Source organism: Miscanthus floridulus, chromosome 10, assembly GCF_019320115.1.
Source record: "Miscanthus floridulus cultivar M001 chromosome 10, ASM1932011v1, whole genome shotgun sequence".
NCBI classification, from domain to species: Eukaryota; Viridiplantae; Streptophyta; class Magnoliopsida; order Poales; family Poaceae; genus Miscanthus; species Miscanthus floridulus.
Genome location: NC_089589.1, coordinates 65,677,996 through 65,750,084, shown reverse-complemented (window position 1 = coordinate 65,750,084; position 72,089 = coordinate 65,677,996). Strand labels below are relative to the sequence as shown.

Genomic DNA, 72,089 nt, shown 5'->3' with positions numbered 1-72,089 from the left:
GTGCACCAACCACGACTACCTCATCAAACACCTCTACAAGGACTGCCAGCTCCTCAAGCGCCTGCTGAGGTAAGCTGGCAGGCCAAAGGAAGAAAAAGGCGAGGAAGCAGCGACCAAAGAAGGGGGCGTAGCGGTCGAGGATCCAGACGACTGAAGGTTGAAGTGATCCGACCAGACGCCTACCGACCGAAGGACGACAACGACGCCCATCTCTTCGAACTACTAGAACAGCTATGTCGTTTTTCCTAAAGCTTCAATCTTACCATTATTTACTTAGTATATGCTCCTACAAAAGCAACCCGACCCGAACACTTTTAGGCCTGGGGCGCTCGGGAGCTCCACTAGTGTACACTACTATCATTATGCTTAATGACTACCTCCCTGTTTTGTTTACCTATGGTGGAATTCCTTACTACCTAACCAACGGGATAGTTTGTTCCTTAGTTTTGCTTTACGTAGCTTTGCTTTGAAAACATTCCAACCGATCGCACCCCACCTTTCCCTACGGTTATGAGCAGCCAAGCCTTGTGGGCCACGCCCCGGGCTCCCAAGGTCGCGGCCTACGGGACAAACGGGCAGGTATGAGAAAGAAAGAATAAAAAATAAAATTATGCTAAGGGAAAACTAAGGAACGAAAGGGAACATGCTCCCCCGAACGGAGCAATTCCATCACAGAAAATAAAACCGACGGTAGTCATTAAACACACAGTAATATTTACACGGGGCTCCCCCACAAACTTAACTTTTACATTTTCTACTACTACAAATACTACTGCAACCGCAAGGGATCTGCTTGGTTCTGCTCCCTTGGCTTCGTCAAGCGCAACGGATAGGAAGCGAAGGGACGCCCCATGTAGGGCATGCCGACTCCGTCACGAACGACGAGCGCGGGTCCCGATCGGACATTTCTGACTGAAGCTCTCCGAACCCCGTCACTCAGGTCATCAAGGTCCCGGTCGGACTTTTTTGACTGAAGCTCTCTGAACCCCGTCACTCAGGTCATCAAGGTGAGCATGTGTTCATTAATACAAAAACTGTTCACACAAGGGCTCACCCACGATTGACGAGCACAGGTCCTAGTCAGACATTTCCGACTGAAGCTCTCCGAACCCCATCACTTAAGCCATCAAGGTGAGCACTACCAACCCCCTCTATTTCCTTACAATCATTTCATACATCCATACGCGCATTCATTCCATATGCCCGCGCCTCCCGGACGATTCGGGCCCTGAACCGCCCGAGGGCTCGAGAACTAAGCATCGCACGTGCAGCGAAATGCATCACAACGCTTCGTGTTGCATCACAAAGCGGCGGTTGCCTCATTCGACATGAGCAACCAATAGAGCCAGGGGAGAAAACCATAGATGAGCCCCGTGCGGCCCTTGCCCGGTCTGGCAGACCAGGTCATCTCAACCTTCTCATTCGATCCAGAACCTCTCGCTAGGCCCATAGAATCTCCATCGAGGGGAGGCCATTAGGCCACCCGGGTCGATCTCTAGAACGACCTAGGCATCTGCCGGGTTGCAGGTAAAGGAGTAGTGGAATGTCACAAGAGGGCTATGTCGACCCTGTCACGAACGACGGACCCGGATTCCGCTCGATCACACCCGTTAGCGAACTCACCAAGCTAGTCTTCGAGCCCGAGCGATCGGGACAAGAGACGAAACTCCGCCCCTCCGGTTGTGAGGAACCGAGGATGGGGTAACGCACACAACTCACATCGACCCCCACGAAGGCCCGACAGGGCTCAGGGGCTCAAGACAAACGCCAAAAATCCAGGGACCGCGACTCCGAACTCGTGTATAGACTTCACTTCCGACTGCGCTCAAAAAATCTAGGGACCGCGACTCCGAACTCACGTAACGGTTTCACTTCCGACTGCGCTCCAAAAAATCCAGCGACCGCGACTCTGAACTCGCATAACGGCTTCACTTCCGACTGCGCTCCAAAAATCCAGGGACCGCGACTCCGAACTCGCGTGAAAACTAACTACCTCAGCTACCTAGGCTGCGCCGAGGCCGGGATCCACGACTTCGACCCGCTCGGTTCCACGGCGTGCACCGACGCCAGGACGCACAGTCTCAGTCTTGTCCGACCCCTAAACTAACTATTTAGAAACCACGGCATGCACCGACGCTAGGGTTTGTCAAAACTAACTCCCTCACCCGATCCCACGGTGAGCATCGACGCCATGATCAGTGAGCTCTCTCACCACCGAACTAACTCCGACTCACTCGATTCCACGGCGTGCATCGACGCTAGGATTAGTGAGCTCTGGCGTGTCCAAAACACGGACTCCCTCACTCGATCCCACGGCGCGCATCGACACCAGGATTAGTGAGCTCTGTCTCATCCAAAACATGACTCCGACTCACTTGATCCCATGGCGCGCATCAACGCCAGCATCAGTGAGCTCTGTCTCGTCCAAGACTGACTCCCTCGCTCGATCCCACGGCGTGTATCGACACCAGCATCAGTGAGCTCTAGCTTGTCCAAAACATGGACTCCCTCACTCGATCCCACAGCGCGCATCGACGCTAGGATCAGTGAGCTCTGTCTCATTCAAAACATGACTCTGACTCGCTCGATCCCACAGCATGCATCGACGCCAGCATCAGCGAGCTCTGGCTCATCCAAAACAGGGACTCCCTCACTCGATCCCACGGCGCGCATCGACGCCAGGATCAGTGAGCTCTGTCTCGTCCAAAACACGACTCCGACTCACTCGATCCCACGGCGCGCATCAACGCCAGCATCAGCGAGCTCTGGCTCATCCAAAACACGAACTCCCTCACTTGATCCCACGGCGCGCATCGACGCCAGGATCAGTGAGCTCTGTCTCGTCCAAAATATGACTCTGACTCGCTTGATCCCACGGCGCACATTGACTCTAGCATCAGCGAGCTCTGGCTCATCCAAAACATGGACTCCCTCACTCGATCCCATGACGCGCATCGACGCCAGGATCAGTGAGCTCTGTCTCATCCAAAACGCGACTTTGACTCACTCGATCCCACAACACGCATCAACGCTAGCATCAGTGAGCTCTATCTCGTCCAAGACTGACTCCCTCGCTCGATCCCATGGCGCACATCGACGTCAGGATCAGTGAGCTCTGTCTCATCCAAAACACAACTCTGACTCGCTTGATCCCACGGCGCGCATCAACGCCAGGATCAGTGAGCTCTGTCTCGTCCAAAACACGACTCCGACTCGCTCGATCCCACGGCGCACATCGACGCCAGCATCAGCGAGCTCTGGCTCATCCAAAACACAGACTCCCTCACTCGATCCCACGGCACGCATCGACACCAGGATCAGTGAGCTCTGTCTTGTCCAAAACATGACTCTGACTCACTCGATCCCACGACGCGCATCAATGCCAGCATCAGTGAGCTTTGTCTCGTCCAAGACTGACTCCCTTGCTCGATCCCACTGCGTGCATCGATGCTAGGATCAGTGAGCTCTGTCTCATCCGAAACTAACTGCCTCACCTGATCCTACGGTGCGCATCGACGCAAGGATCAGTGAGCTCTGTCTCGTCCAAAACTAACTGCCTCACCCGATCCCATGGCGCGCATCGACGCCTAGATCAGTGAGCTCTGTCTCATCCGAAACTAACCGCCTCACCTGATCCCATGGCGCGCATCAACGCCAGGATCAGTGAGCTTTGTCTCGTCCGAAACTAAATGCCTCACCCGATCTCATGGCGCGCATCGATGCAAGGATCAGTGAGCTCTGTCTCATCCAAAACCCTTGACTGACTCCCTCGCTCGAAATCATGGCGCGCACCGACGCCGGGATCCACAAGCTCCCTTTCACCCAATCTCTCAAGACAAACTAAAAAACCGCCTCGGCTGCACAACAACGCCTCGAGCGACAAAATTCCATCTTAGACTAAAAACATGCACACACGCCCACCAGAACAACACCCCCAGATGGTTCTGCCCAAACCGCCTAGGGGCTCGGGGGCTACACCCGCGGGTGCGCTCGCGCGCACCCACCGACAAAATAGAAAACCTCCCCTGATGACACAGAAAACCCCCTAGACGGTTCCGCCCAAACCGCCCGGGGGCTCAGGGGTTACACCTGCAGGTGCACTCGCGCGCACCCATCGGCAAGACAAAAATCCCCCGAACGATTCGACCCGAATCGCCCGGGGGCTCAGGGGCTTCTGTCGGGTTCATAAACCTGGGGTCCCTCGAGGACCGACTTCCACGCCAAGGCTCGGCCCAAGAGTCTAAATATAATAGGCCAGAAGGATGGCTCAGTCGCCGACCTGAAGGTCTGGACCGAAAGGAGCGATGCCCGCTCGTCGACCTCTTGGGCCCACCACTCCGATCGGAGCACTCGCTTTGGCCTCTAGCCGCCTCCGGACGCCCTCTCCGATTAGAAGGCCTAGCCCAAAGCGCTACTTCTGACTCTGACCCTGCATCCCTCTGACCGGGGCTCATAGGAACCCTGCTCACTGCTCTTCTCCGACCGGCACACTCAGAGCCGACTGGAGCCATCCGACCAGGGACGCCCGCTCGGTAGGAACCAGAAGACGTGCGGAGAAAGGCAAGACAAGGCTCACAAGTCAAAACCACTGTACCAGGGACCATACCCTGCACGGAACAGTACTCTGCAACCACCTGACACAAACAATAGGCGCCGACATCTCCCTCTACAATATTGTAGGGGCCGCTAAAACTCCCATACGATAAGGCCCTCCACGTGTCTCTGGGCATCAATAGCGGTATGGGCGCCAGGATTTACCGTACCGGGTGAACATAGCGAGACTCCTCACATGCCTCTAGGCATCGAACAGTATTTGCAGGTACCGACGTCCACCATCCCTGAAAAAGGCAGCACGACCTCCCATATGAATCTAACATTCATCAACAGTATTGTAGGCGCCTACCATTATCTGGTACCCGCCGGTGTGGGCAATAAGGCTCGGTAGGCGTGGACAACAAGGCTCGGTAGCATACGCACCCTCTCCTTCTCACTTGTAAAGCCGTCCCCTTCATCTATAAAAGGGGGTGCGCTTCCTCCAACAAAGGGAGACCGAGACCAGTTGATCAGAGTTCCTTAGATCGATAGCTCTCAACCACAGAACCGTCAGGTTCGGACCTCAAGCACCCGCTTGAACACTTAGCTCATAGTGAAGTTTCTGTCACTCTCAGCCCTTCCGACCGGAACCGACTGAACCTCTTGTACACCCCATCTTTCTCCTTCTCGTTTATAACTCCACTGCAAACTTTGAGCACCTGGACTCAGGAATAAAGTCACTGACCGACCCCGACTAGACGTAGGGCACGTTGCCTGAACCAGTATAAATCCTGTGTCATTGAGTGCTAGGCCACCTCCGATCACAACGTATAGCAAAACTATAAATATTCACTAGTTGGTCACTTTCTGCACCGACACATAGTATGCCATGCCTACACTATTTATTATGTAACGGAAAAAGAAAACAAAAGAAAAAAACCCTTCATATCACCGGCTGTAGAGAATAAATCTCTTAAATCTTCATTTGTTAGATACCAGAATAAATGCTTTGATATCTTTGGATACTCGGTATTAGATTAATTGCCCAAAATGCTCATATGTCCAATATCACAATAATCGATTTACATATCCACATGCCCAACAAGTATCTAAGTAAAATGGTTGATACTTTCTTTTGATCGATATCAAAATAAACGTTTGATATCCCTATACCCTATCAATGCCGGCTTTTGGTTTGAGCCGGCAGTGATAGCTGCACAGTACAAAACCCCATTTCCTCATCCCTCCTCCCTCCCATCCCAAGCACACTCATCCAAGGAGGCGTCTTTCCCCACCTCTCTCACCATTGTTGCAACCATTTTTCACCAAAATGCTCATGGGCGGTCTTGGATTTTGAAGGAGGGGCATGATCTTGTTGCTTTAAGGTTAGTAAGGGCCTGTTTAGTTCCCAAAATTTTTCACCCCAAAGTGTCATATCGAATCTTGCGGCACATGCATGGATTACTAAATGTAGACGAAAAAAAACTAATTGCACAGTTAGGTGAGAAATCGTGAGACGAAACTTTTGAACCTAATTAGTCCATAATTAGATACTAATTACCAAATACAAACGAAAGTGCTACAGTAGCCAAACAGTAGCCAAACCCAAAAAAAATTTGGGAACTAAACGCGCCCTAACAAGAATCCACTCCTTTGAATTTGTAGCTTTTCAATTGTCTTGATGGCTATATTGCATGATTCTCATGCTAGTTATTTCTCCATTTTAGATAGCACTTTTCAATTGGATCTTGTGGAAGGCATTCAAATTGTGGTGAATCCATCTTCCAAAAGGTTGGTGTCTATTCACTTATTTAATTCCTAGTAAATTACATGGTGGTTTTGATGATTGTTAGTATGTAATGCTTTAGTTCTTGTATGGAGTAGAGTAGAGTTTTTTCAAGAGGGCTACCAATTTTAATTTTGATGAACACGTCCACGTGACACCTAGGGACCCATTGTTTTTAGCTAGAACTGTTATTCATGAAGGCTCAAAATTTTTATTTTCTTATAATTAGTCTCCCCATTTTTAATAATTGTTCTTCAAGAGGGGGCTATCAATTTTAATTTTGATGAGCACATCCATGTGACACCTAGCAATCCACTGTTTTGAGTTATAATTGTTTTTTATGAAGGCTCCAATTTTTATTTTCCTATTGTTTTTGTCTAGTGCGTTTGAGTATGGATTGTTGGAAGAAGGTAGTGTTTTTGTCTCCTTTGATAGCCCAGACTTTCTTGTATCATTGCCTGTGATAGGTTTCCTGTTTGGTGAGATGAGATTGTGCTGGTGGGTAAGTTCTTTTTGAATAGTTTGGTTCAGGAGGTGTAGTGGTCTGGCTTGTTGCTGAAGGAGTTGTTGCTCAATGGTTACTAGTTGATCTGAGAGTTTGGGTTTGGTTTTTCTCCAGGTTTTGAGGTCAAAGGCTAGGTACTTGGTTTTTTTATAGAAAGGATGTTGAGAGGATCGTTGCCAACTTTTCTTTGCCACCTGTTGCAAGTCCTGTTCAAGAAGCTACCAGTTTTCAAATTTGAAAGGTTTGTTAGTGTTAGTTATGTTGGAGTGAAGAATTGTGAGGATGGGCACATGATCACTTCTCATCATGGGGAGACAGTAGGTAGTAGTGGTTGGGAACGTTGTGCACCATTCTGCATTGCCTAAACAACGATCCAAATGCTCATAAGTCAGGTTAGAGTTGAAACGTTTGTTGGTCCATGTGTATGGCAGACCATTATAACCTAGATCAAACAAACCACACTGTTTAACCATACAACAGAGATAATAGATGTGTCTAACATCCACTGGTCTCGGGCCCAACTTTTCATTAGCATTCATGATATTATTCAAATCCCCAGACATAGCATTGCCAAGTTAGGATATTTTACTACAAAAGTGGACATTCTTGAGTAGCCATGTGTTGGTCCATGTGTAGCTCATAAGTCGGGTTAGAGCAAGTATAATAGCAGGCTGTAAGAGCAACTCCAGCAGGGCCCCTACTTGAGCCCCCATAGCTAAATATGGGGGCTCAGGTAAAAAATCCAACTCCAGCAGGGCCCCTACTACGGACCCAAAATTTGTTGGCCCAACAAAATCTACCCTCTAGACCCCATTGTGGTGGAAGAATGGGGGCCGGCCCCAATCTTTCCTCTGCCGCGCGTGCTGCTACGCCTCCGCTGCGCGGATGCTCCCTGCCCGGCACGGTCTCCCTCCCAGCGTGGCGACTCTCCCCTCCACCCCCTCCGGCGGATGCGGCGGCGTAGGGACGGCCCAGATCGATGCGGGCACCCTGCTCCGGCGCCGCCATTGCCGCGTGGATGCTGGCGCGCTGCTCCACCGCCACCGCGTGGGGATGCGGGCGCGCTGCTCCGCCGCCACCGCGTGGGCGAGGAATCGCGGCTTCGGTGCAGGTGCGACCGCCCATCCCCGCCGTCGCTCGGGCACGGCCGTCATCCGCGCCGCTGCACAGGCCTGGTCACTGCTCGCCTTGGTACCGGCTCCATTCTCCCCCATGGCCGGCGTCTCCTCCCTTGCCTCCCTCCGCCGCGCGCGGAGCGGCCCGACCACGCCTCCCTCCGATGGGTGACTGCATTGCCCCTGCCGCTCATCCATGCCCTATGTGTGTGGAGAGGATGAGGGGAAGAAAGGCATGGCTCAATGACACACGGGTCCCAATTGTCATTGGCTGCTGATATGGATTTGGGGGCTTTGTTTTGGGGCTGCTGCTGGAGTAGAAGAGATTTATTGGACCAATAAAAGTTGGGGTCAGCACCCAAATAAAAAGTAGGGGCTCTATTTTTGGGGCTAGTGCTGGAGATGCTCTAAGCCGACTAAATGCTGAGGTGGAGGAGAGAGTGGAGGAGAGAGTGGAGGAGCGGGCTGTAAGCTTACAGCCGGCTTAGGCACAAGAACCAAGAAAGTCTGTGAGAGAGACAAGTGAGCCATGTATTAACTGTAAAGAGCTAACTACTATATGAGTGGGCTGAGAGAAGCCTACAAGGAACCTTACAGCCAACAAGCCGGCTATATTATTAGCCTTGCTCTTAGAGTTGAAACGTTTGTTGGTCCATGTGTAGCCTGCGGTAGGTCATCTTGAGTAGACTAGAGAGGGATGTCATTAGCCTTAGGCTGATGTCCTTGGCGATGATGCGCATATGTATACTGGCCTGGGGATGCACATATATGTATACTAGCTAGCACCTAGATCCACCCGCCCGACTGCAAAAATGGGAGGAGGTGGAGTATCCCTTTTGATAGGTATGTTGTACTTGTTGTGACGAAATGCAGGTTGGCGACCTAATCTGGGGGGGTCTGTTCTGGTTGCACTTTCTCATGCTCGTTTCTAGGCTAAGCTGCAAATTTGAGCCTTAGCTTTCTGTGGAGCGGTGACGTTTTCTCCTGAGCTTGGGTTGTCGATCTGATTTGGTGTTGCACTTGTTGCCTTGAGATTTCTGAGATCTGTGTCATTCCAGGATCATACACTATGGACGGCATAGGTTGTTGGTGACTCTGGTGCCTAGTTGAAAGAATTTTGATTTGTCGAACTAGGCATTCTCAGACATTGTGGAAAAAACCCAACACAAAAATTACAAATTTTATCAGTCCTGTGATAATGGACAAAGGCAATTATGGATGTGTGGGGGTCAATTTTGACTCTTATATTTGACTCTTTTGGAGATGTTGATATTTGCTCTGGCTATGACACAGTCTTCTTCCGTGAAGAGAGATTGTGTATTGATTTGCTCTCAATTTGATGGCTCCCTTACTTATTTCAGCAAGTACTCAAGAAGTTCTACTATTCTAATCTCATTTGGAACTCCAAAGGACTTAGCCAAAACATAAAGAGGTTTGAATCTGTAATCTTTTATGGTTTTGCTAGGATCTACCCATTGTAGCAGCGAAGTGTTACGGCCTATGCTCCCTGGTTGAGGATTCCACTCAAACTGCATGCTCTTTAAATTCTTGAAACATGCGAGGAGCAAATTTGGCTATATTGAGATATAGCTTCGTAGCTTTGCTTCCATGGTCTTTTCAGATCTACTCTGATTGTCTGCAGTGGGATAGTTCTTGCTGTGCCTTGGGGGCTTACCACCTTCAAGAGGAGGTTGAACTAGGACTGTCGTCTACCTTTTCTTGACCTCTTTGTGGCACGTGATGTGAGTTGCAGACGCTGCATGGACCTCTTGAACTCTGCTTCAGGAAGGGTGTGTGAGGTGGCTGAGGGATTTATTTGGGATGTGTAGTGCACATCTGGCGGTTTGGGCAAGATTGGTGGCGGATATCCATCCACGATGTGGTCTGATTCCATGGTGGCAAGAGGAAACAACATGTTTGCCAGATACGAGAGAAGAGCAAATCGAGGGGGTTCCTCCTCATAATAAAGCATCTTTGGGTGGAATCAGAAAGATGAAACCAGGTAGAGCGGGAAAGAGGCAGAGCGGTGGTGGGGGGCGCGTGGGGAAGCGAGGCGATTTACCACACTGTAGTCATACGGAGAGTTGCTGATGGTGGGAGCAGGTGTCGATTTTGAGGGCTTGTTGACCGAAGGGAGCTGTTAATCGAAGAGCAGGTTTCAATCTTAGGTTGGATCTTTGTGGTGGGATTGTGGTAGATGCAGATTGAAGGGGAGAGAGGGGAGGGAGGGGATGAACCGGCAGTCCGCCTACTCTAGAGCTTCCGCTCCAAACTACCTGCTTGGTCTTAGTTTTTCATTTTTTTTTGATAAATCAGCTCACAGTAGAAGGTCTTTGAAAAAATATATTTTTTGTATTATATATTAATGATTTTTTTTGTTTTTATGTTTTCATTAAGTTGATGTTGGCAATGAAATTTGGTGGAGCGATGTATGGCCGTGGACATCTTCATCTCCAGTAATAATTTTAAACTATTTGCCAACCTTTTAGGTACAATGGAAGTAGGACCTACACCACCATCTGTGGCATCTTCATGGGTACTTCACCAATGAAAATGTCAAGGTAGTGTAGGACCTATAGCTACTGTTCTATTGTCGCTCGCTATAGACCTGAAAAGTTTGCAAACATTTCATAACTATTTTTAAGGGGCAAGGATCTGCACATGCGAGTCGTGCATAAAGGACCTTTGAGAATTTGGAAGGAGAGTCTACCTTTATGGTTTTAGCTTTTTCTTTTTGAGCTTTGTATAAGCTCCTTTTCCAGCATGACTTGTGTTCCTGTAATCCTTTTTACCATTATTAATAAAAGCAAAAAGAAAAGGTGGGGAATTTCCCCACTGTTTCGTCAAAAGAAAAACATGATATATCCCTGCGACAAATCTCAATAGCAAAGTTAACGAATTGTAATGTATATTATGAAGAACCAGAAGAATTCCCCGCACGTTGCTGCAGGTATATATCCAAGAGAAAATACGGATGAATTGGTTAGCCGCTAGCTCCATTATGGAAGTGGAGTAGAGGAGATGGAAGGACATGAGAGTTTGATGCTGGATGGAGTCATCGTGGAGAAGGTGCAGGGTGAAAATTTGTAATGGCTTGGACCCACAGTTGAATTGGTGGCTTAGGGTGCATTAAAGGAACCAAGTAGAGAATAATATGGTGTCTCTTGATGGCTTAGTGGCTTGGCAGCAAATGCAATTTAGTGTTTGAAGTTACTTCTGATGGGGCTCGCGAATGCAATTTAGTGTTTGTACTTAGTGACTTGGTGGGGCTCAGGTGATAACGTGGCCTCACGAAAACTCAAAGGAATAGGCAGTGGGGTTTTGCTTTATAAGAGTATAAGATTGTTTGCAATATAATATGCATGTGAAATAATTTCGCATACAAAACCATATATATGCAATCACTCTGGATAGGTTTTCCAGAAAAGCCATCTTCGTTGTCATCTAAGACAGTTCATATGCCAATAAAAGACTGTCTACAATGTAGAACAAACCGATTTTTAAAGCTGTCATATCCATGTCTGTCCAGTGGTTGGCTTTGGCTAGATCGTCTTTAGCTAATGGGTACCCATCGTGTACCTTGGTCCATAGATTCGTACCTCAGCTGCGTCGAGGACAAGTCAACAACTCAGTGAGGCCAGTCACTTTTTGATGGTTTTTTTTTTTGAACGGGTGGGCCATGACAATTGACAGGGAAGATAAGGGCCACGAGAAATTGGTTAGACTGTCTCGAACAGATGATCTATATGTCTCAAATAGATGATCTATATGGATATCTAAATCTTAAATGGATAGTAGAAGATTTAAAATTAGTCTCCAATAAAGTATCTATACGGAAGATCCATTTGAGTTGTCTGAAAGGTACAACCCAAATATGAGTATCATCTCTTTTAAAAACACATTTGTAGAAATGATTCTCTTCTGGATCATGTTGTTGGAGATGATGTCAAATGTGTATTGAACCATTTGACTGTTGCACTATCTAAATGTTAAATGAATTTTATATTTTAGGCGTTATTGTTGGAGAGAGTGTTAGGAGGACGGAGGGGATCAGAGCGCGGACGTGCGGGTGCGGTGGTGACCGGTGAGTAAGGCCACTTCGGATGCAAACGGCGCGGCGGCGGGCAGCCCGTCCCGCGCGTCCGCAACCGCCGCATCATCGTTCGCGGGATTCTGCGGCGGCCCGTTTTTAGCCGCGTACGCGTGCGGCGTTTCCTTCAATCCCGCGACGGCCCGTTTTGTACCGCGTGCGCCGCTTGCTTGCGCACGAGCCGCTATGAAGACGCGCGAGCCGCTTGCCTGCTTCCGTAAAGGCATGCAACGCGCAAGTACAGTAGTAGCTCTGTTTGCTTAATAATGATGCAAATTAAGAAAGAGATTCACCTAAAAATATCAACAAAAAAATAAAAAAAATAGCTATCGATGGTTTTTTTAATATCCTATAAAAGATAAATCAAAAGGCATGTAGTATTACATCATGTGGCAATTTAGAAATAAGGTTTAGACAGAACTATGAATTGAAGATTGGTAGATGCTACTGGCCTTGTTCTAACAAGTATTCCTTCCGTCTCAAAATAAGAGCACATCGTGCATATCGAAAAGTTATTTTTTTTAGTTTTGACTTAGTATATAAAAAATAGTATTAATATTTGTATCTCCAAATAATGTTAATATGAAAGTAGTCAATCTAATGATACTTATTACACATCATAAATATCAGTAACTTTTTATATATTTTGTAAAACTTAAAATTGTAGAATGACAAACAAGAATCAAATGTTACCATTTAATAGACAAATCATCAATAATGCATGTTTTAATAAAGTATTACCGTACAAAACATGTCAATTTAAAAGACATATCAATTAGAAAATAAAAGATAAAAGAATAGAGAGGCTTCTCTAATGTGTATATTCGTTGAATCGAGTTGACTAATCACTGATACTAGTATATCAGTTTCATCATTTTTTGATTAATTATACTTTCTATAAAAGTAAATCAATAGAAACACTATTTACTACTTGTACATAGTAACAACACCATTTTTGAATTATTCTAGAATTTATTATGCAACTTTGAAGTATCAGCCATTTTGATCATCTTACAAGAGAACAGAGGAAGCTAGTAGGCATTTTACATCAGGAACCCTAAACTATTTTTAAATCAATCCTGTCCTTCTCTATTTTCTTCCACTCTAGCACTTTCTCAACTGGATCCCCCCCCCCTTCTTACGTATTCTTGCCCGCAACTCCTCTTCTTCTCGTTCACACAGTCACAGACACAGTATGCTCAGTCCGGCCTCTCAGCTCTCAACGCTCCGGCGTCGGCGTGTTCGCGGAGCTGCGCGTCCTAACGCTCGGACGTGTGAGCGGCGGCGATCTCAGCGGAGTCCCTCCGTGCAGTGCCCGTGCATCTGGGTGCTCGAGCTCGCCATGCTGGACGTCTCCATACGCTTCAACACTCGTGTTCAACTCCGGGGACGGTGGGAGGGGGATCCGGCCGAGGCTCACGACGGAGAGAACGAGGCCGAAGGCGGAAGAGCCGGACCCGGGAGAAGGAGAAGACGGCGGGGGCGGAGCTAGAGGCTAACGCCAGGAATGTGCAGACTGGGAGCCGTGAGGCGGCGGCGGATCAGGAGACGCGTTTTTTTCTCCGATGAAAGAAGAATTATACCGGTACATGAACATGCAAGCACTCTGGATTACATAAATATCCAAAAACTAATTTTCATCTAAATTATACCCACGCTGTGAATAGTTTCAGATCTCAAAACCAAACATGTACGACGCTTTGCAGTATAGATGACCGCACAGGTAAAAAGGCATGAGAACAGATGCACAATGAATGACGGCCAACATTTATGTAGGCGGAGTTGAGAAACTTCTTCTTTCCGGTGTCTTCCTTCTTCTTCTTTCTGCCACCGAAGAATGAGGAAGATTGATCTAAAACTTATTCTCCCTAGTCCTTTATTGTGGTTAGATATAACCATAATAAAACGAAGAAGAGATCGGAGAAAATTATTTCATGGCGGCGACACCATCTCCGTGTTGATGTCGTCGTTCGGAAATAAAAGTCTCCATGTCGTCAAACCGGTGAGGATGCTGACGCCGTAGTTGTTGCCCGCATCTTCAATAGAGCCACCATGGAGAAAACGATTCCACCCTGCCCTCTCGCCATCGCCGGAGAGGAGGAGGAAATAAATCCCCAAAACCAATAAACTTAGCATTGAGAGACTCTAACCCTAAAGATTTGATCTACTAGGAAAACTTATTAAAAAATGATGGATCCTCACTCCCACAGGCCTCCGGCGATATGCCGGAGGGGGAGGGAGGGGGACCAGCGGTGGTGGAGGCGAGGGCGGCGACGGCGGCGCTGAGTCGCGAGACCCTAGCGGCGGCTACTGCGAGAGGAGGTATGCCTTATCGACTGATTCCGCACAACCCAAATCAGGAGATGCGGGTTGTGCAGTGCCGCTAGACTACGCGGGTCACTCGTATCACCCCCACTCCATCTAAGCGGGTTAGCTTGCGGGCTTCTTTGCGTTAGTGGCACGTCCAAGCCCAACGAATTGCAAGTATAGAGGCCACGTGGATGAAATGTGTAGAGAACTCGTCTTGCCTAGTACAATCAATCCTATTCTTTAGCAAAATCAAGATGTCATGAAGCCACGTCGAAGAAAACTAGTGTGAGTAAAAATTGTATAAAGCAGAATAAGCTGGTGCTAGGGGTTTCGATGTTGCAGAAATCATTTTTAGAAGCGTCTTTGTTTTAGTTAGAGACGGCTCTATCAAAACCCGGCTCTAAACATGGTTTACAAGCGGCTATTCGGCTGATAGTTTCTGCGGCTGATAAGCTGGATCAAGCTGATTTGTTGTGAGAGAATAACATTGTTACACGGCTGATAAGTTCAAGCGAACAGGGCTATTAGAGGCAGTTGAGCTTTTAAGTCGCCTCTAAAAATGTCATTTTATTTTTTAGAGGTGGTTGGCAAGATGAACCGTCTCTAAACATGCCATTTTCAGAGAGGTGGCTGGGAATTTCAGCCATCTCTAGAGGCGACAATTTAGTCCACCTCTAAAAATAGATTCAGCATAGTAAAGTTCATAAATTTTACAAATGAAGTTTGGTGAAGACAAACTTATATCAATGTTGTAGTACTAAAAAGAGATCTACAACTTTGTAGTTGATAACTTTTTTATTTGAATATATTTAGTATAAAAATATCTTTAAAGTATTTAGATTTTTAAATTTAAAATTAAAAATTTTAAATGACCTAAGACGAGAAAAAGACACAAACCAAAGTCTTGGTACTAGAAATGATTTTCAACTTAGTAGTTGACTATTTTTAACTTCAAATCATTTAGCGCCAGAAAATTCTGTAAGTTTCATATTTTGAAATTATATATTTTAAAAAATTCTTAAAATACCTCTTATTGTAAAATATTCTAAACCAAAGTTGTTGTGCTTTTGGTGCTTAGTCACAACTGACTTTAAGGTGCATGTCATGAGTTTGATCCGCCAAGGTTGCATGCACGAGTATTTGTTTAGGATGTTGTTCGGTGGGCTTCTCCATTTTTTTTTTGCTATTTTCTACGTGATTAACAAATTCTAAATAACGATTTCTACAAGCAGCTAAGTTTTGACCCACTTTTACAAATTGATTTCTAGAGATGGTTGAGTTTCGTCCCACCTCTAGAGATCGATTTCTAGAGGAGGCTAGACATCCGCCTCTAAAAAACTTTAATTTCTAGTAAACGCCTCTACAAAACTATTTACTGTGGCCTCTACAAAGCCTATGTGTAGTAGTATTAAAACTAATTCTGCTATATATCGGGTCAGCATGAAAATACCTTTTGTTATTCTTTAATTCGTTGCAGGTTTCCCTAACTAAAAAAATAGGATTTAGATCAATAGTGAAGCGAACTGTGGTTACATTGCATTGGAGATGACACGAGGGAAGTTAAAAATTGTTGTGTGAGTCTCGCTCGTGTAATGTTTAGCGGAAATTGAAAAGTCAGCCGATAACAACAGGATTGTAGCACGTGCACGGGTGTGATGGGTGGTGTTGATGTTTGATCACCGATAGCCTGCCACGGGGTATCTGGGACAGTATGTTCGGGTTTTAGCGTATGTAGAACTCGACGGTTAACGCAAGAGACAGTCGATTTATCCTAGTTCGGACCCTCGATCTTTGATCGAGTAATAGCTCTACGTCCAGTCGACGTTAGCCTTTGCGTTGGATTGATTGTAAAGTGTTGTGTCGTCAAAATCATGTCTCTTCTAAACTCCCGATCTAAGGAGCCCTGCCCTCCTTTATATAGTCAGTAGGCCAGAGTCCTAGTCGGTTTACAATGTAGAGTCCTAGTAGGATTACAGGGTAGTATTACTACTAGAATTACATGGGAGGAATCCTAATCAAACTAGATCTCCTCTCTTACTTGTGGGGTATCCTGCGGGTCCCGCATCGACAAGCCCTCGAGCACTTCATAGTTGAGCTCTGGAAGCCTCGTCTTATTCCTTCAGGTCTTGTCGAGTAGGAACAAGCGTCATCCGAATGCTTTCTTGAGTGAAACCATGTAGCGCTTCTTGGGATCTTCGAGTGGTGAGTGCTTTTTGAAGAAAAAAGTACATCCATCTGGGTGTAGCCCCCGAGCCTCTTGCTATTTGGAACAAGGAGCTGGAGGGTCTTGTCTTGAAATTGCTCTGATTCTTCGTCGAAGGGCTCACGAGCATATACCTGGGTTCTTTTTCAAAAAGAACTCGGTTATAGCTTGGTCCGGGTTCTTTTTGTCGTAAGGTCTTGAAGTGGTTTGTCTTGAAGAAGTCTTCTTGGTGACGTGCGCACTCACTGAGTGTAGCCCCCTAGCCTCTTGCTATTTGGAACAAAAAATTAGAGGGTCTTGAATCTTATGTTTTTTGGAGGCTTCTATTTTGAAGTAGTCTTCTGAGTGATGTTAATCAACTCAAGGATCTTGAATCTTCACTCAAGTCATCATCCGAGTAGTTTTTGTGGCATCCGCCCCCGATCTTATGCGCCAGGTGAGCCAGAGGAACCACGTCGAGTACTTATTGGCACTTAGCCCCCGAGCTTGGAAGCTAGCAGAGCCACTGGAGATGTTCCGAGTAGTAATTGGTGCTTGTGGGGGTATTAACCCCTATACCCTTACGGCTAGGCTTGGGCCGGCCCGGATCAGCGGGTTCGGTCCACCAAAAGACGACGCGCGGCCCGGCCAACCTGTTCGGAGTCCCGCGTAAGGAGTCAAAACAGATTTGGCGACCAAGCAAGATCCTGGTCGGTTAGAATAGGAATCCTTATCCGGCCATGTATGGCAATTGTAACTGGCTAGGATTAGTTTCCAGATCTGTAACCCTGCCTTCTGGACTATATAGGGCGGGCAGGGGACCCCTCTAAAAAATATCTCTCATTGACATACAGCAATACAATCAGACGTAGGATGTAGGTATTACGCCTTCTTGGCAGCCGAACCTGGATAAAACCTCGTGTCTGTCTTGCGTCACCGTCTTGTTTGTGGCTTGCGCATCTGTTTGCCGACAATCTACTATCTTGGGCATACCCCTAGGTAGACTGTCGACCATATTTCGTCGACAGTGGCGCGCCAGGTAGGGGGTGTGCGTACTGCTCTCCAAGTGAACAAGACGGTCATCACCTCCGGCCCCATGGCTACGCCAAGCGGACTCACGTTCACCGTCGGCCAGATCACCTGGACCACCGGCTCCGATGACTTCATCGCCATGGCCACGGAGGAGGCGCGGATTCAATCTGCGTCAACCACTACCTCACCTGCATCGGCTATGGCTCCGACCACGGTGGATGCGGCTCCGACCACGATGGATACGGCTCCGACCATGGTGGATCCGGCTCCGACCATGGTACATCCGGCTCAGACCACGCCCGCATTATCTTCAGCCACGTCGATAACCCGGCATCCGCCTCCCCGCTACAAAGGGAAGCAGATCGACAACACCGACCTGCTCGGTTCCATTGATCGGGTCGGCACCAAACTCGCTGAAACCCTAGCTCTGGTAAGTATGATTCAAAGTCAACCTAATGAGCAGGTAACCGCTCCCCACAACAGATCTACCTGACCAGTTTGGGCCAGCCGCCCTGCACGGCTTGGTACAGATCTCGTGGTCATATCTACTCCCGAAGGGCGCTCCGCTCGTCGCCGGCCAGCCTCCGCGACGGGCCTCTGGCTCTCCAAGTACGTAGCCTCGACGGAGAACCACCAGGCCCAGCCCTACGGCCTGTGAAATGCTGCCTCTAGCTACGCGTATAACCCACAACGCTGCTTGAATCTGTGTTTTAAGCACCGACCTCGGCCGAAGCCGCGCAACTTCGTCAACATGATCCAGATTGAAGATTATCAACAAGGATCCGTCCACATAGTCCAAGAGGGCGACTCCAGCTCCTCGTCTGGCATCGTATCTAATACCTCCGTCCACACTGAGCTCCAGCATCACAACGATGAAGGCGTCGAATACGATCTGGATATCCTAGACCACACTGCGTAGGCCCCACAATTCCCGTCTTTCCCACCAAGGCGAGGGATTTGATCAACGTTGTCAGCAATGATGAACCACCAGCAGTTGGCGAAACGGAACTGAAGTAGAAGAGGAGGCACGACGCATAAGGGTCCAGCCACGCGACCTCAACAATGCCTTCGACAGGGTGGGGGACAAACAAGTCTTCAAGACTCCAAGCGCCAACGTAGCCATCGCCATGGCGACAATGCAGCGGCTACCCAACACTTCCGAAACCCAGGCAGTTCGCGATGATATACAAGCTTATCTGACGACTGCTATGGCTCAGACCGCAGAGATGGTGAATCAAGCTCGGGCTCCATCCGTTTCAATCGAATCAAGCCACAGCCGCCAATACTCAAGTCGCTCACAGCCACTCAACCAACGTGGCTCGCGCAACAACGACCCATCAGACAACCGTCAAGGCAGAAACGGTGGTCATGATGGTGGTCGGGACGACAACCGCCGTCGGGAGGATAACCGCCGCGATGTTTGGGATGATAACTGCCATGATAACCGCGACAATCGCCGCGATAACCACGGTCATAGGGCTAATCCAGATGGCAATCGAGATCACCGCGATGGCAATAACGATCTCCGCCATTACCTCGGTGGACGTGATCTGCGCGCTCGCATCAACCAGAGAGCCAACGATCGTGCATCCCATGAAAGCTATCGCTGTATGGAATATGACACTGCCCATGGCCCGCCAGGTTTGAAGCAGTTTACTCCACACCTTCGTCAAGTCATATGGCCCAAGAATTTCAAGCTCGAGAAACTTCAAAAGTACGACGGCAAGGAAAACCCGGAATTATGGGTCATGCTCTACGAAACTACATGCAGATCAGCCATGGCTGATGAGCACGTCATGTCTAACTACTTCCCAGTCGTTGTTGGCCATGCAGGTCACCAATGGCTGGTCAGCTTGCCGGCGAACTACTTTGATTCTTGGTAGGAGCTCAAGCAAGCCTTCATCGACAATTTCATCGCTACTTGTGAACAACCGGGCAACAAGTATGATCTACAACAGATCCGAGATCGGAAAGATGAGCCACTGCACGAGTACGTCCGGTGTTTCTCGGAGATGCGCATCAAGGTCCCATCAATCTCCGACAACGAGGCAATCGAGGCTTTCATCACTGGCCTCCGCTTCCACGATGCCCTAAGAGACAAGCTCCTCTGGAAGAGACCTGAATCGGTCACAGCGCTCCTGGCCACCGCTAAGAAATATACGGACGCCGACGACGCTAAGAAAATAATTATTGAAGAAGCAGCAAGAAGAATCGAGTTGGGATGCAGATTGCAAATCCTAATCTCGTAATACAAGCAGAGACCCTGAAGGAAAGAGTACACTGGAACCCCAAAACCCCGTTTGAAGAAATCCTTGAAAACCACAATTTCACCTAGTTGTGGATCGGGGAAGCTTTCTCCTTCCGGCGCACGCCATCCCACGAGTGCCTTGTTGTGGAGCACTCCCATGGCGACGAGGTCTTCGATGGTCTGCTCATTGCTCCGCGACTTCCACCACTCCTTCGCCATGACTCCGCCTTTCTTCTGGGCGTCTCTCTTCGCCATTAATCTGTCCTTACTAAGGGGGTGGATGCGGTGGCGGGGGGATTGGTGATGATTTTCGGAGGAATAGGGTTCGGCGAGGAGAAGAAGAAGGTTGCGGCGGCGAATGACAATGGGGATCGGTACAAGTAACTTACCAGGTCTATATTATAAATAACAAAGAGCTCCGTCGTTTCATCCGCCTGAGATTCTTGGGAGACGTGCGCACGCGCTGTAGACAGTCGTTCACACAACCTCGAGATCTACGCCAATAAACGTGCTCCTTCGTTACCAATGTACGCTCCTCTTCGTTGATAGTGTAAGAGGGCCCACACTGACGCACCTCCATATAGGTGCCAAGTGACTGTTTGCTAGAAAAGAGCAAGAAGACAGGGTGCCGCACTATACCCGTCTGCTTTTTTGACCAGACGTGTCAGACTGGACTTGATAGAGAAAGGACATAAATAAATACACCAAATAATAATACAAGCGGCGTTTGTATTTTCGCTGCATGTCTTGTGCTCAAGGATGGATCAGACCACTGTCGTGCTCGGGGACAGCCTAGACCACTGCCGTGTTTGGGGACTGCCCAGACCACTGCCGTGCTCGGGGATTGCTCCGACCACTGCCGTGCTCGGGGACTGCTCCGACTACTAATGTGCTCGAGGATTGTCCCGACCACTGCTCGGAAAATGGTTCTCCTCGGCTATATGTGATTTGTACTCACATACAGTTGAGAGACATTTATTTAGACCTTACTACAAGGCTCCTACTTCGCTTTCCAGCAAGCTCGGGGACTACATCGGTACGATGCACTTGCCGGTGCATCTCGTTTTGCTTGCACGAAGATTGGATTCTTAACTTCAGTAGAAATTCTTTTTTAGACCCTGGCACCACGTGCCTGCGTCACCTACTACCAGGCTCGGGGACTAAGTGGGCACACTTCACCTTGTAGTGAATGTGTTTATTTAATCGACCCCTATGCTTTGAATGATTGTAAGGATTACTAAAGTGCTCGGGGACTATCCCGACCACTGCTCGGAGAATGGTTCTTCTCGGCTACATGTGATTTGTACTCACATACAGTTGAGAGACATTTATTTAGACCTTGCTACAAGGCTCATACTTCGCCTTCCAGCAAGCTCGGGGACTACATCGGTACGATGCACCTGCCGGTGCATCTCGTATTGTCTATACAGCAATTGGGTTTTCAATTTAACTAGGAATTCTATTTAGACATTGGCACTACGTGACTACGTCACCTACTACCAGGCTCGGGGATTAAGTGGGCACACTTCACTTTGCGGTGAATGTGTTTGTTTTTCGACCCCTACGCCTCTGATGTTCAAGGACGCTACGCTTCAAGACCACTTACATTTCTTTTCAGAAATACAAGTGGGCACACTTCCTAGGACGGAAATCTTTTTCTTTTTTCTTAAGAGCACCATACATTCTTCGGACAACCTATTTCTCTGGCGATGACGGTGGTCAGAGATGTCAAGGACTCGAGCCTTACTTGTCGGAGAAGGTTAAAATGGCGTGTCGCAGCACAATACATGGTGCTCGGGGATTAGCTGTGGGGGTATTAACCCCTATACCCTTACGGCTAGGCTTGGGCTAGCCCGGATCAGCGGGTTTGGTCCACCAAAAGACGACGCGCGGCCCGGCCAACCTGTTCGGAGTCCTGCGTAAGGAGTCAAAACAGATTTGGCGACCAAGCAAGATCCTGGTCGGTTAGAATAGGAATCCTTATCCGGCCATGTATGGCAATTATAACCAGCTAGGATTAGTTTCCAGATCTGTAACCCTGCCTTCTGGACTATATAGGGCGGGCAGGGGACCCCTCTAAAAACATCTCTCATTGACATATAGCAATATAATCAGACGCATGACGTAGGTATTACGCCTTCTTGGCGGCCGAACCTGGATAAAACCTCGTATCTGTCTTGCGTCACCGTCTTGTTTGTGGCTTGCGCATCTGTCTGCCGATAATCTACTACCTTGGGCATACCCCTAGGTAGACTGCCGACCATATTTCGTCGACAGTGCTTAGCCCCCAAGTTCGGGAACTAGTCTGTGCCTTTGGATGTACGCTTAGCATCCTGGAGCGTCGTCGCCCAAATCTTGTTCATTGCAAGTTAACACAGTTGCGCCACCGAGTACTTTCCATAATTAGCTTGCGTGCTTGATGTCTTCTTGCATGCTGCTGTATGTCATGCCTCTTCCTTTGTTTCACTTGAGTAATGAAAGTACATATAAATATGCACGTGCATCCTCATATTCGTGCTCATCTTGCTGACGCAAAATCTTCTCGTTCGACCATGATCCGATCCGAGTAAGGCAACCTAGATAATCTATCAAAAGGCTTCGGGTGGGCTGTCCCCTCACCAGAGACCCCATATCACCCCCACCTTAGAATTTTCAAATCACCCAACAAGGTCGACCTTAGCTGTCGAGTAGTTGATCACCCCAACCGAGTAGTCAATCACTGCGGCCGAGTAGTCGGACGTCCTGGCGACTTGTAGAGCAACAACCGAGTAAGACAGCGCGGGGCGTGTGTCTTACCCAACAAAGTAGTGGCCAAGTAAGGCAGCCAGCGGTGGGCGAGCTCCTTATTTGATGACGTGGTCCAGAAAATGGTTCCCTCTCCTGTTGTAGTCCCCGAGCATATATCTAGGTTCTTTTATTCAAAAAGAACTGGATCTTGGTATATTCTCTGGTAGTCTGCTGTTATCAGATGTAGTTGTATGGTGGTGGTTGAGTGTAAATGCTGTTTGTTCATGAGTTGTACAGTGTTGGTATATTCTTCCGAATATTCTTGTTCTTGAGTACTGTTCTTTCATGTCTGAGTCCTCTTTCATTGAATTCTGTCTTTTCACTGTGTCCTTTGTTAGGTTTGTTCCGTTGGTGCTACCGGTCCATGTGCACCGCTTCTTTGGTCTTTAAATACCCTTGTAGGTTCTTTTTGTTTTCTTTTGTGTTCAAATTTTCCTTTCTGCTGACTTGTTTTTTGGTGCCTGGTCTAGCTCTCCAAGTTGAAAAACAGAAGCTCTCAGAGGGTATTGAGAAAATGAAGATACTTATTCGCAATAGTCACAACAGGGCTGAGGAGGTAATTACTCGTGCTGAAGAAGAACTCGCGCTTTCCAAGTTGATTAGGCGTGGAGCTGATAGGGATCTTGTGCAGGTCTAAAAAACTATTGAAGTCTTGACAGGCAAGTTGGCGACGGCTACTGAGAACTGGAATGCTTTGTGGAAATCCTTTCGGTCAGTAGCCGGTCTTCTTCGGACTTCAGCGAATGATGGTCAATCTTGGGCTTAGTTTATTCCCCAAGTGCTGACCCGTTTTTAGGAGTTCGTGAAGAGGTGCACCTAACTGTGTACCAAAAATGTTCTTGCCCAGGTCCGGGTTCTTTCTCCGAAGTTTCCTTTGTCTAAGGTTGCTGATGAAGCCGAGAGTCTAGAATATCTGGATGCTGTTGAGAAGTTGGAGCCTGAGGTCGACGATTTAGTCAGAAAGATTATAGATAATCTTAACATTGATATTTCTTCTCCTTATGACAATGCTTGATGTAATCAACCTTTGTATTCCAGCTTTTGTAATAGAACACTATACTTGAAGATTGAATGGAGATTTTTCATTTTTTGTTGATGTCTTCTTTGTCTATATTTCTTTGTCTTGTAAACAATCCAGTTTAGGTAAATCATTGTCTTGATAAACTTCCTTGATCTGTCGAGTGCTTTTCTAGCTTTTGTTTGTGCCTTGTAAACAACTCGGTATACATAGATTGATGTCTTGACAGACTTCCTTGATTTATCAAGTGCTTGTCTGGCTTTCGTTTGTGCCTTGTAAACAACTCGGTACATGTAGATTGATGTCTTGATAGACTTCCTTGATTTGTCGAGTGCTTGTCTGGCTTTCGTCTATGACTTGTAAACAACTCGGTTTAGGTAAATCATTGTCTTAACAAACTTCCTTGATCTGTCGAGTGCTTGTCTGGCTTTCGTTTGTGACTTGTAAATAACTCGGTATAGATTGTTGTCTTGACAAACTTTGTGTTCTTGTTAGTACTAAAAAGACTTAGGACTGGCGATCTCGAGTATCTTTAGCTTCTTCTTTTCGGCTTAACTCGAGATATGGTCGGCGTCTGATCCTTTCCTTGGTTGCAAAAACATCCTAGGATCATCAAGCCCCCGAGCACTTCATGGTAGAGCTCTGGAAGCCTCGTCTTGTTCCTTCAGGTCCTGCTGAGTAGGTACAAGCGTCGTCTGAGTGCTTTCCTGAGTGAAACCATGTAGTGCTTCTTGGAATCTTCTGAGTGTAGCCCCCGAGCCTCTTGCTATTTAGAACAAGGGGCTGGAGGGTCTTGTCTTGAGATTGCTCTGATTTATGCTCAGGCTTAGTTTCAGTCGTTTTGCTTTTTGGTTTGGGTGTTAGCTTATTAGCTACCCTCATCGGCGGGCTCAAGCATCTTTTCAGCTCTTTTGCTCTCGGCCGGTATGCTCAGCCGTATTTTCAGCCATTTTGCTTTTTTGTTCGGGTGTTAGCTTATTAGCTACCCTCATCGGTAGGCTCAAGCATCTTTTCAGCTCTTTTGCTCTCGACCGGTATGCTCAGGCGTCTTTTTCAGCCATTTTGCTTTTTGGTTCGGGTGTTAGCTTGTTAGCTACCCTCATCGGTAGGCTCAAGCATCTTTTCAGCTCTTTTGCTCTCGGCCGGTATGCTCAAGCGTATTTTCAGCCATTTTGCTTTTTGGTTCGAGTGTTAGCTTATTAGCTACCCTCATCGGCGGGCTCAAGCATCTTTTTAGCTCTTTTGCTCTCGGCCGATATGCTCAGGCGTCTTTTCAGCCATTTGGCTTTTTTGGTTCGGGTGTTAGCTTATTAGCTACCCTCATCGGCGGGCTCAAGCATCTTTTCAGCTCTTTTGCTCTCGGCCGGTATGCTCAAGCGTCTTTTTCAGCCATTTTGCTTTTTTGGTTCGGGTGTTAGCTTATTAGCTACCCTCATCGGCGGGCTCAAGCATCTTTTTAGCTCTTTTGCTCTCGGCCGGTATGCTCAGGAGTCTTTTCAGCCATTTTGCTTTTTTTGTTCGGGTGTTAGCTTATTAGCTACCCTCATCGACGGGCTCAAGCACCTTTTCAGCTCTTTTGCTCTCGGCCGGTATGCTCAGGCGTCTTTTCAGCCATTTTGCTTTTTGGTTCGGGTGTTAGCTTATTAGCTACCCTCATCGGCGGGCTCAAGCATCTTTTCAGCTCTTTTGCTCTCGGCCGGTATGCTAAGTGAAAACAACTCGGGAAGATTCATAATAAGACATCTATTATCGAGGAAGACCATCTTTATTGATCAAGAACGTTGATCTCTTATGGCTTGTATATATATTCTCCCTTGAGTTGTTTTCATGTGTAGAATCTTCTTAGTTGGCTGATGTGCCATGTATTGTTGACTTTTTTTTTCCATTTTCAGTTATCAACTTGTATGCGCCAGTTGTCGATGTTTCGATGATTTTGCTTGTCCGTGTTGTCTCGGTTGTTTCTATCCGGGAACCTTTCTCGTGTCTTCTCCTCTGCAGTAATCATCTTTTCTACTGTGCGTCTGAATTCTTTATTGTTTCTCAGATTTTCTTTGCAGAAGTCCTGAAATTGCCCCCTAGCCATGATTCCGTGAGAGAAAGCTTCGATTACTTCTCGTTCGGTGATGTCATGTACTTGAGCACGTAGTTCGCCAAATCGTCGATAGTAATCTCTGAGACTTTCACCCCTTTCTGCTTGAGTCCTTTTATTTCTACGTGGGTGATGGGGTGCGTAATGATACCCACGAAATTTTCATAGAAAACTCTTTGCAAGTCCTCCCAATTTCTGATTAACCCTGGATTTAATTTGTCGAACCATTGGAGGGGCATGGTTTCTAGGGCCATGGGAAAGAACAAGGTCTTGATGTCGTCATCTCCTCTGGCTAGTTCAATCGACTGCGAGTAAATCCTGAGCCACTGCCTTGGTTCGGTCTTGCCATCATATTTAGAGTGGTTGGACGGCTTAAACTTGTGAGGCAGTCGTATTGAAGCAAGTCTGTTTGCAAAACAGGGGAATCTATCGTGTGTTTTGGCTTCTTTGTATTCTAATTCGGCACCTCCTTCCTGCCAACTGTCGTCTTGGTGAAAGTAGTTCTGCAGGGATATCTGAATGGGTGCTTCGCTTCTTATCTTCCTTGGTTGTTCGACTCGATAGTTTTGACTATGGTCCCTTCTGCTTTCCCTATTATGACTTCCACCTGGTCCAAGTCTCTCGAAAGCGGACTTCCTTTGATTTTGATATTCCTTCCTATGAGATGTTGACCTGGCAGGTAGTCTTGAGTGGGTCCTTCCATCGTGCGTCCTTAGGGCTGCTGACTGGAGAAGGTCCCAAAGCTGTTCCTGTTTTTCACTGTGACGTGATGTCGCTCCGAGTTCTTCTAGTGCTTCTTGGATCCTATTGTAGGGTGTATTCACCGTGCGTCTTTCTTCGACTTCTTGATCGTATTTCTTCTTGCCGTACTTGGCTAATTCTGTCTCGTACTTGATCCAGGCTTCTTTGTGCTGTCTAGCGCGGCATCTACGACCTTCTTTTAGTTTATTTCTTCTTTCTCTGGCTTGTTTCTGGTCCTCAGACTCGCCATCGTATTCCAGGGCATTGGGAGATATGTTGGATTCTGACTCATCTGAGGATCTGACATCTGGTGCTTGTGGCGGTATCAGCGATGATTGTCGAACCATAAAAACTTCTCGAGCATGTACTGCTTCTATGTCTGCCTTACATGAGTTGTTGATGTCTTCTATGGAGGCATCGGTGTCATAGAGCATACTGCCTTTTTGGTAGGGTAGAACGGCTGTCTCATCAACTAATCGGATGTTACTGCTTCTGGGAATAGGACCTGGCCAGTGGACGAGGCAATCTTGAGATGTCATGGTTAGTATGAGGCCTTCCTGTGCTCCAGTAAGCCGTAGCCTTCGCACTGGACCGGCGACTTCTTGGAGCGGGTCTTGGTAAGATCTTGCTATGTTGTTGAGTCCAATTGGGAGAGGACCCGACTTCTTGAAAGGACTCTGAGTGTATTCCGAGTTGTTTTCTTGATAGGCTGAGGCCGCGCTCTGGAGCCCCGCCGGAAAAGAACTTGGTTTCTCGAAAGAACTCGGTAAAGACTCCATCTCGGATGCGGAGCCTGAGTTTGAGTCGGATGCGCAAAGCCGCGAAATCTGAGTTGGATCGGACATCACGAGCTGCGCGAATCTTCTGGCGAGTTGATCCGTCGTAGTCGCCGAAATAGAAAAGTCTTCATGGTGATCCGAATCTTCAAGGAGACGACTTCGGAGCTTGCCATCGTCATCTGCCTCGCAGATCCATGAACCGAAGATGAAGGTTGATCCCATCGAGAAGATCATGTTGTCGAGGTCCGTCGAGCTCTCGGATGCAGTTTTGCCGAAAGCCCCTACCTGGCGCGCCAGTTGTCGATGTTTGACCACCGATAGCCTGCCACGGGGGTACCCGGGGTAGTATGTTCGAGCTTCAGCGTATGCAGAACTCGATGGTTAACGCAAGAGACAGTCGATTTATCCTGGTTCAGACCCTCGATCTTTGATCGAGTAATAGCCCTACGTCCAGTCGGCGTTAGCCTTTGCGTTGGATTGATTGTAAAGTGTTGTGTCGTCAAAATCCTGTCTCTTCTAAACTCCCGATCTAAGGAACCCTGCCCTCCTTTATATAGTCAGGAGGCCAGAGTCCTAGTCGGTTTACAATATAGAGTCCTAGTAGGATTACAGGGTAGTGTTACTACTAGGATTACATGGGAGGAATTCTAATCAAACTAGATCTCCTCTCTTCCTTGTGGGGTATCCTGCGGGTCCCGCATCGACAGGTGGGAAGGCATCTTCTCATCGCAATCGGCAATAATGAGGAAGGAGACTCTCGGACAGCTACAGATAAGGGAAAAAATAGTCCCCTTTTAAAATTTTTAGCTAAACACCTCAGCTCCATCAACTATAGATTTACCAAAATATGGATTTAGCTTTTAAATCTATAAAATCTATGGAGTTCCTCGAGGAGTCCTCTAAAAACTCCTATTTTATGGGGTTAAGCGATATTATCCCCCTTGCCACTGCTTTACACACCCCAATCCCATGTACCGGCTCATTTTCTTTTTGTCTCATATTTCTTCTCCCATGATCTGCTCCACCTCGACACATCAACATTTCATGCCCGCCCAGCTACGCCGATTGCCTTCCTGTGCCAGGTTGGCCGCTACGTCCAACCCCAATGCGTCCGGCTGTCTATGTCGTGCTTAGCCGGCCACTGTGCCTGACCCCACTACACCTGCCCATGAATGTGTCAGCGTTCTATGCACTGGCTATCGGCGTGTTCGCTGGTCGGTTTCTGGGCTGGTTTGAGCTGGCTGGTTCTGATTTGTTGTGAGAGAAAAATACTGTTGGCTGGTTGAATAAGCCTGGCTGAAACCAACAAGCGAACATGGTGCGTATCTTCCCCGCGATAGGCGGCCACTGGGCTGCTGTGCACGACCATTTTCCCATTGTCCGGTCATGCGTTCCCCATTCGGCCGTAGCCGTTTGCTGCACCGCTTCGTCCGATATTCTTGTCCTTTTCTTATTTTGGCCCCTGAATAATCTATAGAATTGCAGATGAATTCAGATCTACAGTGGAGGTCTCCTAAATAGGTTCCTTAGAGCCTAGATTCATGGTAGAGCTGCTCCGCGGTGGAGCACCGGTGCTCTAGAGTTGCATTTAGAAGATGGAGGTCTCCAAAAGAGGCGCTAGGTCAAGGAAAAGTATAAATTGTACATCTATGCCCACACTCCAGATGCGAGCTTGCTGCAAACTAGTACTCCGTAATAAGCCAGCATACACATGCCACAGCCCAAAAGAAAGACCAAGCTAAATGTCATGGCTTCCCTCTCCTCCCTCTTCCTCGGTGGCGGTGCCTTCTTCTTCCTCTTGGCCACCTCCGTGTCCGTGTATACCCACAGATACGAGACCAGCGGCGGCAACAGCGGAGCTGCTATTCCCATGCACCTTCACTTCTACATGCACGACGAGTACACCGCCCCACCCCGACCGCCTTGCGCGCATTACGTGAAAAACAGTTCATAGTAATAGGGTATTTTTTTAAAGGCGACTGGTATTATAGCTGCTCCCACAATAACGTGCTCCGGTTTGGATACAGCAACCGCTACAGATGGCACGATACAGACGACTGGTAATATAAGCCCGCACCCCCTCCGTCCCAAATCACTCTCTCGTCTCCTCCCTCTATCTTCTCGTCTTCCCCATCTCTCGTCTCCGCCGTCGGCCTGCCAGCCCACAACCGCTGCCGCCTCCGTCTCTGCCAGTCCACATCTCTTTCTCGTCTCTCCTGCCACCCTCTCTCCATCATCCCTCCACCTTCTCTACTCCACCCTCGATTGCGCCTTTCCTCTCCCTCTCGCCAAAACCCTAAACCCTAGCGTTCGCGGTAGACGACAGTGGCGGCGGCCGAAGACGAGGAGATGGGCACATGGCGGGGCGGCGCTGCTGGCGCACGCTGTAGCGGCGGCCGAAGAAAATGGGATGGGCGGCACCTCCTCCACATCCCTCGACCCAGATCTGGTTGGTGCCTCTCACTCCCTCGTTCCCTTCTCGTCTTCTGACCCGGGGCGGCGGACGAGGCTGAGGCCACCGACGGAAGCAGCGCGGGCTGGGGCGGGGGCGACGAGCCCTCCACCGCCACCGCCACCCCGTGGGCGAGCCCCGACTGGATCACGTCTCTCTCGCGCGCCGTCGGTCGGAGCCGGAGCGGCGGCGACGACTTGGAGATCCCCGTCGCGTCCGCCAAGCTCGACGACGTGCGGGACCTCCTCGGCGGCGCGCTCTTCCTGCCGCTCTTCAAGTGGTTCCGCGAGGAAGGGCCCGTGTACCGCCTCGCCGCGGGGCCACAGGACTTCGTCATCGTTAGCGACCCAGCCGTCGCCAGGCACGTGCTGCGTGGCTACGGCTTCGCGCTACGCGAAGGGGCTAGTCGCTGAAGTCTCCGAGTTCCTCTTCGGCTCCGGCTTCGCCATCGCAGAGGGCGACCTATGGACGGTTCGTTCTGTCTCTCTTGCCACTATTGTCATTGTTTAGCGAATGGAATGGCCTATCACAGTCGTAAGGCTCTGTAACGGGCTAGAACAATTGTATGTCAGTAGACCTGTTCATAGTTTGGATTAACCAGCTAAACGGCACCCAAACCAAACCAGACCAGCAGAAGCGAGGTTACTTGGTTTAACTTGTCTGCAGGTTGAACCAGCATGATTTATAAACGGTTTAGGTTGAAGACAGGTCGTTTGAATTTGCGCCAGTGGGAGTGGATGCGGAGAGCTAGTCAGTTCCTCATGATGTTCAATAATGTAAAGGGCTGGCTGACATATATTTGATAAATGGTGGTAGTAGTGCAAGAAATTAGTAGGGTTGTATCTCTTCTCTTGCTGCAGCTATATCTTGCATATTTGCGGCACCAATGTAGTTTGGAGCTAAATTTAATTGGACTGTAGGTTAATCCTTAATCTCACTCCAAAGCTGGTATGTTTTTTTTAGGTGAGACGCAGAGCTGTTGTGCCTTCCCTGCACAAAAGATTTCTGTCTATTATCGTGGAAAAGGTATTTTGTAAATGTGCTGAGAGATTAATAGAGAAACTTGAGCCATATGCTTTGAGTGAGCAACCTGTCAATATGGAAGCGAGGTTTTCTAAGTTGACATTGGATGTGATTGGTTTGTCTCTGTTCAACTACAATTTTGATTCCCTCACAACAGATAGTCCTGTCATTGATGCTGTTTATACTGCACTCAAAGAAGCAGAGCTTCGTTCTACAGATCTTTTGCCATACTGGAAGGTTGGCTCCTCTTTCACTCCATTCTTCTAACTTTTAATCTCACCTATGTTTCCTAGTTCACTGGCCGAAAGGAAAAATCACCTGACCAATGTTTGATATGATCCTTGTTTATTTGTCACAGATTGATTTCTTGTGCAAGATAATTCCAAGACAGATAAAAGCAGAGAATGCAGTTAGGATTATAAGAAACACTGTTGAAGAGCTGATTATGAAGTGTAAAGAAATAGTGGAAGCTGAAAATGAACAGATTGAGGGTGAGGAATATGTAAATGAGGGGGATCCTAGCATTCTACGCTTCCTACTTGCTAGCCGAGATGAGGTGATTAACGTATTCCAATTTTTTTTACAATATTTTGCTTCTTTTACCTTTAATTTCCACAATTTCTACTTATATGAAGCTACTTGCTCATCATGAAAATAATTTGGCATCTACTGCTGTTGATGCTCCATAACATTTGCCTGATGATGGTTTGATTATTGATTTATCCTTCTGCTGGTCCATGAAAATTTAAAACCATGGATTTGTTTGCCCAGCTCATAAATGTTGCTTTATTAGCTCTGTTGCGTTGCCCGGAGGGACAATTATTGGTTGGGCTTGCAGTTTGTAACCTGGTGTCATTCAGCTTAAAATATCTTCAGGAAAAAGGATATGTTTAGCATAGAACATATTACTGCATACATCTAAATGAAAAACAGTGCGGCTTTAGTGTATCACCTTTCCCCCCCTCTGAATGTGCACTTAAAGTCTATATCTTCTGTTTCTTTCTATAAGTTTAGATGATGAGGTTTTACCTACTAGAAGCGGCACATTATGCTTGTGTATAAAGGTGATTGCTAGGAGTATTTGGTCCTTTCTTTTCCATTGATTTATGAAAAGCTGTGACAAAAGACTGAAAAATTCTATAAAAAATCATATCTCTGTTCTTGTTTTTCTTTCCTCTAGCACGCAAAAGATTTGCATATCATTTCACTACTAAGAGAACATTCTGTTCCTTGTGAGTCATGCTCTATGCCAAGTTTTGCTGAAGTTCGACAACGCAAGATCTTTTTGTGCTTCTGTTGCTAAACTTCTCATGCTCGGTTTGCGTGCAGTTTCATATAGGGCTCCATTTCACCATTTTACACGACATGCATTTTGTTTATTGCAAGTTTGACTGCTTTAGTTGACACGCCTTTTGGTTCTCCAGGTAAGCAGTGTACAATTACGTGATGATCTCTTGTCAATGTTAGTTGCTGGTCATGAAACAACAGGTAAGCAGTGTACTAGTACTCCTATAGTGCTATCAGCCTGTTCGGTTGGCTGGTTCGTATCGTTGCTGGTTCGTGAAGAAGTATTGCTGGCTGGTTTGTGTGAGAGAAAAATACTGTTCTGACTGAAAATTTACGATCGTTTACGACAAGCCACAGCCAAACGTTGCTCGCAGTAACCATCTATCAACCAAAGTGAGAAATAATACATTACTTAAAATGTCATTTTAATATGTTGACTGCTCAGTGTTACACTACTGAAGGATCCGGCTACACTGAGGAGAGCTCAAGATGAAGTAGATCGACAATCCTCATTAGCTTATATGTTTGTATACATACTTGTAATGTTCATTTATGTAGAAATCCTTAGTACCAACACCTTGTGCTCTTGTGCTTGTGGTCAGATTTGAATTTTATATATATATATATATAGGGAGAGTATATTCAGTAGTCAGTTATAAAATAAGTTATTCTATAGCCACCTTTATTTACGATAATTTTATATACTAATTTACGTTAATGTTAATACATATTTACGATAGTTGAGTTACTATAACACATGGGATATTTATCATAGCGTTATAGTAAACTACTTAATAAGAAGTTACCATAATCTCGTAAATTAACATAGTAATTATCGTAACTCAAAGTGGCTACAGAATAAGTTATTTTGTAGCTAGCTACATGGTAAATAGTTATATATATATATATATATATATATATATATATATATATATATTATCGTCCTTTACTGTTGCCTGGACAGCTGGATAGAGAATAATTGTCTTGGCTATAGTAGTATAGTAGAGTGACTGTATATTTCTTTTGCGCTGTCCTCCACCGTACACAGATAGTATCCTTCTGGATATTCTTTGGTATGGTCTTTCACGTCCGAATGATTGATGTTGCAAACATCAATATATATATTCTGGTCGAATATGAATTATAAATTTGAATTTTTTTATGGAAAAATATTATGTAGGGACGGTTTAGTCTAGAACCGTTCCTATAAATAGGTATTATAGGGGACAATCATCTTTTGTGTGGCTTTCTAAGGAATGATTTTAGAATCGGATTCAATAGAAAATGAGAAAATACGCAAACAAAATAGAAGAAACAAATGTATATGGGATTTTTTTTATTCCTAAGTTAGATTCATTATCTAATCCGATATATAGAATTCCCTTCTATATGGAACTGGATTCCATATCAAGTTCTATGCAGCATATTGTTATCAATTGTATATCTTGATTTGATTCCTATTGGATTTGGATTAGTTCGATTTCAATCGATTTTGTAGAGGTGGCTACATATCGATTTGTAGGGACGGCTGATAACACCAGTTGTCTCTATAAATCGATTTGTAAGGACGGTTTGCAAATCGCCTTTACAAATGCTGTAGATACGATATGGTAGGGGTGGTTGGCCGAGCCGCTTCTATGAAGCCTCACTGGCTGCTACTACAAAAGATATGTGTAATAGTGTCGTGTCCGGCTGCTCCCTGCTGCCACCCACATGGTCGAGTGACGATGACGGCGACACGACGGCGGCCGACGAGACGTCGCCGTCGTCGGCGCAGCGTTGTTGTCAGTTCGGGGACATTGTGGTGCTGAAACAACGCGCTGACGGAGAAGCCCTCGATCGACAGCGCACGCGTGGGCACCGTGCAGGGGTTCGGCGTGCGCGTGTCCGAGGGCGGCGTCGTGTCGCAGGTGACGATGCACCTGGTCCTGGAGGCCGGCGAGCACCGGGGTAGCTCCGTCACGGTGAGCTGCCGCATCGACGTGGAGAAGGTGCGCGAGTCAGTGGTCGTCGGCGGCACCGGGCGTTTCCGGTTCGCGCGCGGGTATGTGCTCACCAGGAACTACGACTACCACCTTGGCCGCGGCGGAGTCGTCCAGTTCGACGTGTACTTGCTTAACTAACCTGCTTGCGCTGCGTGCCTTTGCTGATTGATCTGTAAACGCAAATTTACCGTGTAATAATTGTTCACATGCATGTTGTTTACTAGTATGAAGCATCTATATGACATTGACATGCATGTGCATTTGAGTTGAAATTATTCACTACTAGTGAACTCTGGCTTCTACGACCTTACACCTTTTTCACTATGTGAAAAACATGCAACAGTACGAGACCAAAAGTCATTACTGGCCGTTGAGCCGCCTCACTGATGACTCGAGGAAAGGTGACCAACTTTATTATGAAGATGGTCAGGGACCGTAAGGAACTTAAATCTTCGAACCAAAAAGGAGAGGGGTAAACTGGGTCAGTGAAACATAACTTAGCAAGTCTCGGTACGGGTTTTATAAAAAAATCATGGAATAAGCTCATCGACATAGGGTCTATTTGGTATAGCTTATAAGCTAATTATTGCCAAAATAAGCTAAAACCAACATCAAACGGGTCATAGTATAAATAAAGAAAGACATGATGAAAATTTCATGGGACGAAATAAATGAGTTTTCATGGGGATGAAATTTATCCGCATTGCTTTTACCATATAAGTGTCTTGGAAACTAGGATATAAAATTTCCACTGAGATTGACCTTATTGTTATAACTTGAAATACACTAGACAAATTAAAATAATTATCTAGCTAGCACGATGTACCGTGATATTATACTTATCTCAATCCACAGAGTTATTTTTAATACTTGGTGATATGCTATAGCGATAGTCATTGCAGCATATACGTGGTTAGTATAGCCCCTTTCTTCACTCACTGCTGGCAGCATCTCCCCACTACAAAAAAGTTCCAAGTGTGATCTGTAAAAAGGTAGGTTGATTTGAACATCGAAACTATGTAGAAACTCACTGCGGCCTTGGGGGCATAAGAAAGTTCAACGAGAGGGATAGTCTCATGTGTTAATTGGCTCAAAGGGTTGAGAGAGACAAGGTATCATGGTAGTACTGCCACTAATAGAAAATGTAGATTCCATAGATCAAAATCTCTCAATGAACTACATGTCCAGCCATGTTATATCGGTCCCGTCGCCCTCGCTCTCGCGGACCCTCAGCCGTCATTTCCCCCGCTTTTGCTTCCTCGCTCTTCCCGTTTCATCGTCATCCGTATGCCTCTTCAGGTTATAGTGGTCAAAACCACAGCATTGCAACTAAAGTTGTAGGGAGATAAGGATGCACATGGTGTATCCCGGCGACAAATCTCTATAGCAAAGTTTACAAGGAAATGGTGAAAAAAGACAAACTATAATGGTGAAAAAAGACAAATTATAATATCTAGCTCTTAAATCTATAAAATCTATGGAATGTTAGATTGATCTCTAATTCCAAACTGGGCCCAACGGCCCAGTTGGGCCTTTGATCCACCCCTTGATCGGGGGCGCCCAGCCTACTATGGCTGGAGGGCCCCTGTCACACTGCGCTACATATAGAGGTGGGGGCCGGCGGCTATGAGGACGAAGTTTACTGTGAGCCGAGCTCTCCATCGAAACCTAAACCCTAATCCCGATCAGAGAGGGGCGCAGCCAATGACGGGAAGCCACCAGCCGCGCCGCCCCGCTCCACCAATGTCGACGACTTCATTGACCTCTTCCCCGAACGTTGCTGCCCATGCGCAGACTTCACTGACGAACGAGATGGCGGCTTCTGGACCATCTCCCTCTGCGATGTTAGGTTCGACACGTTCTTCTTCTATTCCTCTCTGTCTCTCTACTCTCGATATCGCATTCACAGTAAAGAGAACCCGCTAGACTTAACCCTAGATGATCATTTCGATCTCAACAATGGTACCAGAGCCAGGTCTTCTAGGGCTTTTAGATCTAGATCGGGTGAACGAAAAACACAGTGAAATCGAATCCCTAACCCTAGTTTTGATCCGAAATTTCTAACCCTAACCGGGTAAAAGAAAATGAAAAGAGACGAGGGGGGGGGGGGGGCGTCACTCAACTACCGGTCACCACCGCCACCGCGCGGGGAAAGGTGCCGCCCCGCCGTCTTCACCGGCGCGCGGCAAGAAAAGAACAGAGCCGCCGCTCGTCTGCTCATCCCCGCGACGCGCGTGCGTGGGCTCAGGGCACTGACACGGGGCCGCTCAACGGTGGCGCGCTCTCCCTCCGGGGAGCGCGCGCGCCGACGAGAGGGCCCGCGGCGGCGCCGCCACCTCCTCCTCCGTCCAGCCATGGAGCCAGCCGCTGCTTCTCTGTGTTTTGGCGCAAGAGAGATAGGAGGAGGGGAAGAGAAAGAGAGGAGGGAGGAGACCTGACGCGGGGGTGAGCTTCGGCTCACCGGACCGGCGACGTCCTCCTCATCGGCGCCGATGGCTGCTTTGGCTGCCTCCGTGCAGCGTGCGGCGTGGCAAAGAAAGCAAGAGAAAGGGAAATGGGGTTAGGGTTTTGGGGAGGCCGTCGTCGTCGTTTTGTTCGCGTGAGATGGACGAACGACCGTCGGATCGAGTCGGATGGCTCAGATTGACGCGGGGCGCGGCGGGGTGCTGAGATGGGCCGCTTTCCTGGCCCAGGCCCAGGTTGCAGCCTGGGCGCGGGGAGCGAGCCGCGCGCTGACTCAGCCATGAGCCGTTGCTGGGCATTGCGCTGTGCTGCTGGGCCGCGTGCTGGTGCAGCCAGCTGGGAAGCGGGCCGCACTCCACCGGCTGGGCCAAAATGAATAGAAGAGTAATTTTTGTTTTATTATTTTTCAGAAGTGAATTTGATGAATTTTGTTTTAATTCTCTGTTAAATTTTGAACCATCAGGATAAATTTTCAGAGAATACAGAAATTACAGAGAAATGCTTCTGAAAAATAGATATTTTTTTACGTTTTCCGCTGCTAAAGAAATAGTTTATTCTCCAGTTATTTTGAACCAACGTGATATTTAATTGGAGAAAAAGAGATTTTGACATGATTATGATGTTGTTATTTTCTGACCAACGTTGTTAATAACAATATCATAATTTTAATAATTTTATGCATTATTTTTATTTCTGCTAAATGGTGATGTAGATTTAATGTATAAACAGTTGTATGTTTTAATTTTGACCAACGTTGGAATCAAGGCATGCAATTGTTGTTATTATTTATGTTCTCACTCTATATGAATTATGTTTTCAGGCGGATACAACTTTATGGGTTGTATCAAAGAGATCCCCACTCTCAAAGGTGACAACTACACGGAGTGGAAGAAAAAGATTGATCTGGTCTTCATCTTGGCTGATGTGGACTGGGTAGTCACCTCACCGTGTCCCATTGAGCCTGTGGCACCGATGAGGGTGACAAACGAGGCTGATGCCGCTTGGGCAACTAGAGAGAGGGATTTTGAATCCCAAAAGATGTCCTATATCCTTGAGCATAGGAAGTGGGTCACTGCCAACAAGAAATGTTTGGCTGTGATAAAAAAGATTATTGAGCCTACAATTGTGGGCTCAATCCTAGAGTGTGACATAGTCATTGAATACCTCGATAGAATAAAGAGTCAGTTTACTGGCTCTTTAAAGACATATGCTACCCAACTGATAAAGCAGCTGGTGACAGAGAGGTACTTTGGAAATGATGGTATAAGAGAGCACATACTAAGGATGAGCAATTTGGCATCTAAGCTAAAACCAATGTATCTGGCTCTCAAGGAAGAGTTCCTTATCCATCTGATTTTTGCTTCCTTACCAAAGGAATTTGACACTTTTGTTGTCAACTACAACATACAGCCTGAGAAGTGGGACTTAAAGAGGCTCATGGCTATGTGCGTGTAAGAGGAGGAGAGAATGAAAGCTGCCAATGGTGGCACTATCAATTATGTGAAAGACAACAAGAAAAAAGAATAATAATGCTAACTCCTCAAAGTCAAAGGGAAAGGGTCCCATGCTGCATCAGCCTCAGCAGAACAAGGTCACAGTAGAGAAAGACTAGTGTATCTATTGCAAGAACATGGGATATTATAAGAAAGACTGTCCTGATTACTTAAAGATGATCATGGCAAAGAAAGGTGAGAACATTATTATGTTCATAAATGAATCCATATATGTACAATATTCGAAATCTACTTGATGGATTGACTCAGGTGCAACTATTCATGTTGCTAATTCCTTATAGGGATTCCGTTCGACGAGGACTACGCAAAGAAGAGAAAGACACGTTAAAGTTGCAAATGGAGTCTGAGCAGATATTGAAGCCGTTGGAGATCTTTCGCTAGAGCTTGCTGATGGCTTCACACTTTTACTTAGAGATGTACTTTATGTTCCCTCTTTACAGGGAAACTTGATTAGTGTTTCATGCTTGGACAATGATGGATATGATTGCCATTTTGGAAATGGCAAATGTAAGATAACATTTAATAATGCACGTGTTGGTCTTACTATCTTACAAAAAGAGCTTTATTTGTTATCACTACGTGATGATGTGAATGTTGTATGCGATGATGGGAACGTTGCGTGTGATAATGAGAATGTATCCTCGTCTGTGGATGTAAACAGAAAACGAAAGAGAGCTCACGATGCGTCGCCAAAATTATGGCACTGCCGTTTAGGCCATATTTCGAGGAAGAGAATAGAAAGACTAGTTAAGAATGATATTCTTCCTCCATTAGAGTTCTCAGATTTGGAACAATGCAGAGAATGCATAAAAGGAAAGTATGTAAAGAAAATTAAGAAAGATGCCAAACGAAGCGCAGGAATTTTACAGATTATTCACACAGACATCTGTGGTCCGTTTCCTGTAAAGAGTGTGGATGGTTATGATTCATTCATAACATTCACAGATGATTATTCCCATTATGGCTACATTTATCCAATCAAAGAAAGAACAGAAGCATTGGATAAATTTAAGATATTTAAGGCAGAAGTTGAAAACCAATACAATTTAAAGATTAAGATAGTCAGGTCCGACCGTGTGTGTGTGTGTGGGGGGAGAGTACTACGGTTGACATACCCCATATGGCCAAGTTCCTAGATCTTTTGCAAGGTTCTTACAGGAGAATGGCATAGTAGCCTAGTATTCTACACCGGACGAACCTCAGCAGAATGGAGTAGCTGAAAGACGCAATCGTACCCTGATGGATATGGTGTGTAGTATGATAAGCCACTCCACCTTACCACTGAGCCTATGGATGGAGGCGTTAAAAACCGCCATTCATATTCTCAATAGAGTACCAAGTAAGTCGGTGCCCAAAACACCGTATGAGTTGTGGACAGGAAGAGTACCCTCACTAAACCACTTACGTGTGTGGGGGAGTCCTGCTGAGGCTAAAGTGTTTAACCCAAACATTGGGAAGCTAGATCCCAAAACTATAAGTTGCCATTTCATTGGCTACATAGAAAAGTCAAAAGGTTTTCATTTCTACTGTCTAGACAGACATACAAAGTTTATGGAAACGAGACACACTGTCTTCCTAGAGGATGAAATGATGAGGGGGAGCATGGTAGCTTGAGAAATTGACCTTGAAGAGAAGCGGGTGTATGCGCCCACTCCGATGATTCATGAGCCATTTTTCTCACTACCTGCTATCGCTGCACCGACAGTGCAAGATACTGTGGTGCCAGCACCTGTTGTTATTCCGCCTGTGGCAACAATGAATGATGATGAGGAACCTGTTCTTTAGGATCCTATAGAACCTATTGCCACACATGAGGGGGAGCAACAACAGTCTCAAATAGAAGATGTGCCAAATATGGAGGCCCCTAGAAGGTCTCAAAGAGTTAGCAAATCAGCTATTCCTGCTGACTATGAAGTATACAACACTGAGGAATTTTAAATGGAGGATGATCCCACCTCATTTGAAGAAGCCATGAGAAGTGATCATTCATCAAAGTGGCTTGAGGCCATGGAAGATGAAATGAAATCTATGAATGCCAATAAAGTTTGGGACTTAGAAATAATTCCTAAAGGAGCCAAAACAGTAGGTTGTAAATGGGTCTACAAAACAAAACTTGACTCTCAAGGGAATATAGAGAGATATAAAGTGTGACTTGTGGCAAAAGGCTTTACGCAAAGAGAAGGGATTGATTACAATGAGACCTTTTCTCCAGTCTCATGTAAGGATTCCTTTAGAATCATAATGGCATTAGTGGCACATTATGATTTAGAATTACATCAGATGGATGTAAAGACGACGTTTCTCAATGGGGACTTGGAGGAAAATGTTTACATGGCACAACTGAAAGGTTTTGTCATGAAAGGAAAAGAACGAATGGGATGCCGCCTAAAGAAATCCATTTATAGATTAAAACAAGCTTCAAGACAGTGGTACTTGAAGTTTGATCAGACAATAAGGAATTTTGGGTTTAAAGAGAATGTAGATGACAATTGTCTATGCAAAGTTTAAGAATGGGAAGTTTATCTTCCTTGTCCTATAAGTGGATGATATCTTACTTGCTAGTAGTGATGTCAGTCTACTACTGGAGACAAAGAAGTTTTTGTCCTCAAAATTTGATATGAAAGATCTTGGTGAAGCTTTGTTCGTTCTAGGGATCGAGATTCACTGAGATAGATGTAAAGGGGTATTAGGACTGGCACAAAAGGCATACATAGAAAAGATCTTAAAGAAATTCAATATGCACAAATGTAGTCCCTCACCTGCTCCTATAGTCAAGGGCGACAGATATGGGGATTTTCAATGCCCCAGGAATCAGTATGAGACCGATCAAATGAAAACGGTTCTATATGCTTCAGCTGTCGGAAGCTTACAATATGCTCAAGTATGCACGCGCCCTGACTTAGCATTTATTACCGGGTTACTTGGCAGATTCCAGAGCAATCCTGGAACAGAACAATGAAAATTAGTAAAGAAAGTCTTGCGTTATTTGCAAGGAACGAAAAGCCTCATGATGACGTATAGAAGTCAGATTCACTCCATATAGTGGGATATTCAGATTCTGATTATGCGGGAGATGATAGAAAATCCACGTATGGATATGTATTCACTCTCGCAGGGGGAGCTATTTCATGGAAAAGCTCAAACCAAACCGTCACTGCATCGTCCACAATGTATGCCGAGTTTGTAGCGTGTTATGATGCAATAGGGCAGGTGAACTGCTAAAGAAGTTCATACCTGGTTTGAAGGTGGTTGACGACATCTATAGACCACTTAAGTTATACTGTGATAATAATCCGGCAGTACAGTATGCTGATAACAATAAGTCAAGTGGTGCTGCCAAACACATTGACATAAAGTATTATGTTGTGAAAGATAAAGTCCGGGATCATGTCATAAGTCTTGAGCATATAAGTACCAAAAAGATGCTCATAGATCCGCTTACAAAAGGCTTACCACCCAACGTGTTTAGAGAACATGTAGCTGGCATGAGTTTAAGGGAAAGCCTATAATTCCTGGACAAAAGAAGGCCCAAAGTTAAGTATCTATTTTAGAACAGAGTGGTATGTTGTAGTTGTTAAATCTATCGGCAATTGACCGTGACGATGAAACATGCTCTATGGCCTAATCTGTAATGGAATGAGCAAAAGTAAATGATATGAAATTGAAAGATGGTAGGAGATCAAGGGGGAAATTGTTAGATTGATCTCTAATCCCAAACTGGGCCCAATGGCCCAGTTGGGCCTTTGATCCGCGCCCTGATCGGGGGTGCCCAGCCCACTATGGCTAGAGGGCCCCTGTCACACTACGCTATATACAGAGGTGGGGGCCGACGGCTCTGAGGACGAGGTTTACCGTGAGCCGAGCTCCCCACTGAAACCTAAACCCTAATCCCGATCAGAGAGGGGCGCAGCCAGTGATGGGAAGCCACCAGCCGCGCCGCCCCGCTCCACTGACATCAACGACTTCATTGACCTCTTCCCTAAATGTCGCTGCCCGTGCGTAGACTTCACCGATGAATGAGATGGCGGCTTCTGGACCATCTCCCTCTGCGGTGTCAGGTTCGACGCATTCTTCTTCTATTCCTCTCTGTCTCTCTACTCTTGATATCGCATTCACAGTAAAGAGAACCCGCTAGACCTAACCCTAGATGATCATTTTGATCTCAACATGGAGTACCTCAAGGAGTCTTCTAAAAACTCCTATTTCATGGGGTTAAGAGAGATTATCCCTCTTGCTAGTGCTTTACACACTCCAATCCCATGTACCGGCTTGTTTTCTTTTTTTTTCTGACATTCCTTCTCCCCAGATCTGCCCCACCTCGACTCGTCGACATTTTGCACATGCCCTACTGTAGTGGCCGCCTTCCCACACCAGTTTAGCCGTTACACCTGACCCCAATGAGCCTGGCTGTCTACATCGTGCCTAGCCGGCCGCTGTGCCTGACTCCAATGCGCCTGCCCGTGTTCCTCGTGTCTGGCCACAAACATGCCAGCTTTCCAAGCTTGGCTCCGCTGCACCGGCCATGTCTTCCCTACGACAGACGGCCACTGGGCCACTATGGCTGGCCATTTTCCATGTGTCAGGTCATGGACGCACTGGTGTTCTACGTTTGGCCTTGGCCGTCTGCTGCGCCCACCCGATATTCTTGTTCTTTTCTTATTTTGGCCCCTGGATAATCTTTAGAATTGCATATGAATTCGGATCTACGGTGGAGATATCCTAAATAGGTCCCTTTGAGCCTAGATCCATGGTAGAGCTACTCTATAGTGGAGCGCCGGTGCACTCGAGTTGCTTTTAGAAGCTAGAGCTCTCCAAAAGAGGGGCTAGTTCAAGGATTTCAAAAGTATAATTGTACATATGCACCCACACTCCAGCTACGAGCTAGCTGCAAACGAGTGCTCCGTAATAAGCCAGCATTCACAGGCCACAACCCAAATGAAAGACCAAGTTGAATGTCATGCGCTAGTCTGTAATAAGCCAGCATTCTCAGGCCACGACCCAAATGAAAGACCAAGCTGAATGTCATTGACTAGCAGAGAACAGACTTTCGGTTTTGGGCTTTAATCCCGGTCATTTTTAGGCCTAAGACTAAAGATATGATTAGCCCTAGTTGGAGTCCCCAACCAGAACTAAAGTAGGACCTTTAGTCCCAGTTGGTGGCTCAAACCGGGACTAAAGTTCATCCTCTAGTCCCGGTTGGAGCTACTAGCCGTGACTAAACCTTTAATCCCGGTTGGTGGCTCCAACCGGGAATAGAAGTCCACCTATAGTCCGGGTTTGAACCACAAACCGAGACTACAGGTCCCAGGCTATATACTCTCCTTCTTCCTCCCCCAGCCCGAGCTATTTGAAGCTCTCTATTCTTGCTCGTCGTCGGCTACCATTTCAAGACTTCATTCGATTCCTCCATCCATTCTTCGGTTCTAAAGGTTACCAACTTCATCCTCTCATGTTTCATCACTAGCATGACTCATTTCGTGGTCTAGAGATAGAGAAATCTATGGTTTTCTAGATTGGGAATAATGGTGGATATTTTTTATTTATATGCCATTTGAGCTCGAAATCACTTGATAGTTTACATATGTAGATGAAGGACTCTTATAGTAGCTCATCAAAACTAGTATGCACCTTTCATTGCCTCATTTCATGGTTTAGAAATAGAGAAATTTAAGGTTTTTTACATTAGAAAGAATGGTAGATTTTTTTGGATTTAAACACCATTTGAGCTCAAACTCACTTGATAGTTTGCAAATGTAGTTGAAGAAAGCTTAAAGTAGCTGATCAAAATTAAACGAGTATCCACCTTTCATTGCTAGTATATAGCTCATTTAATTTCATGGTTCACAAAATGAGAAATTTATAGTACTTGATGAAAATGTGTATAGAGAGTCGTAGATGGCGACTGCTTTCAGGTCCTCGGCCTCACATGGGGTCCCTAAGTGACGGAGGCCGGACCTCTCGCTCATTGCGTGCGGCAAGTGTGGGCAGAAGATTGTGAGGGAGTATAGGGTGAAGAAGAAGGGTATCAACCAAGGGAGCATCTTCTACATGTGTCCGGATCATGAAGTGAGTTATTTTTTGTCATGTTTTGTTGTGGTTTGTAGCCATTTCTCATGATGATTTTGATTAAAGTTCTTGATTTGTTGTTGTAATTTCAGTGGGATGGCACTGGATCATGTGACGGTTGGTACTGGGAGAAAGAGTATGTTGTGCACGTCCAAAAATCTCTTACAAAGGAGACTGAGGCGGCTGATGATAGTGCATCTGTGTATGATGAGGCAGTGAACTAGTAGAAGAATGATTTGTCTGTTTTAGTTGGAATTGGTCGCAAAATCCTTATTCTACTTAGGTGCATTATAGGTTTAGTTTGTTTAGTGCTATTTGGGATTGTCTACATTGTATCAAGGCTTTAATAAATTAATATTCGAGAGTGAAACAGCTGTGTGGTACAGGATATTAATTAATCATGTTGATTGATTGATATTTGGATCTTTTAATTAACTACTAATCATGCATGTTGTATAATATGGGTTATTACAAGTTTTTGATATGGTGTACGTCTTGTAATGCAGATGAACCAACAATAGATGTACAACGCTGACCGCCGCTCCCTAGAGTTCATTAGGGGCGAGCATGATTTCTTAAATATGGCCAAGGCAAACACGTGGAATGGTTTCATATGCTGCCCATGTGTTCTATGTAAGAATATGAAGGAATATTCTTGCTCAAGGATCCTTCACGAACACCTGTTTACGTCAGGTTTCATGCCAAACTATATTTGTTGGACTAAGCACGGAGAAAGCAGTGTTATAATGGAGGAAGATGAAGAAGAAGAAGGGGTTGATGATAATATTATTATTCATGGGTTTGCTAAATACGGTGCCTTTGATGATACTGCAATGGGGGAAGCTGAAGAAGAGGTAGCGGCTGAAGAAGAGGTAGCGGCAGAAGATGAGCCCGCTGATGATCTTGGTCAGGTCATCCATGATGCACAGAGAGAATGCGAAAGTGGAAAGGAGAAGATCAAGTTCGAGTGCATGCTAGAGGATCACAAGAAATTGCTATACCTGACTTGCGAAGAGGGGCAAAAAAAAGTTTGATACCACACTGGAATTGCTGCAATGGAAGGCAAGGAATGGTGTATCTGACAAGGGATTTGGGGAGTTATTGACTATCAGAAAGAAGATGCGTCCGAAGGCAAACAAATTGCCCGCCACTATATACGAAGCAAAACAGGTCATCTGCCCTCTGGGATTAGAAATCTAGAAAATACATGCATGTTCTAATGACTACATCCTCTACCGCGGCGAGTACAAGAATTTGGATGCATGCCTAGTATGCTGTGCATCGCGGTATAAGATCAGGCGAGATGACCTTGGTGATGTTGAGGGCGACGGTGAACGTCCCAGGATGAGAATCCTTGCCAATATGATGTGGTATGCTCCTATAATACCACGCTTGAAACATTTGTTCAAAAACAAAGAGCATGCAAAGTTGCTGCGATGGCACAAAGAAGACCGTAAAGGAGACGATATGTTGAGACACCCCGCTGATGGGTCCCAGTGGAGAGCAGTCAACAGAGAATTCCTGAAGTTTCTAGATGACACAAGAATCCTTTCGGGGAGCAGAGCAGCAGTCATAGCACTTGGCCTGTTAATCTATGTATCTACAACCTTCCTCCATGGCTGTGCTTGAAGCAGAAGTTCATTATGATGCCAGTGCTCATCCAAGGCCTGAATCAACCTAGAAATGACATTGATGTGTACCTGAGGCCATTAGTTGAGGAACTTCTACTTTTGTGGAACAACATAGGCGTACATGTGTGGGATGAGTACAAACAGGAACACTTTGACCTACGAGCATTGTTGTTCGTAACAATCAATGATCACCCTGCTCTTAGTAATCTTTCAGGATAGTCAAACAAGGGGTATAATGCATGCATGCACTGTTTTGAAGATATGGAAATTATATTTTTGAAAAAATGTTGAAAGGTCGTGTACATGGGCCATCGTCGATTTCTTCCACTAAATCACACCCTAAGAAAGAGAGGCAAGCATTTTAAAGGTAAGGTAGAGCACTGAACAAAGCCCGACAACCATAGTGGTGAGGATGTATTCAATATGGTCAAAGATGTAAAAGTAGTCTTTGGGAAGGGACCTGACAGCCAACATGTTCTGAAGGATACTAACGGACACGCACCCATTGTTGGTATTTATAAGTGCAAATAGAATATGTCAGATTCTGCAAGCGCACAGAATACCATTGTAGCATTTTACCAGGGAGTATTCCAGGTATCGTTATTTATATTTTACCATAGGGAAACAATGGAGTAAAGACTTATTGAGTAATAAAGGAATATCTATCAGTTAACATATCATCATAGCTAGAGCAATAGGTAAAGGTAATGATAGGAGTTAAGCATAAAGACACTCAAGGGATAGATCACTAAGATAATGTAAACTAGTTAACTCAGGAGAACAATGGGTGAGGTAGATTCCTATGATATTCTTATTACATGGTCAAAGTATATCCAACTATAGCTAAGACTAACTCTATTCTTGTGCACTTCGGGACACCGCTTAGATGGTAGAGCACCTCACAAGATAACTCTACTGACGTGACTATGGTCCTACAATTTAACAACCTGCTTAATTCGGAGAGACTACAAAGGATAGATGGGGCTGTCACCTCCCGCTGCTACCCCCAACCAGGGAACAGGGTGTACTCACATGCAGAGCATCGTATAAGCACCATGCTTACATGAGACTCAGCTACTTAGCCTAACCGGTAAACTAGCAAGCTAAACGCTCTATGAACCCGCACACAAAAGTAATAATCACCTTAACTAAACAAGATATATATACTCAAAGTAAGCATAGCCATGTAGATAAGAATATGATAAATTGATAATAAGTCTTACAAGATGTAGAAGTGAAGATACAAGGCTTTGCCGAGCCTCCAAGACTAGATCCGAAACTTGAGCATGAGCTCAACTCGCCCCTCACTCTCGAGCTACTAATCTACTACATTAGAAAGCTTTAGACCTAATCCCTCTAGTGTATGTTGATCTAAATGAGAGATATGGATTAGGGTTTTTAGGATGGCTCCAGGGAGGGGGGGTAGGGGTTGGTATATAGGGGGTAGCATCAATTCTAGACCCTTAGATCAAACCGACTTGAAAGAACGGCGTAGATGCAATCTAGGAGACAGGGGAGAATCAACATTCGAAGGGGAGGATGACATGTGGGTCCCATGGGCTGGCCGACCTGTAGGCTGGCTGGCCCCACATGTTAGCTCATCGAGGTCTGCTTCGGTGGGTTGCCTTCTGGAGTGTTCTAGAGTCTTCCCACGTCGGTTTCGCTATGGATAAATGTGATTTGCTTTGACGAATAGATCCTCCTTGACGGTTTTCTAGATAAATCCTCCTGCAAACAGAGATTCACCAAAACTCATGGAATTTATTAGTTTAAACCCCTAGACCTATGTTGATGATCCTTTTTATGTATTTATACAAGTTATGTTGATGGTTTATGATTGATGTTAACGACCGTCAACAAGCTCCCCCACACTTGACCTTTGCTAGTCCCTGAGCAAAGCCAAACTCAGCAATGGATCAGGAGTTGCATCAATGTTTTCACTCCTCAAAAGTACACATGCGTTCAATCAAGAATTCTCCTCTAGATTAGAATAAATTGTTCTGAATTTCAAACTTGCCCATATTACCTTCAACCATGGGGCTTCTTAGCCTTCACTTGGGTCTTGAGCAATTGAAAGATAGAACCATCTAGTCAAGCACTATGTCTCAAGTTCTTTGTTCCACCATTGTTCCAGAGTTTTTATAAGTTTTCAAAATAAAACTCAGAGATTCCATTGTATGACACTCTCAAGTCTCTCAATATATGTGGTATTTGTGGATCCTCACCAAGGCAAAAGTGATGTTATGCCTCTTCTTCCTACAACTATGGCTTATGTGGATTTCATAGGTAGGGAAAAAGCTAGAGCATACTTGCAAGGCATATATTGTAAAGTCAAACAACGGACCCAAAGAGAGTTGAGTCATACAATCAAATCAAGATATGCATGTGTGTGGATATATGGTGGATATATATATGGTGGCTAACCTAATTCTACTATGCTCCTTGAAAATATATCTCTTTCTTAAAGCTTGGAAATATTTTTGCAAGAGAGCAGGGGCTATCTTATCCATCTCTCTCTCTATATATTTTTCTTTCTTTTTAGGCGGGCATCTGAGTACCCATAGTTTTCAATATCTCGGACACTTGTCCATTTTTTCTCAACTTCATTTTTTATGAATAACTTTTGCATAGCCCCATGTCTCTTTTTGTAACAGAAACTTTTGAGAGATAGCAACAAGAACTTGGAGCATTTATTTGGTGGATGGAAAAATCTATCAAGCATGTTTTTGTGTTCACTCCTAGTGTAGGAGTAGAACATTTTTAGGTGGATCTAAATAGAAGACATGTTTTTGCGCCTGCCCCTAGTCTAGGAGTAGTGCATATGTGGGTGGTGTGTACGTGATCTTAATTTTAAGAGCATGACAAACCTTTCATAAGGGTCAACAAACCTTGACAAAACTCAATGCAATTGCAAGCATGATTTAAGTGGAAGTTTTCCTAGCCTAAATAACATGTATGGTTCTGGTAGGAATTCAAGCCTTGTCATACAGGAACTCATCATGTAGTATTTTTTTATATTTTTCAAAAGATAAATCTCCAGAACTTTAGTGTCACTTGGAACAAGATAAACAACAGCTCAGACCTTCTCATATCATATTTGTCAATTTCCTAGACCTAGATCAAGCATATGCTACCCACGTGTTTCAAGTTCAGAGTAAATCCTTATATCAAAACAACCTTATCTAAAACTCAGGAGAATTCAAGGCTGAAAAATAGGTACTTGAAAAGAATTACAACAGAGTAACTATTCTATTTTGAAAGATTATCTTCAGAGTCCTTTTTATTTTATTCAGCTCTTAAAAATGAATTAAAGCAAACTGGACACACTCTCTTTATTTTGTTTTCATTTTTTAGATCACACATTATTATTATAACTATATATACTTATTATAAGGATACCTATTTATTTTGTTTTTAGTTATTCATCTTTTTTTATAAAGGAAACCTAAAAATAATAAAATAAAAAGGAAAAAAATACTTAGCTCGATACAATGGGGTGCCTCTCCCCAAAGCTGGTTGTTGTCATGGTTCTCAATGGATGGCCGGATGTGGAGATGTAGGAACAGAGCCTCCTAGTTTTGGTTTTGCTGTTGCTATTGTTGCTGGAGGCTGGCCACCTCATGTCCCATAGTAGCTTGCCATTGTGTGTGATTATGTAACATACCTTGGATGGCAGCTGTCCTCTCATCAATGGTTGTGAGCCTATTGTCGAATTCAGAACTTCCACTTGTAGAATTTGGGGGATCGACTCCCCCACACTTTACTCGAAGTGTGTTCTGCTCATAAAGACAAGGTAGAGATCAAGTGCATGGGCTCTGTTGGTGGAAAAACACCAATAGAACCAAAACTTTATTTACTCTTCTCTAGACTTAGGCACATTGAATCATGATAGAGTTAATGTTATGCGCATTATTATTCTTATAACATGGGAGATAAGATCTGTAGCATTTTGACCGTGATAAAAAGAGTGGAGTTGCTTAACCTATGGAAGGATTGTAAATTTTTATAACTATCATGATTATGACTATCGTCTTCCAAACTTTACATGATTATGACTATCGTCTTCCAAGGATTAGATATACAACATTTTAGCTCATTTGGTTAAGACTATGATATCAAGAAAGTGGTGCTATGAACAAACTTAAGGAACAAGACATATTGAGTTAATTAGGTTGGATCAAGCAAAGTTGTAACTCAAACATGTTTGTTTCTTCATTTATGTGCATACCAAGATCAAGAGGAAAATGATGACCACTTACCTTAAGATGTTACCTTCATTATTGGAGCGTGATGACACCATATGATGAAGGGTAGATGACTTGTGGTGGTCTTCTCTTCTTGCTTGAAGCTTTCCATGCTTGAGCTGTTCATGAGCATCTTGTCTCCTATGTCGCACTCCTTCTTTCTCATTCTTTTGTCATGCCATCTTTTTGTTCTTTCTTTTGTGGATCTTGTCATTTTTTATGGACCTTCTGCTCTACTCATTGTTTCTTCTCTGCAAAGGATTAGTGAACAACACATACCCGAAGGAGTATACAAATGATTCAAAATAAGGATAGTGTTGTCATAGAACTAAAGGTCATCTGTATCCCATGTTTTAAATAATGTGCCTTTATTATTCACCACTACTTCAAATTTTCAACAAGGTTCAGGCAAAAATGTGCAAAATTGTTTTGAAGAATACCTCAAACCTTGATTTGCTTCTTTGAATGATCTCCTAACATTCCCAACAAAATTTGAATATTTTCCTGCATGGGTTTGTCCACATATACAACCAAATTCTATACAAGTATGTTTTGATTTAATAATTATGTTTGAATAATATTCCAAAGCATACTTACAATAGAATAAGGAAGTTTGAAAGACTAAAGAGATTCATTTGAGTAGAAATAAGAATATGTATGGTGAACCAAAGGAGCATGATTATTTTTTATGAATTAGTAAACTGAGCATGACATAAAGGTAGAGATATACAATACAAATTAGCAACATGTGATGAGATATTTTAAAGAAGTCCATTCCCCACACTTGATTTTTTTTTTCAAAATGCAAAATCAATTTTGTATGATAGAACTCTCATATGAATATGATTCTTTGTTGCATAATGCTTGGTTAGATATACCTTATGTTTTCCTTCTTTTTGTTGAAATGATTAGTGACAAACATACCTGAAGGAGGAGGCTTATCCGATTTACCTATTGGCGAGAGCTCATTGTCTGTTAAGCAGGACCTTTCCTTGTATTAAGCCTTGATCCTGGAGATGAGGATACGGACAATTTCATGCTCTTCTTCCATCAACCTTTCTTAATTTCTGTTGATTCTTGGTTGACGAATTGGTGTTCATTGGAGATGCAACTCAAGTTCCTCCCTAATTGTTTTTGTCTTCTAACGGCGTGGCAGAGAGTTCTTCTTTGTTTGCTAGTGATACGCCAGCTATCTTGATAATCAAGGAAGGAACCTCATTGGTACTCTCATAGAAGCTTCATCTTCAATGACTAGGGGATGTCTTTGGGAGACCATGGTCGTTTACGGCCTTACAAGATACAATCGTCAATGAACCATTGATTGATGATGTATGTTGGCACGAGGATGTTCGTTATGATGTAGTGGCATCTCATCATCTTGGTCCTTGTTGCTGACATGCAAATTAGTGTCTTTGAAGATGATGGAAGCAGGTATATTCTGGCTAATAAAAGGTGAGTTGCATCCTTGCTTCTCATCTTCATCTTAGCTTGTCTTGGGAAGGTTTAATGCTAAGATGTCTTCGATGTTGCTCATGACCTGTTGATTTTTCTGTCCACTTCCTATGATTGAGTGCTTTTTATGGCACTCATCTTCTTCCTTTTTGTTCCATTACTAAAGTGGCGATTTGGTTTGGCTTTGCAGGTTCATTCCAAACCATGAACAGGCATAGCTTCTATTGATTCTTCCTACAAAATGTTACTGGACATATACCCGAGGGAATATAACAAATTTGAAACACAGGTTTTGTTGTCCATTTTTTTGTGATTTTCCTCTATGCTGATGGAAGGATGGTTTAAGGATTGTTTAGCATAGATTTTCTTTATCATATTTTATGTGTTTGCTGCATTCTAGCATGGTTCAAGGCAAAAGTAAATTATAGCAAAAGACAAAGTGAATAAACTTTGATACTTATAGATCTTCCATCCATGAAGGATGAGCTGTGTCTTCTTTGCGCAAAGTTATTTGGAGTTCATATGCCTTGTTTCATGTCCAGTGTGAATTTATCTCAGGACCTCCTCAATTTGAGTTTGAGTTTTCTTAGGGGTTAGTCCAACAAAATAACCAGTATCTACTACAGCAAGTTTTAGTTCAATAACCAAACTAAACTCCATGTCTAATTTTGATCAAGGAAGGCATTTTAACCTAAGCACCATACTTAATTTAAAAGGCCTTTGGAAGTGAGATCAACACTCCCAAACTAAAGCATATTATAGTAGACAAAGGTAACATGAAAGCATTACAAAGATTTATTCAAATAGAGATGAAAGAGCATGATCATGGTGAGATATTTTTTTAAGATAAAGGATGCAAGTGGCATGAATGTATGCAAGGAACTAAATATGCTATGGATTTGATATGAGCGAATTTAAACTAAACAGAGTGGATGCATGGATTATTTAAAGTAAACATGCAGTGGAATACAAAAACTAAAAGATAGCTACTCATCAAGTTTAAAGTCCATGAGCAAGACTATCTCACCTTTCTTGATCGTACGTACCATGACTCACATGATGGAATTTGTGAGTAGTGCGGCGTCTGTATTCATCACTTGAGATATGATTTGAATTCTTGTGACATCAACCTTTTCTCCAATCTACACATGGTTAGAATAATATATATGTCTATATAAACCTATGAGATGGCAGGGTTCTAATGTTGATGGATCTTTGAATGTTCAGGCACCTTGGGGTTCTTCAATGTTTCATCTTTTCTTGTGGAAGCTTGTCGGAAGGTCAAAATGATGTTTGTTGTCCTGTCTTATTCCACAATCCTACTAAAACTAGTGGTATGTTAATGATCTAAATCTTTATGCCAATTGTTTCCCCAGCAACGGCCTAAAGGTGGGGCCAGCCGACCCCACATGTTAGCCCCTCGAGGTCTGCTTCGGTGGGTTGCCTTTCGAAGTGTTCTAGAGACTTCCCACATTGGTTTCGCTGTGGATAAACGTGTTTTGCTTTGACGAATAGGTCCTCCTTGATGGTTTTCTAGATAAATCGTCCTACAAACACAGATTCACCAAAACTCATGGAATTTATTAGTTTAAACCCCTAGACCTATGTTGGTGATCCTTTTTATGTATTTATACAAGTTATGTTGACAGTTTATGATTGATGTTAACGACCATCAATACCCATGTGGAAGAAGTCCATATTTTGGGAGCTAGCCTACTGGCAAGTCCTAGAGGTCCACAACATGATCGACGTGATGCACCTGATGAAGAATCTTTGTGTGAACCTACTAGGCTTCATGGGTGTGTATGGGAAGCCTAAGGACACACTGGAAGCAAGACAGGACCTGTAGTGTTTGAAAGAACGAGGCAACTTGCATCTAGAGAAGGTAGATGATGGATGCCATTACTTAACTCCTGCCAGCTACACTCTTAGCAAAGAAGGGAAGGAAAGCATGTTTGAATGCCTAAGCAGCATCAAGGTCCCATCTAGCTTCTCCATGAATGTAAAGGGGATAATAAATGTGACAGAAGAAATTTCTAAACTTAAAGTCTCATGACTGCCACGTGCTTATGACGCAATTGCTTCTGGTTGCATTGAGAGGGATTCTACCTCCAAATGTACGATTAGCCTTTGTGAAACTATGTGCATTCCTCAATGCAATTTCTCATAAGGCAATCAATCCAGTGCATCTAGCAAAGCTACAGAATGGCATGGTCCAATGTCTTGTCAGCTTTGAGTTGGTGTTCCCACCATCCTTTTTTAGTATTGTGATGCACCTCCTAGTTCACTTGGTCAAAGAGATTAGTATTCTCGGTCCTGTGTTCCTACACAACATGTTCCCCTTTGAGAGGTTTGTGGGAGTCCTAAAGAAATATGTTCACAACCATGCTCGGCCAAAAGGAAGCATTGCCAAGGGCTACGGAACAGAGGAGGTCATTGAGTTCTGCGTTGATTTTATTCCTGACCTCGACCCGATTGGTGTTCATGAATCACAGCATGAGGGGAGACTAAGTGGAAAGGGAACACTAGGGAAGAAAGCATATATTGGCAAGGAGGACGATTATTTCCGTAAAGCACACTACACAATTCTACAAAACTCCTCCTTGGTGGATCTGTATATCGACATACACAAGGACATTGTACGGTCTGAATTCTCAGGAGGACTAAATCCTAGATTACGCATTGGTACATGGAAACTTTTGGTGGTAGGTTGCGAAAACAATGTTAGGATGAGGAGAGTCTGAATGAGCAACTATACTTGTTGTCTAGGGAACCATCTTGGCATATCCTGACATTCAAAGGGTACGAGATAAATGGCAATACATTTTACATGATAGCCCAAGATAAAAGAAGCACCAACCAAAACAGTGGTGTCCACATAGATGCCACAGACCCAAATGGGAATAAGGAAACATATTATGGCTACATAGAGAAGATATGTAATGAAGACATTCCTAGCATTCACTCATCTCCAAATGAAGCTACACTTGATATAGCTGGTCCAATTACAAGGAGTAGAGCTAAACAATTGGAGAAGGAAATTCATTCTTAGGTGAACGCTAACCTTATGCTTAATAATCAGATTACATTGAATGAACCTATGCTTTTGAGTACTTGTTTCAATGTTCTTAGGAATGATGGAGTGCCCGAACAAGCATGGGATGATGATGGATTCTGCCCGCCAAATATATGCATGGAACCTGGACGTGCATGAGAGAGGAAAGGCCATTCAGCTACCATGAATATCAGCCGTTGAAGTGCAAGCAAATAATTTGGGAGTTAGGAATGCATGCAACCAGCAACTGGGTTGCTGTCCACACACGCTCCAGCATGCATGCAGAGAATACCAACCAGCTAGGCGCCCTACTAGGCTTGGTTATTAATAAAAGTAGTGCTGCAACTTCCCACTACATGTTCTCAATTATTTTCCACCAAACTGAAACTCCACTAGTGCTATATATCCCTGTAATGGATGACGTGAACAGGAACTCGTGATTGCAATTTCAGAAATACCAACTCTTGGAATTCTTGTTCCAGCGTGAGTCTTGAGAGGCTTGCAAACTTGTTCTTTTGATTCCTGAGGGAGTTGTAGAACGCCGAACTACGGTTCACCCAGTTTGTGCCTTCACGTCTATACGGCGTGATTGCATGGGCTGTTTGTCAGTACGTGGAAGGGTGATTGTCTTGGTAGTTCGTCGTGTGGACAGCCTCGCGGTGCATTGCCTCTTCACCAGGTCACGCAACGACAATTTATCAAGTTCGCAGATCCTACGAGAAGATTAGGCCACAACAACTTGCTACACATGCTACGTAGACGTGTGCCCATCATCTGGTACCAGAGCCTCCATTTACTCATTAGGATTGTTCTTGTTTTTGGTAGGATAGAGTTTATATACCTACTGTCCACTAATAGCCAAAAAAGGAAACCTACAGCCCAAATTCATACGTGCTACTGATTTTGTAGTTTGCTTTATCGAGTTTTAATCCTTTAAGATTTGTCTAGTTGCTGAATTTTTCTTTTCCACATCATTCTAGTTGTTATCATTGTTCTAATCATCAAATCGCTTGCTGCATGTACCCACCCATCCCACCCTTGTTCTAATCGTCATTGCTTGCTGCATATATATAACTAAAAAAAAACCACCCGTTCCACCCTTGTTTTCTACCCGCCACAAATTCCCCACCCGAGTTCTTGTTTTTGTGCCGCGTCGTCCATCTTAGTTGATCCTTATGTACCCCTTTAGTTCAAAGTTGTGCTGCGTTTCTCACAAAGGTTAAAAGAAAAGATGTATATGGGTCAAAAGAAGGACTGAAAACAATGAGTTCTTGTTCAAAAAAAAGGAAAGAAAAGAAATAAAAGAGAATTGTGTTCAGCACACCACAAAGGGGTTTGGGCAGCAACAAGTTTCAGTTGGTGCAATTGGTGTTCATCTATCCACTTCCTACATCTTGCTCCTTTCTTTGAGCATCTTGTCCTTTATATTCAGCAACTTAGACTTGAGTTCTTGGATTATTATTCGGTTTTGCATTACTACATTTCAGCGCATTCCATTTACATATTACCCCACCAAGCTCCACTTAAAAGCACCGTGAGCTGTTGCACCGTAGTCTCTTCACTCTTCCACTATAGATTGCAGCCCCGGTTCTTGCCCTTTCCAGGAAGAGAAAGAACTTGTTCAACAAGTGGTGAGGGAGTGATTCCACATATATTCCACATATATATTGTCCTTTTTTCCCCTCTACTAATATGGCAGGACGTGGAGATGGTGCCGCTGTTTCGGTGGAGGAATTCCAGGAGCTGCGTACACAAATGAATGATTTGATGCAACAACTACAAACTCTCCAATTGAACATGCCTCATAGAGAACCACCACCAAATGAGGATGATGACAATGAGGATAACGAGGCACCACGTCATGCCGCTGGTCATGGACATGGACGTGGTTGGTTTGGCCATGGTTTTTGTCGTGCTCGGCGCGTTCTAGTTGGAAGTAGAGATTATGATGGTGATGATGATACGTTGTCCGACATGGCTGATCATCGACATGGTGGTGGCTGTAACAGAACTGACCAATTATACGAAATTAAGTAAGAAAATCATCCGCCAGAGCAGACGATTTAGCAAACTTAAGCCCGTATAACCCGGTAGTCTGTGAAATAACGAAGGATTTCAAACCAACTTCCATTCCAGCCAAGATCGTAATAAGTTTAGCGGTCACCATCACATATTACATAAAAGTTCGCAATCTCAGATACATCAGAGTTTCAACAAAGTTATTACAAAACAAGTTCGAATAAAAGTAGCGGAAGTCATTTGTCAAACCACAGACACACTCACGCGAAGTTCAAATATAGTGCCAGCGAATGATCATCTCCAACAAAAGCATCAGACGAGATGTAAGGAATGACCATGCCCATGGTCCTAAGCATCACCCATCGCAGGATAAAGGCAGTTGATACAGTAGCCGTAATACATCTGCCCATCTGCAACAAGTGGGAATAAAACCCTGAGTACGAGAAGGTACTCAGCTAGACTTACCCGACATAACCGAAAATAAGTGACACCAAGGATTATGAAGGGCTTTATAGTAGGGTAGCTGACTCATTTGCAAAAAGAAGCATTTTTAGCATTTCAAGACCCTTTTTAAAGCATTATTGTCAAGTTAATTGTTATTAACCTGTCGACTAGATTTGCACCTATATTAGAGCAAACATGTGATTAAGCAGATAATGATAACCAATGATCATTAAACAACTTCCATACTGTCATATTCACTATAACTGTCCAAGTGTTCTATAAACATTTACTACGATGAAGTAACTCAAGTCAAGTGCTCACTGTCCAGGAGCGATGGCGATTCGAATCGATTCCTAACCAGCTGGTGATTTATTCCTTACACAAACCCCACTCACCCGCTAAAGTGAGATATTGATCACCGAGTCAACTATCCAGGAATCTCGAGTTTGCCAGGAACCACATGTACCCGGGGGCCGACCGACTGCACTTTGGTCTTATCATCTCGCCCCCATGTCCTACCACACCTGCTCCGGCACAGTGCGTTGCGGGCAATCTACTCGGCCCGAATAATCTCTCAGCTTCATGGTCGGAAGGTACTTTATCCGGCCAGCTAAATGTAAGGCATGCATTCAACATGACTCGAGGCCCAACAACGGTCGGTCCTTAATCGACACAGACGGAAAGCACTACAGTCCAAAACTCTACAAGTCTCCGTCCGGTCTCAATTTCATTTAACACTTAGTTATACCATGACTTCATAGTCATCCAAGCAGATCCATGTAACCACCTATAGCTCGCAGGTGACAGGAAATCACCCGACTTCTACCGGTCTAAGCCAGCTAAGCATTGACTCAACTGCGGATACCAGGGTAACAAGGATATAGTATAACAAAGGTAAACAAGGTATAATGCAGCAACGGTTGCAAACAACTCCTGAACGTAATGCATCAATTAAAGTAAAGCATTGAATTAATAATTGCAAACTGGGAGAAAATGCTCCGGGGCTTGCCTCTCTCGAAGGAGCTCGGGCGGTGATCGGGGTACTCCGAAAGTTCCTCAATGTCCTCCTCGTCGGCTTTGGGCACTTCCTGCGGCTGCACCTCGAGCTGCTCCTCAGGCTCCTCGGGTATGACGACTGGGTTCTCGGTTTGCGATCCTGTATGATGCAATGTGCGTAAGCGCGTATGCAAACGGTGCATCGAATGAGATGAATACAATGGATATGTTTGAATGCAAGGTAGTCAACATCATCCAAGAACATATACTACAAGCACATGTCATCTACTGCATTCTCTTCTACTCCTAATATGCTAAATCAACACATCTTATTAATTGCTTCAAAGATACACCAAAGCTTTACTAATTTCTTAATCACACAAAAAGCAACACTTAATTAAACCTTAATTAATAATAGGTTTGAATAGCAACCTCTATTTTTCTTGCTTAGAAAAATCTTAGAAAATTACCCTAGCACAATACTACCCTAAGTAGTCTACTATCAGATTTTCATGGTATTTGAATGGGTGGATTAGCCTACACAAAAATAACAAGCTATGGCATAATTATGAACATAAAAATACTTTGTACTGTGAAAAGTGTCAAACAACAGAGTTAGTATTTTTCCTATGTTCTTCATAGCATACAATGACTATACAAAAATTATCACATGCATGTTTTATACAAAGTTTGCTCCCTGGCTAAAATAACAAAAATCAGCCATTAAAGGTACTTGAACTACACCTCAAAATTTTCCCACAGCACATGCATGAAACATATTTTTCCTAGGAAGTACATTACATAAGAAGATTAACAAACTTGGAATCATATTTTTCTGAAGCCTATAGATTTTTCTACAGATTTTTCAAGTTATCAGCAATATACATGATTAAATAAAATTCTATAGAAAAGTATCTCAAAAATGACATGCAATAATTGTTCCAAGTAGATCTGATGATAAGGAACCTAGAAAAATTTATTTCAACAGTTTTGGAGCAAATTTGAATACCCAAACATTTTCCAAACCATTTCTATTTTCAAATAATAAAGAAAAATTGAAAACAAATCATCCTATTGCTACTGGGCCAGCCCGCGGGAATCAATCGGCCCACTGCCACATTTGGCCTGCGCGGCCCGAGCGAAGGGAAGAGGGAGGCGGCCCGACAGGGCGTCGGCCCATGGCCTCTCGGCCTGGCTCGGCCGAGGCGAAGGCCACGCCGGCGCTGTGACGCCGCGGCGGCGCGGCTCGGCCAACGAGGCCGGCGGCCATTGCCGGCCGTGCCAGGGTAAGCTAGAGGGAGCATGCGGTTCGTGAGAGGCTGGCGAAGGCAGGAAGGTAGCCAGGCAGGGTGGAGAAGAGCAGGAAGGGCGACTTCCACGGCGGCCGAGCACGGCGGCGCCATGGCCGACGGTGGCGAGGCGCTAGAAAGCACTACCTGAGCTCGATCGGTCGGCACAAGTGCGAGCACCACGTGCCAGAGAGCGAGGCAGAACTGCTGGCGCGCGATTGCTGGCTGAGGTGGAGAAGGCGCGGTGAATTTGGCCGGCGGGTGCGGTGGCGCGGCGAGGGGGAGAGTGGGGGAGCTCGGCGCTTGCAGAGAGGAGAGGCAGCGTGGGAGAGAGCAAGCGAGTGCACCGGCTTCAGCAGAAGTAGGAGGGCATGTGGGCGTGGGCGCAGGCCGGCTACGACGCGCGGCGGCGTCGACGGCGCATGGCCGCCACGCGGCGGGCGAGCTCTGCCGTGGTCGGGACGCGATGCGGCGCGTCAGCAGGCGGGCGAGCGTGGAGGCAGGCCAGGCGCGACGCTGGGCTGGGCTGGGCTGGGCTGGCGAGGCGCGCGGTGCTGGCGTGGGAGGCTCGTGGCTGCAGGCCAGGCCGGCTTGGGCCATGGGCCAGAAACGAGGCGACGGCCCACGAATGAGAAAAGCCCTTTTCCATTTATATTTTCAATAAAATTTTAAATGCCAGCTTTAAAATATCATTTTGAGCAAGAAAATGACATCTTTTGAAAATGTACCAAAAATGAAAGTTGATTAGAATTTAATTCTCTACAACTTTTCTTTGATGACCAAAGTCCAATTCTATCTAGATTTTGAATTATAAAATCAAAGTCAATGTTTAACTCAAAACCCTAATTTTTGGGGAATTATTTTTGAAGCAAAATTTTGAATTAATTTGAATACAAACCTTGCTCCAAAAATTGAACTAAATAATCTTAGATGATTTACAATAGTAGCCAAACATGTTTTACTAGCCTAGCAAACAAAATCAGGGTAAAACAACTCTAACAAATGTATGCAACATTCAGGTTTCACAACATGTTTCATATGTTTCGAAGCAGTGTTTCAGTTGTTATTTACATGATTAGGCATGTATGATTTGGATGCTTGATGATGCATGATATGTATGATTTGCCGTGCCTAAATGCTGGCATAACACCGGGGTGTTACAGCCCTCCCCCCTTATAAAAATCTCGTCCCGAGCTTTGGGTTACGAACCATTTGTTATAAAAATCTTCATAAGCTTTTTGTAGATACTCTCCCATTTCCCAAGTTGCATCTCCTTCATCATGATGATCCCACTATATCTTGTATGTTTTTACCACACTATTCCAAGTAGCACGTTCTTTAGTGTCTAATACCCGGACTGGTTGCTCACGATACACCAAATCTGATTTGAGTTGGATACCTCGAGGTTCTATTCTTTTCTCCGGAACACGCAAACATTTCTTGAGATATGATACATGGAAAACTGGGAAAATGGTACTCATGTCTTAGGTAACTCTAACTTGTAGGCTACCGGACCTCTTCGTTCTAGAATCTTGTATGGTCCTACGAATCTCACGGCAAGCTTTCTTCGGACTCCGAACCTTTTCTTCTTCATTGGCGTGACTTTCAGATAAACATAGTCACCAACTTCAAACACAAGGGTTCTCCTTCTTCTGTCTGCATAACTTTTCTAACGCGATTGGGCCGCTTTCATATTCTGCTGAATAATATGAACTTTCTTCTCGGCTTCTTCTACAAAGTCAATGCCATAATACCTTCTATCACTAGGTTCGACCCAATTCAATGGTGTTCTACATTTTCTGCCATATAAAGCTTCGAATGGGGCCATCTTGATGCTTTCTTGATAACTATTATTATAAGAAAACTCAGCTAACAGTAACCATGACTCCCATGATCCCTTAGAAGACAATACATAGGCTCTTAACATATCCTCCAAAACAGCATTCACTCGTTCAGTCTGACCATCTGTCTGAGGATGATAAGCGGTACTATGAATCAAACTAGTTCCTAAGCCTTTGTGTAAATGTTCCCAAAAGTGAGCCGTGAACTGTGAGCCTCTATCAGATACTATGGTCTTCGGTATACCATGCAACCTCACAATTTCTGCGATATACTTCTCGGCATATTGAGGTGGTCGATATTCTGTTTTGACAGGCAAGAAATGAGCGATCTTGGTAAGATGGTCCACAATTACCCAAATCAAATCATGTCCTTTTTGAGTAGTGGGCAAACCCGTGATGAAATCCATACTTATATCGTCCCACTTCCAACTAGGGACTGATAAGGGTTGCAACATACCGGCAGGTTTCATATGAATAGCTTTCACTCGACAACATGTGTCACATCTGGCAACATATGCTGTAATTTCTTTCTTCATTTTGGTCCACCAATAACGAGATCTTAGTTCTTGATACATCTTACTACTTCCGGGATGGATAGATAGCTTAGAAAGGTGAGCTTCATCCATGAGTTTATTCCTAAGCTCTCGATCCTTGGGAACCACAAGACGGTCGTCAAACCACAACACGCCCTGTTCATCCACTTTAAAGTGCTGAGATGACTTTTCTTTTATTTTCTCTTTGATGTGGAATGTAAAGGGTATTAGGACTGGCACAAAAGGCATACATAGAAAAGATCTTAAAGAAATTCCATATGCACAAATGTAGTCCCTCACCTGCTCCTATAGTCAAGGGCGACAGATATGGGGATTTCAATGCCCCAGGAATCAGTATGAGACCGATCAAATGAACACGGTTCTATATGCTTCAGCTGTCGGAAGCTTACAATATGCTCAAGTATGCACGCGCCCTGACTTAGCATTTATTACCGGGTTACTTGGCAGATTCCAGAGCAATCCTGGAACAGAACAATGAAAATTAGTAACGAAAGTCTTGCGTTATTTGCAAGGAACGAAAAGCCTCATGATGACGTATAGAAGTCAGATTCACTCCATATAGTGGGATATTCAGATATCTGATTATGCGGGAGATGATAGAAAATCCACGTATGGATATGTATTCACTCTCGCAGGGGGAGCTATTTCATGGAAAAGCTCAAACCAAACCGTCACTGCATCGTCCACAATGTATGCCGAGTTTGTAGCGTGTTATGATGCAATAGGGCAGGTGAACTGCTAAAGAAGTTCATACCTGGTTTGAAGGTGGTTGACGACATCTATAGACCACTTAAGTTATACTGTGATAATAATCCGGCAGTACAGTATGCTGATAACAATAAGTCAAGTGGTGCTGCCAAACACATTGACATAAAGTATTATGTTGTGAAAGATAAAGTCCGGGATCATGTCATAAGTCTTGAGCATATAAGTACCAAAAAGATGCTCATAGATCCGCTTACAAAAGGCTTACCACCCAACGTGTTTAGAGAACATGTAGCTGGCATGAGTTTAAGGGAAAGCCTATAATTCCTGGACAAAAGAAGGCCCAAAGTTAAGTATCTATTTTAGAACAGAGTGGTATGTTGTAGTTGTTAAATCTATCGGCAATTGACCGTGACGATGAAACATGCTCTATGGCCTAATCTGTAATGGAATGAGCAAAAGTAAATGATATGAAATTGAAAGATGGTAGGAGATCAAGGGGGAAATTGTTAGATTGATCTCTAATCCCAAACTGGGCCCAATGGCCCAGTTGGGCCTTTGATCCGCGCCCTGATCGGGGGTGCCCAGCCCACTATGGCTAGAGGGCCCCTGTCACACTACGCTATATACAGAGGTGGGGGCCGACGGCTCTGAGGACGAGGTTTACCGTGAGCCGAGCTCCCCACTGAAACCTAAACCCTAATCCCGATCAGAGAGGGGCGCAGCCAGTGATGGGAAGCCACCAGCCGCGCCGCCCCGCTCCACTGACATCAACGACTTCATTGACCTCTTCCCTAAATGTCGCTGCCCGTGCGTAGACTTCACCGATGAATGAGATGGCGGCTTCTGGACCATCTCCCTCTGCGGTGTCAGGTTCGACGCATTCTTCTTCTATTCCTCTCTGTCTCTCTACTCTTGATATCGCATTCACAGTAAAGAGAACCCGCTAGACCTAACCCTAGATGATCATTTTGATCTCAACATGGAGTACCTCAAGGAGTCTTCTAAAAACTCCTATTTCATGGGGTTAAGAGAGATTATCCCTCTTGCTAGTGCTTTACACACTCCAATCCCATGTACCGGCTTGTTTCTTTTTTTTTCTGACATTCCTTCTCCCCAGATCTGCCCCACCTCGACTCGTCGACATTTTGCACATGCCCTACTGTAGTGGCCGCCTTCCCACACCAGTTTAGCCGTTACACCTGACCCCAATGAGCCTGGCTGTCTACATCGTGCCTAGCCGGCCGCTGTGCCTGACTCCAATGCGCCTGCCCGTGTTTCCTCGTGTCTGGCCACAAACATGCCAGCTTTCCAAGCTTGGCTCCGCTGCACCGGCCATGTCTTCCCTACGACAGACGGCCACTGGGCCACTATGGCTGGCCATTTTCCATGTGTCAGGTCATGGACGCACTGGTGTTCTACGTTTGGCCTTGGCCGTCTGCTGCGCCCACCCGATATTCTTGTTCTTTTCTTATTTTGGCCCCTGGATAATCTTTAGAATTGCATATGAATTCGGATCTACGGTGGAGATATCCTAAATAGGTCCCTTTGAGCCTAGATCCATGGTAGAGCTACTCTATAGTGGAGCGCCGGTGCACTCGAGTTGCTTTTAGAAGCTAGAGCTCTCCAAAAGAGGGGCTAGTTCAAGGATTTCAAAAGTATAATTGTACATATGCACCCACACTCCAGCTACGAGCTAGCTGCAAACGAGTGCTCCGTAATAAGCCAGCATTCACAGGCCACAACCCAAATGAAAGACCAAGTTGAATGTCATGCGCTAGTCTGTAATAAGCCAGCATTCTCAGGCCACGACCCAAATGAAAGACCAAGCTGAATGTCATTGACTAGCAGAGAACAGACTTTCGGTTTTGGGCTTTAATCCCGGTCATTTTTAGGCCTAAGACTAAAGATATGATTAGCCCTAGTTGGAGTCCCCAACCAGAACTAAAGTAGGACCTTTAGTCCCAGTTGGTGGCTCAAACCGGGACTAAAGTTCATCCTCTAGTCCCGGTTGGAGCTACTAGCCGTGACTAAACCTTTAATCCCGGTTGGTGGCTCCAACCGGGAATAGAAGTCCACCTATAGTCCGGGTTTGAACCACAAACCGAGACTACAGGTCCCAGGCTATATACTCTCCTTCTTCCTCCCCCAGCCCGAGCTATTTGAAGCTCTCTATTCTTGCTCGTCGTCGGCTACCATTTCAAGACTTCATTCGATTCCTCCATCCATTCTTCGGTTCTAAAGGTTACCAACTTCATCCTCTCATGTTTCATCACTAGCATGACTCATTTCGTGGTCTAGAGATAGAGAAATCTATGGTTTTCTAGATTGGGAATAATGGTGGATATTTTTATTTATATGCCATTTGAGCTCGAAATCACTTGATAGTTTACATATGTAGATGAAGGACTCTTATAGTAGCTCATCAAAACTAGTATGCACCTTCATTGCCTCATTTCATGGTTTAGAAATAGAGAAATTTAAGGTTTTTTACATTAGAAAGAATGGTAGATTTTTTTGGATTTAAACACCATTTGAGCTCAAACTCACTTGATAGTTTGCAAATGTAGTTGAAGAAAGCTTAAAGTAGCTGATCAAAATTAAACGAGTATCCACCTTTCATTGCTAGTATATAGCTCATTTAATTTCATGGTTCACAAAATGAGAAATTTATAGTACTTGATGAAAATGTGTATAGAGAGTCGTAGATGGCGACTGCTTTCAGGTCCTCGGCCTCACATGGGGTCCCTAAGTGACGGAGGCCGGACCTCTCGCTCATTGCGTGCGGCAAGTGTGGGCAGAAGATTGTGAGGGAGTATAGGGTGAAGAAGAAGGGTATCAACCAAGGGAGCATCTTCTACATGTGTCCGGATCATGAAGTGAGTTATTTTTTGTCATGTTTTGTTGTGGTTTGTAGCCATTTCTCATGATGATTTTGATTAAAGTTCTTGATTTGTTGTTGTAATTTCAGTGGGATGGCACTGGATCATGTGACGGTTGGTACTGGGAGAAAGAGTATGTTGTGCACGTCCAAAAATCTCTTACAAAGGAGACTGAGGCGGCTGATGATAGTGCATCTGTGTATGATGAGGCAGTGAACTAGTAGAAGAATGATTTGTCTGTTTTAGTTGGAATTGGTCGCAAAATCCTTATTCTACTTAGGTGCATTATAGGTTTAGTTTGTTTAGTGCTATTTGGGATTGTCTACATTGTATCAAGGCTTTAATAAATTAATATTCGAGAGTGAAACAGCTGTGTGGTACAGGATATTAATTAATCATGTTGATTGATTGATATTTGGATCTTTTAATTAACTACTAATCATGCATGTTGTATAATATGGGTTATTACAAGTTTTTGATATGGTGTACGTCTTGTAATGCAGATGAACCAACAATAGATGTACAACGCTGACCGCCGCTCCCTAGAGTTCATTAGGGGCGAGCATGATTTCTTAAATATGGCCAAGGCAAACACGTGGAATGGTTTCATATGCTGCCCATGTGTTCTATGTAAGAATATGAAGGAATATTCTTGCTCAAGGATCCTTCACGAACACCTGTTTACGTCAGGTTTCATGCCAAACTATATTTGTTGGACTAAGCACGGAGAAAGCAGTGTTATAATGGAGGAAGATGAAGAAGAAGAAGGGGTTGATGATAATATTATTATTCATGGGTTTGCTAAATACGGTGCCTTTGATGATACTGCAATGGGGGAAGCTGAAGAAGAGGTAGCGGCTGAAGAAGAGGTAGCGGCAGAAGATGAGCCCGCTGATGATCTTGGTCAGGTCATCCATGATGCACAGAGAGAATGCGAAAGTGGAAAGGAGAAGATCAAGTTCGAGTGCATGCTAGAGGATCACAAGAAATTGCTATACCTGACTTGCGAAGAGGGGCAAAAAAAAGTTTGATACCACACTGGAATTGCTGCAATGGAAGGCAAGGAATGGTGTATCTGACAAGGGATTTGGGGAGTTATTGACTATCAGAAAGAAGATGCGTCCGAAGGCAAACAAATTGCCCGCCACTATATACGAAGCAAAACAGGTCATCTGCCCTCTGGGATTAGAAATCTAGAAAATACATGCATGTTCTAATGACTACATCCTCTACCGCGGCGAGTACAAGAATTTGGATGCATGCCTAGTATGCTGTGCATCGCGGTATAAGATCAGGCGAGATGACCTTGGTGATGTTGAGGGCGACGGTGAACGTCCCAGGATGAGAATCCTTGCCAATATGATGTGGTATGCTCCTATAATACCACGCTTGAAACATTTGTTCAAAAACAAAGAGCATGCAAAGTTGCTGCGATGGCACAAAGAAGACCGTAAAGGAGACGATATGTTGAGACACCCCGCTGATGGGTCCCAGTGGAGAGCAGTCAACAGAGAATTCCTGAAGTTTCTAGATGACACAAGAATCCTTTCGGGGAGCAGAGCAGCAGTCATAGCACTTGGCCTGTTAATCTATGTATCTACAACCTTCCTCCATGGCTGTGCTTGAAGCAGAAGTTCATTATGATGCCAGTGCTCATCCAAGGCCTGAATCAACCTAGAAATGACATTGATGTGTACCTGAGGCCATTAGTTGAGGAACTTCTACTTTTGTGGAACAACATAGGCGTACATGTGTGGGATGAGTACAAACAGGAACACTTTGACCTACGAGCATTGTTGTTCGTAACAATCAATGATCACCCTGCTCTTAGTAATCTTTCAGGATAGTCAAACAAGGGGTATAATGCATGCATGCACTGTTTTGAAGATATGGAAATTATATTTTTGAAAAAATGTTGAAAGGTCGTGTACATGGGCCATCGTCGATTTCTTCCACTAAATCACACCCTAAGAAAGAGAGGCAAGCATTTTAAAGGTAAGGTAGAGCACTGAACAAAGCCCGACAACCATAGTGGTGAGGATGTATTCAATATGGTCAAAGATGTAAAAGTAGTCTTTGGGAAGGGACCTGACAGCCAACATGTTCTGAAGGATACTAACGGACACGCACCCATTGTTGGTATTTATAAGTGCAAATAGAATATGTCAGATTCTGCAAGCGCACAGAATACCATTGTAGCATTTTACCAGGGAGTATTCCAGGTATCGTTATTTATATTTTACCATAGGGAAACAATGGAGTAAAGACTTATTGAGTAATAAAGGAATATCTATCAGTTAACATATCATCATAGCTAGAGCAATAGGTAAAGGTAATGATAGGAGTTAAGCATAAAGACACTCAAGGGATAGATCACTAAGATAATGTAAACTAGTTAACTCAGGAGAACAATGGGTGAGGTAGATTCCTATGATATTCTTATTACATGGTCAAAGTATATCCAACTATAGCTAAGACTAACTCTATTCTTGTGCACTTCGGGACACCGCTTAGATGGTAGAGCACCTCACAAGATAACTCTACTGACGTGACTATGGTCCTACAATTTAACAACCTGCTTAATTCGGAGAGACTACAAAGGATAGATGGGGCTGTCACCTCCCGCTGCTACCCCCAACCAGGGAACAGGGTGTACTCACATGCAGAGCATCGTATAAGCACCATGCTTACATGAGACTCAGCTACTTAGCCTAACCGGTAAACTAGCAAGCTAAACGCTCTATGAACCCGCACACAAAAGTAATAATCACCTTAACTAAACAAGATATATATACTCAAAGTAAGCATAGCCATGTAGATAAGAATATGATAAATTGATAATAAGTCTTACAAGATGTAGAAGTGAAGATACAAGGCTTTGCCGAGCCTCCAAGACTAGATCCGAAACTTGAGCATGAGCTCAACTCGCCCCTCACTCTCGAGCTACTAATCTACTACATTAGAAAGCTTTAGACCTAATCCCTCTAGTGTATGTTGATCTAAATGAGAGATATGGATTAGGGTTTTTAGGATGGCTCCAGGGAGGGGGGGTAGGGGTTGGTATATAGGGGGTAGCATCAATTCTAGACCCTTAGATCAAACCGACTTGAAAGAACGGCGTAGATGCAATCTAGGAGACAGGGGAGAATCAACATTCGAAGGGGAGGATGACATGTGGGTCCCATGGGCTGGCCGACCTGTAGGCTGGCTGGCCCCACATGTTAGCTCATCGAGGTCTGCTTCGGTGGGTTGCCTTCTGGAGTGTTCTAGAGTCTTCCCACGTCGGTTTCGCTATGGATAAATGTGATTTGCTTTGACGAATAGATCCTCCTTGACGGTTTTCTAGATAAATCCTCCTGCAAACAGAGATTCACCAAAACTCATGGAATTTATTAGTTTAAACCCCTAGACCTATGTTGATGATCCTTTTTATGTATTTATACAAGTTATGTTGATGGTTTATGATTGATGTTAACGACCGTCAACAAGCTCCCCCACACTTGACCTTTGCTAGTCCCTGAGCAAAGCCAAACTCAGCAATGGATCAGGAGTTGCATCAATGTTTTCACTCCTCAAAAGTACACATGCGTTCAATCAAGAATTCTCCTCTAGATTAGAATAAATTGTTCTGAATTTCAAACTTGCCCATATTACCTTCAACCATGGGGCTTCTTAGCCTTCACTTGGGTCTTGAGCAATTGAAAGATAGAACCATCTAGTCAAGCACTATGTCTCAAGTTCTTTGTTCCACCATTGTTCCAGAGTTTTTATAAGTTTTCAAAATAAAACTCAGAGATTCCATTGTATGACACTCTCAAGTCTCTCAATATATGTGGTATTTGTGGATCCTCACCAAGGCAAAAGTGATGTTATGCCTCTTCTTCCTACAACTATGGCTTATGTGGATTTCATAGGTAGGGAAAAAGCTAGAGCATACTTGCAAGGCATATATTGTAAAGTCAAACAACGGACCCAAAGAGAGTTGAGTCATACAATCAAATCAAGATATGCATGTGTGTGGATATATGGTGGATATATATATGGTGGCTAACCTAATTCTACTATGCTCCTTGAAAATATATCTCTTTCTTAAAGCTTGGAAATATTTTTGCAAGAGAGGGGCTATCTTATCCATCTCTCTCTCTATATATTTTTCTTTCTTTTTAGGCGGGCATCTGAGTACCCATAGTTTTCAATATCTCGGACACTTGTCCATTTTTTCTCAACTTCATTTTTTATGAATAACTTTTGCATAGCCCCATGTCTCTTTTTGTAACAGAAACTTTTGAGAGATAGCAACAAGAACTTGGAGCATTTATTTGGTGGATGGAAAAATCTATCAAGCATGTTTTTGTGTTCACTCCTAGTGTAGGAGTAGAACATTTTTAGGTGGATCTAAATAGAAGACATGTTTTTGCGCCTGCCCCTAGTCTAGGAGTAGTGCATATGTGGGTGGTGTGTACGTGATCTTAATTTTAAGAGCATGACAAACCTTTCATAAGGGTCAACAAACCTTGACAAAACTCAATGCAATTGCAAGCATGATTTAAGTGGAAGTTTTCCTAGCCTAAATAACATGTATGGTTCTGGTAGGAATTCAAGCCTTGTCATACAGGAACTCATCATGTAGTATTTTTTTATATTTTTCAAAAGATAAATCTCCAGAACTTTAGTGTCACTTGGAACAAGATAAACAACAGCTCAGACCTTCTCATATCATATTTGTCAATTTCCTAGACCTAGATCAAGCATATGCTACCCACGTGTTTCAAGTTCAGAGTAAATCCTTATATCAAAACAACCTTATCTAAAACTCAGGAGAATTCAAGGCTGAAAAATAGGTACTTGAAAAGAATTACAACAGAGTAACTATTCTATTTTGAAAGATTATCTTCAGAGTCCTTTTTATTTTATTCAGCTCTTAAAAATGAATTAAAGCAAACTGGACACACTCTCTTTATTTTGTTTTCATTTTTTAGATCACACATTATTATTATAACTATATATACTTATTATAAGGATACCTATTTATTTTGTTTTTAGTTATTCATCTTTTTTTATAAAGGAAACCTAAAAATAATAAAATAAAAAGGAAAAAAATACTTAGCTCGATACAATGGGGTGCCTCTCCCCAAAGCTGGTTGTTGTCATGGTTCTCAATGGATGGCCGGATGTGGAGATGTAGGAACAGAGCCTCCTAGTTTTGGTTTTGCTGTTGCTATTGTTGCTGGAGGCTGGCCACCTCATGTCCCATAGTAGCTTGCCATTGTGTGTGATTATGTAACATACCTTGGATGGCAGCTGTCCTCTCATCAATGGTTGTGAGCCTATTGTCGAATTCAGAACTTCCACTTGTAGAATTTGGGGGATCGACTCCCCCACACTTTACTCGAAGTGTGTTCTGCTCATAAAGACAAGGTAGAGATCAAGTGCATGGGCTCTGTTGGTGGAAAAACACCAATAGAACCAAAACTTTATTTACTCTTCTCTAGACTTAGGCACATTGAATCATGATAGAGTTAATGTTATGCGCATTATTATTCTTATAACATGGGAGATAAGATCTGTAGCATTTTGACCGTGATAAAAAGAGTGGAGTTGCTTAACCTATGGAAGGATTGTAAATTTTTATAACTATCATGATTATGACTATCGTCTTCCAAACTTTACATGATTATGACTATCGTCTTCCAAGGATTAGATATACAACATTTTAGCTCATTTGGTTAAGACTATGATATCAAGAAAGTGGTGCTATGAACAAACTTAAGGAACAAGACATATTGAGTTAATTAGGTTGGATCAAGCAAAGTTGTAACTCAAACATGTTTGTTTCTTCATTTATGTGCATACCAAGATCAAGAGGAAAATGATGACCACTTACCTTAAGATGTTACCTTCATTATTGGAGCGTGATGACACCATATGATGAAGGGTAGATGACTTGTGGTGGTCTTCTCTTCTTGCTTGAAGCTTTCCATGCTTGAGCTGTTCATGAGCATCTTGTCTCCTATGTCGCACTCCTTCTTTCTCATTCTTTTGTCATGCCATCTTTTTGTTCTTTCTTTTGTGGATCTTGTCATTTTTTATGGACCTTCTGCTCTACTCATTGTTTCTTCTCTGCAAAGGATTAGTGAACAACACATACCCGAAGGAGTATACAAATGATTCAAAATAAGGATAGTGTTGTCATAGAACTAAAGGTCATCTGTATCCCATGTTTTAAATAATGTGCCTTTATTATTCACCACTACTTCAAATTTTCAACAAGGTTCAGGCAAAAATGTGCAAAATTGTTTTGAAGAATACCTCAAACCTTGATTTGCTTCTTTGAATGATCTCCTAACATTCCCAACAAAATTTGAATATTTTCCTGCATGGGTTTGTCCACATATACAACCAAATTCTATACAAGTATGTTTTGATTTAATAATTATGTTTGAATAATATTCCAAAGCATACTTACAATAGAATAAGGAAGTTTGAAAGACTAAAGAGATTCATTTGAGTAGAAATAAGAATATGTATGGTGAACCAAAGGAGCATGATTATTTTTTATGAATTAGTAAACTGAGCATGACATAAAGGTAGAGATATACAATACAAATTAGCAACATGTGATGAGATATTTTAAAGAAGTCCATTCCCCACACTTGATTTTTTTTTTCAAAATGCAAAATCAATTTTGTATGATAGAACTCTCATATGAATATGATTCTTTGTTGCATAATGCTTGGTTAGATATACCTTATGTTTTCCTTCTTTTTGTTGAAATGATTAGTGACAAACATACCTGAAGGAGGAGGCTTATCCGATTTACCTATTGGCGAGAGCTCATTGTCTGTTAAGCAGGACCTTTCCTTGTATTAAGCCTTGATCCTGGAGATGAGGATACGGACAATTTCATGCTCTTCTTCCATCAACCTTTCTTAATTTCTGTTGATTCTTGGTTGACGAATTGGTGTTCATTGG

At 44.3% G+C, this 72,089-nt stretch overlaps 2 pseudogenes; both read left to right on the top strand.

Annotated features, from left to right (window-relative positions):
- The first annotated feature begins 29,705 nt into the window (after positions 1-29,705).
- On the top strand, positions 29,706-32,618 carry LOC136488784 (carotene epsilon-monooxygenase, chloroplastic-like; annotated as a pseudogene).
- A 1,028-nt stretch (positions 32,619-33,646) lies between these two features.
- On the top strand, positions 33,647-34,100 carry LOC136488783 (dirigent protein 22-like; annotated as a pseudogene).
- The last annotated feature ends 37,989 nt before the right edge of the window (positions 34,101-72,089 follow it).